At 30.5% G+C, this 72,089-nt stretch overlaps 1 protein-coding gene and 18 non-coding genes across 19 annotated transcripts; all 19 read right to left on the bottom strand.

Moving 5' to 3' along the window:
- Positions 1 to 22,280: 22,280 nt before the first annotated feature.
- On the bottom strand, positions 22,281 to 22,351 carry Trnag-ccc (transfer RNA glycine (anticodon CCC)). Its single transcript has one exon. It is a non-coding gene; the product is annotated as a tRNA-Gly (tRNA).
- A 317-nt stretch (positions 22,352 to 22,668) lies between these two features.
- Positions 22,669 to 22,739, bottom strand: Trnag-ccc (transfer RNA glycine (anticodon CCC)). The gene has a single exon. It is a non-coding gene; the product is annotated as a tRNA-Gly (tRNA).
- Positions 22,740 to 23,444: 705 nt separating this feature from the next.
- Trnas-acu (transfer RNA serine (anticodon ACU)) lies at positions 23,445 to 23,515 on the bottom strand. The gene has a single exon. It is a non-coding gene; the product is annotated as a tRNA-Ser (tRNA).
- Positions 23,516 to 23,832: 317 nt separating this feature from the next.
- Trnag-ccc (transfer RNA glycine (anticodon CCC)) lies at positions 23,833 to 23,903 on the bottom strand. Its single transcript has one exon. It is a non-coding gene; the product is annotated as a tRNA-Gly (tRNA).
- Positions 23,904 to 24,220: 317 nt separating this feature from the next.
- Trnag-ccc (transfer RNA glycine (anticodon CCC)) lies at positions 24,221 to 24,291 on the bottom strand. The gene has a single exon. It is a non-coding gene; the product is annotated as a tRNA-Gly (tRNA).
- Positions 24,292 to 24,598: 307 nt separating this feature from the next.
- Trnag-ccc (transfer RNA glycine (anticodon CCC)) lies at positions 24,599 to 24,669 on the bottom strand. Its single transcript has one exon. It is a non-coding gene; the product is annotated as a tRNA-Gly (tRNA).
- Positions 24,670 to 24,792: 123 nt separating this feature from the next.
- Trnag-ccc (transfer RNA glycine (anticodon CCC)) lies at positions 24,793 to 24,863 on the bottom strand. The gene has a single exon. It is a non-coding gene; the product is annotated as a tRNA-Gly (tRNA).
- Positions 24,864 to 26,525: 1,662 nt separating this feature from the next.
- Trnag-ccc (transfer RNA glycine (anticodon CCC)) lies at positions 26,526 to 26,596 on the bottom strand. The gene has a single exon. It is a non-coding gene; the product is annotated as a tRNA-Gly (tRNA).
- Positions 26,597 to 26,903: 307 nt separating this feature from the next.
- Positions 26,904 to 26,974, bottom strand: Trnag-ccc (transfer RNA glycine (anticodon CCC)). The gene has a single exon. It is a non-coding gene; the product is annotated as a tRNA-Gly (tRNA).
- A 123-nt stretch (positions 26,975 to 27,097) lies between these two features.
- Positions 27,098 to 27,168, bottom strand: Trnag-ccc (transfer RNA glycine (anticodon CCC)). The gene has a single exon. It is a non-coding gene; the product is annotated as a tRNA-Gly (tRNA).
- A 1,078-nt stretch (positions 27,169 to 28,246) lies between these two features.
- Positions 28,247 to 28,317, bottom strand: Trnag-ccc (transfer RNA glycine (anticodon CCC)). Its single transcript has one exon. It is a non-coding gene; the product is annotated as a tRNA-Gly (tRNA).
- Positions 28,318 to 28,828: 511 nt separating this feature from the next.
- Trnag-ccc (transfer RNA glycine (anticodon CCC)) lies at positions 28,829 to 28,899 on the bottom strand. Its single transcript has one exon. It is a non-coding gene; the product is annotated as a tRNA-Gly (tRNA).
- Positions 28,900 to 29,207: 308 nt separating this feature from the next.
- On the bottom strand, positions 29,208 to 29,278 carry Trnag-ccc (transfer RNA glycine (anticodon CCC)). The gene has a single exon. It is a non-coding gene; the product is annotated as a tRNA-Gly (tRNA).
- Positions 29,279 to 29,595: 317 nt separating this feature from the next.
- On the bottom strand, positions 29,596 to 29,666 carry Trnag-ccc (transfer RNA glycine (anticodon CCC)). Its single transcript has one exon. It is a non-coding gene; the product is annotated as a tRNA-Gly (tRNA).
- A 510-nt stretch (positions 29,667 to 30,176) lies between these two features.
- Trnag-ccc (transfer RNA glycine (anticodon CCC)) lies at positions 30,177 to 30,247 on the bottom strand. The gene has a single exon. It is a non-coding gene; the product is annotated as a tRNA-Gly (tRNA).
- Positions 30,248 to 31,339: 1,092 nt separating this feature from the next.
- On the bottom strand, positions 31,340 to 31,410 carry Trnag-ccc (transfer RNA glycine (anticodon CCC)). Its single transcript has one exon. It is a non-coding gene; the product is annotated as a tRNA-Gly (tRNA).
- A 705-nt stretch (positions 31,411 to 32,115) lies between these two features.
- Trnag-ccc (transfer RNA glycine (anticodon CCC)) lies at positions 32,116 to 32,186 on the bottom strand. The gene has a single exon. It is a non-coding gene; the product is annotated as a tRNA-Gly (tRNA).
- A 123-nt stretch (positions 32,187 to 32,309) lies between these two features.
- Positions 32,310 to 32,380, bottom strand: Trnag-ccc (transfer RNA glycine (anticodon CCC)). Its single transcript has one exon. It is a non-coding gene; the product is annotated as a tRNA-Gly (tRNA).
- An 8,289-nt stretch (positions 32,381 to 40,669) lies between these two features.
- On the bottom strand, positions 40,670 to 42,388 carry LOC129987701 (piggyBac transposable element-derived protein 4-like). Its single transcript, XM_056095651.1, has one exon. It carries the CDS (start codon positions 42,386 to 42,388, stop codon positions 40,670 to 40,672), a length of 1,719 nt encoding a protein of 572 aa, XP_055951626.1.
- Between the last annotated feature and the right edge of the window lie 29,701 nt (positions 42,389 to 72,089).

A 72,089-nucleotide genomic window follows, 5' to 3' on the forward strand; every position in this document is an offset into this window, starting at 1 on the left:
ACTCTGCGTATATTATGAACCTTCAAATAAAAACTAATAACTAAAGTTGAGTTGAGTCAAACAGTGATCGACTAATAAAACATGCATTGTCGAATACAAAATTTAGCAAATTCTGAAAGAAAATATTAGTAATAATTTCTAACATGTCTTGAAGGGAAAACATAGTAAATCAGCATAAGTATACAGTAATATAAATTTCAGCAGAAGTCATTGGCCTTTACTATAATTTAGCGTGAAAATGTAAATAGAGTGGGAAGTTTACGTTAGCAGGAATAATTTTATTCATGCATAACTTTATTATTGCATAGATAAATCAGTCAAATAATGTATTAAAAAACCGCCTAATTTTTTATTCGAAAGTAGAGGTTGTGATTTGCACTTCTAATGATGCAAACAAAATGAGACATTGGCATTTTTAATTCTGCCCAGCATTATGTATATATACTGATAGCACACATAATAATAAAAAAATTTCTAATAATTACACTTTAATGAAAACAGTTGCATACTATTTCCATGAAGTTTTACTTTGAATGCTTGGTTTTATGGACATCGAAATAATCTTTTACAGAAGGAACTCAAAATCGCAATACTCATCTTGATGATGTCGTGTCCGCGTTACCACGAAAAGGTATGCAATAGCTTATGAGGGTAAAGACCCCTGAGGACACGAGGGCAGAAGTCTGACATCTAGCTCATATGAAGACGAAATTTACAAATTCGCTTGCACAACCCCTTTTTACAGGGAGGCACATTCACTCACCTCACAGATGAAGAACAACCATGCCCGAATCGGGATTCGAACCCAGGACAACCAAATCACGGGGAAGACAATATTCATCTTACATATTTAATAAGCGCATGAGATAATTACAAGTATAATTTATATTTGTCAATTAAAAAGTGCACTTATAAAATGCAATAATATTTATAAGTGTATTCTTATGGAATATTATCCATTACACTGTAATGCAGTGATAATTGACTGTTTCGGTCCATTCGGACTGCACTGGATGTTATATTTATATAACTATCCTTCATACATATCTTTTTCTGACGATAATCTAATCTTTGACCTAGTTTAGAAACATGCGATTCTAAAATTAAATTAGACTCACTTTCGCTTACAAATTTCTTTCATTTACAGTTTCTTTTTTTTTTTTTGCTAATATCTGTAAAATTTAGTTATAACTTTTCTCTGTCAGCATTTTTTTGACAGCAGTATCGTGCGAAATTTATTAAATGAGAGTATAAGATTCAGATATAAAGTTCTCCTAATTGTCATTTGACGGTTTCTCTCACTCTTTCTAAACCATCCTGTGTTACTAATTATGAAATTTTTTTATCGTGGGAATCTTTTTTTTTTCATTTTTAATATTCAGTAGATTGTCGATTATCCGCGGGCGGGTTATCCTCGCCTGCCGCACTAAGTTTTTTTTTTTTGCTTCCAAGCAAAGAGAAAATGTTTCCAAAGCAAGAAGCAAACACAAATGACTGATTTCTTCAAAAAGGTGTAGTTTTACAGCTATGCTTTTGTAATTAAATAATACATTACAGTATTAAAACAGCACATATGTATTCATTTTTCTGTGTATCCTTGACGCCTCTCGTAAGTACAAATCACTTTTCTGTTTTCATTAACACAATGCATTTTAGGTTAGTTTTGAGTGATATACTAAAATATTATGCGTTAGTTAAACATTTCCTGCTGTTTATTTTACGTTTTATTGTACATGAAACGATTTTTCAGAGTTGGAATGACTGTTTTCTCTTTTGCTATACCGTTTTTAGCTTTTTTCGGACTATCCGCGATTTGTGTTATCCTCGGCGGCCACGCCACCCAATTCCGCGGGTAATCGGGAGTGTACTGTATTTCCATTTCTGAGCTTGAACTACTTAGTGTTCATTGGTGACATTTATATTATCTTTTAAAGAATAACTACATTTCATATAAATGTAATAAAAATAGTTTTTAAAAGAGACTTTCATTACTATAATTATAAGCAGACTTTTTTTTTAAAAAAAATTCTATTTAGATAAATAATTTCTATTTCAGATTTTATGATTCATTTTTATAACTATAATGGATTTTTAGAACAAAATTTTCTCAAATTCATTACCAAGGCAAAATTTAATTAAATTAATTAATTACTGATAGTTATGTTTTGGAAAACAGTTAAATGTGACATTATAGAGATAATATTTATCTTTCAAAGAAAAGCTTCACTTTTAAAAATTTGTAAACTTTCATTATTGAAAAAAGAAAAGCGAAGCCTTTATTTATTTATTTTTGTAAAAGATGATTAGAAAGCCTTTAAATCACTAATAAGCACGTATAAAGAAAATTATTGAAAAAAGAACATATATTTCTTCATGAATATATGAAAATCATAAATTTTTGAAGGAATAACTTTGCTGTGAGTAGACTATTAACAACAAATAAATCGTTTAAAATATTAAGATAAAAAAAACGGTTGTAGAATAATATTTCTTTATTTTTGAAATTTATTATAGGAGAATAAATAAATGTTTCAAATTTTCACTTTATTATAACAAATTTCTTTTGTTATATTCGTAAAGATTCACTTTTAGGGCTGTTATTTATTGTGTAATGTATCTTAGCAAACAATTTAAATTCGAAATTAAAATTATTTCATTTCTCTTTATTCATTTACTTCAGACAAATAAAGTCAGAAGTTAAAAGTAAAATAAATTAATTGAATAACATTTTTTGCATGACATTGCTGAAAAGAATACCACCTTTCCATTCAATAGAATTTACGCAAGATGAGTTCAAATAGCAAAAGACACAACCCCCGGGCAATTTAAATTAAATCGAGTAGATATTTAAGGGTTTTAAGGAGAGTTAAATTTATGTATAGAGAAAACTCTATGTCCAAATAACATATTATCAAACTTAAAAGACACATTTTGAGAGAGAAGAGATATATTCACAAATGCGATCATTTAGGACGCGGTTCGATTATAGTTAATAATGTTTGAACAATTATTCTGACAGAAGGTCCTTTTGATGTTTTAAAAAGGCTCAATCAATCATTTTTCGTGAACATGAATATAATTTAATTTTCATCTTTTTTATAACAATAGAAAATAAAAAAAGATTTTATGAAGAAAATTTCTACCGTTATGAAAAATCCACGCCAGCAGGGCACAAAACAGAAAAATATTTACATCTGTGAAAAGTTAATAAAGAATCTGTGCCGTTTATCATTTGCATCAGAGTTATTATAATTTGTGTGCAGGCGTAAGGAAGGATTGCAGATCGACTCATTGGATCTATTTACCAGACTCCATGTATTATCCTTGCAAAATTACTTCATTTGTACGATTAAAATTCTATATTCATGATTTTTTTTCATTTCTCAATAATTTGCTATAATTGAAATGAATTATTTACAAAAAACATTAAGCAACACTAAGCATTTTTTTTTTTTTTTTTTTGCAATTTTTTGCTTAAAATATTATAAAAATATGGAGAAAAATGAACAAATTGCGAACAGAATACTGAATATGGTGTTTAAATTATTATGCAAAAGCACTTTTATTTTTAAATTATCTTTAATTGTCTCGTATTTAGAAAAATTTATTAACGATTTTTAATATATTTCTTCATACAACGTAAATTGGTTAGTATATGTCCTATATTTGATTCCAAATGTGAAACACATATGCAAGCTATTGATTTTGAAAGTTTTTTTCACTACTATTTATGATAATGAATAAAATATATATGATAAATGAATCATGAATTAGAGAATTTTTATACCAAAATAGGCCTTTAATATAAAAATTATTTATTTTTGAAAACATATCTTATTCAATTTTTTCACTCAATAAAATAAAATCTAATATTATAGAATTTAAAAAGTGTGAAATTTGAGACAAACTGCAAGCATGAAATGAGGAATAAATTGTATCAATCAATTAAATTAACTTTTCTTCGCTTGTTCGACGATTATGAAGATCTTTTAATTGACTGAGGAAAATAATTGTTCGACGATTACTTTTCTGAGCTTGTTCGACGATTTTGACAAATCAATAAAACTTCCCGTTTTTGTACTGAACTCGCAACGAGAAAGGTTTTAAATATCATAAATGAAAACCGATATTTTCTCTCTGTAAAATGAACATAGTCATCTTTTGGATTCGATAAATGAGACAGGAAAAAAGAACGGGAGAAACATGGAACGGAAAACATCCTTTTTTACTACAAAACTGCTGGGCCTGAAATAATCCATAATTACGAATGTAAATGTCATTCCCAATGAGAAAATAATCCTTTTGATGCTTCCGGGTGAAAAGATCTCATTCTCACCCAATTCCCACTACGTCAACGTGTTCGATCTAGACGACAAGTGAAAATAACTTTTCGAACTCGAAGAGGTGGAATGGCATTGAGATTAGAAGAGGCATTTGTCTGTCCTGCTGGAGATGTCATTGACAGTTACAACTTAGAATATAAAATAAAAATATTTTAGTTAAAACAGGAATAAGTAAGGATTTTAAATACTCCATTAGAAAAATACTATGTTAACCAGAAATGCTTCATTTGCTGTAATTAAAAATTCTAAAAATGCTTCGATGACTTGGATTTGAAAAACTTTACATTTTATTCTTAGTTCTATCAAATCTACTTTATTTTTGTAAAGTTGGTTAGCTTTAATCCAATCGTGAAAATAATGTGAAACTATTTTCCATAATCCTTCTATTAGATATTCTAATCATTTTTTTTAAATTTAAATAAATATCTGAATCTTGTGGCACTTTGGACAAGTTCAATGAATCTTTAAAATCATTTGTTCCGCATTTAGTTTGTTGTCAGCAATTTATGTTCAAAAATGAATTCGGCTTTATTTATACAAATATTTTTAAAAATTCAGGAATGCCATGTAATTTTTTTTTAATTATTTAGATTTGCCTATTTAGAAATTAAATGTTAAAGAACACTGTATTATCCTTTATTTGAAAAAACAAAGAAATATTTTGGTCAAAATGGGTAACATTTTTAACAATTATGCCAAATATTCTTTGGGTAACTATACTCACAAAAAACTATATTATCAACCGAACTGTAAAATAAATTCATAAGTCGAAGTATAATTTTTTTTTAAAAAAATTCTTTATTTCGATAGCCAGTTTTATTAATTTAAACAAAATGAAAATTGAACCAAATTGAACCTTATTTTTAAAGCAATATATTTCGATTCACAAAACTGCCAATTCCATTAACATAATATATGACAAAAGAACTAATTATCAGGTATATACACTTGTGCACAAATTCTATAATCTTATAGTTTAAATTATGAAATTGTAGAATAACTCTATTTGTGATTATAACAATGAAACTCCATCTTAGAAGAAAGTTAACGCCCATGTAAATATCAGGAACTGAAATGAAATGACATTATAGGTGTTGCGAGACATACAAGGTGCGTTGTGCGGAGCAACTTAAAAAGACGGAATTTTATTCTCATTTTGAGACATTTGCTGCAGGTGAAAATGATATCGTTAGCACAAAATAGCTAGAAAAAAATCATCAAGACTCCATTACACGAAATAGAGTATTCGGGACATTGGAAGAAGGGGAAAAATTTGATGAGTTGAATTTTTAATCTAGCAAACGTTTTGTTCCACGCACTTGGAAAGCGTTCTAGAATGCTGTTACAGATGTAAAATAGATTGGTGATGAATGGACAAAGGAAAAAACCGCAGGAGATGGCGATATATCACCTTTCTGGCAAAAGAGGAACCGAAACCTTGCTGGCACTATTTCTCAGCACATGCATACGGTGCCGGTGTTAACTGTCTATGCTTTCGTACTATGTCTAGATGATGGTATAAAAGTGTCCTATTTTCCTGGCTTCCCAAATGTTTTTTTTAACCGCACTTGGAAACTCTTTCTGAGTATTGATGCAGCTGTAAAAAAAGATTAATGATGAATGTTCAAGGAATAAAACTCAATAAATAGAGATATATTCTATTTCTGGCAAAAAGAAACCGAAGCTTTGCTGACAGAATTCCTCGACACTTGTGTACTGTTTATGCTGTCGCACTATGTCCAAATGATGCTATAAAAGTGTCCTATTTCCCGGAATGTTTTGTTTACCGCACTTGGAAATATTTCCTGAGTACTGATACAGCTGTAAAAAAAGATTATTGATGAATGTCCAAGGAATAAAACGCAATAAATCGCGATATATCCCATTTCTAGCAAAAAGAAACCGAAGCCTTGCTGACAGAATTGCACGACACTTGTGTACTGTTTATGCTGTCGCAATATGTCCAAATGATGTTATAAAAGTGTCTTATTTTCCTAGCTTCCCGAATGTTTTGTTTACCGCACTTGGAAATATTTCCTGAGTACTGATACAGCTATAAAAAAAGATTAATGATGAATGTTCAATGATTAAAACGCAATAAATAGCGATATATCCCATTTCTAGCAAAAAGAAACCGAAGCCTTGCTGACAGAATTGCACGACACTTGTGTACTGTTTATGCTGTCGCACTATGTCTAAATAATGTTATAAAAGTGCACAATTTTTCCGGCATTCCGAATGCTACATATTACTGATTGGACGCCATCATTTACGAACAGAAACTAGACATCTCTTCAATGGGACCAAGTGCTCTTTACTGATAAGAGTATTTTAATTTTACAAACGATTCTTGATGCCATTTAATGTATGGAAAGATAGGGACAAGTTTTTATCCAATTTATATCTAATGAAAACATCGCGAGGGTAGTCCTTGTGGGGAAGGCATAACGATGAAGTAAGAAGGGAGCTCTAATTTTTTGATAGATATTCAGTGACCAGATATTGTTATTGTTATGAAATTATCCTCCCTTATGTGGGTCTGTTTTAAGGTACCTTAGATCTAGATTTAAAGTTTATAAAGAGTGACCACAAAACTTTTTTCTGTTCCGGAATTTCCAATCCATATGCTTCGAATAGATTAGCTCCTATTTAAATCCGATTGAACATGTCTGGGATGCTTTTGGGAGATATTTGTAGCACAGTCCTATTCTCTAGAGACAAACAAACAATTTATGCAAATGCATATTGAGGAATGAGCTTCTCCCCTCAAGCATTGCAGGATTTAGACTTGAACAGTTGGTACCACACAACCACTGCAACCGGAAAATATCATACCGTTTACTACGAAAAATTGTTTGTCGTTCTCTTTCAGTCTAGGCTTTGGTTTTTGATAACCGTCATCTCGGCAATAGAGTTTTTTTTCTTCTTTTTTCCCTAAAACGTTTATCCTATTCAATTTTTTAATTATATTTTATATGTGCCTTAGAAAAGAATTGTGCCTTATATTATACAATATAAAAGGCACAATTCTTTTCGAATAAAACAATTTATATTTTATTTTCTAAAAATATTTCTATAACTCTTAATATTGTTGATTTTTCATCACATACTTTCACAAATAAAATGCATTGCAATAAAATAATTCGCTTAAATTTATAAGATATTTGCTTACTGTAAGTAATAAAATATAAAAATGCAGATTCGCTATTTTTTATGACTAATTAGAATAAGTCATAAAATAATAAATTGATGAATAATTGCAAAATATTTTTAGTTATATGAAGGATAGGAAAAAATCAAACTAATCAAAGCTTATGATAAAAACTTTCAGAATTTCGTATTATTGTTAATGTGAGCAATATTTTATAAATTTACTTTTAAACAGGCATGTGATTTGAAATATTTATGGGTTTTTAACTAAATTAGAACTTTGATTCTTATTCTTTATTAAAATAGTTTCGTCTTAGTTTCAGGAAAATATCAAAATTAGTAATTGGCATAAATAATAATAAGTGAAATTAAATCGCTCTCTTTTGGTGACATAAAAGCTTTTTTCACTGAATAAATCATTTGGCTCATAAAGAAGGAACGGGAATTTTTTTACTGAAAAAAACACACACAATAAGTTAATGAATAGCTTAAAGCAATTTAATGTAGAATTTGGTTTAAAATTTGCAGTTACCAACGCAATTATAGGATAGCTAACTAAATTTATGCTTTTCTTCAAAAGTCAAAGCACACATTTCATGCCAATGGTGTGCTCCGTCGTAAAATATTAAATTGGAAATTACCGAATAAATGATGGCTGCGAAACACCATTTGCAACCGTAATTGCTTCTTTAGTTGCCATAAATGATTAATTATTTCAGTCTGGGCTGATGATTGCCGATGACTGGATGGTTAAAGATGGGAGATTGAATATAATCAGGAATCAATTTGATTTCCATAATATATTCCCACTCTCTTTTAAATTTAATATAAGTATATTTTGGTCTAGTTATTAGGCTAATATTTCCATGAAAATGACATTAATATATGAGTCGTTATTAAAAGTTTTTCGTTTACATTTTGTGTGCTTCAAAATTTGTATTTTGTGCTCTAATGTGTAAATAATTGTCACTCACAAAATTGATATCTTCTTGATTAATATTTTTTCAACAGATTATAGAGTAATTGTGATAATAAAAAATATGAAGCTTTTACTTTTTTTATGTAAAGTATGTGACTACGTTCGTAATGAGGTTTTTGAAAAGAGTTCAAAAATAGTTCTATTTTTTAATATGTGCATAAAAAAATTTGAAAAAAAAAACATCTTTGAAGCTAAAATATACAATTAAGTAGCAAAAATGTTTTACAAATCCGAAAAAAGGTCTTTCTTTGGCTGAAAAGTGATATGAAACAAAATTCTTCTAGTTTAGAGATGTATCAAATGATTTGCTTAAGAAATGTATTATCTAGTTCCTGAATTAAAAAATAAGCAGTATTTCTATAAATTTTTTTAAATATTGGGCTTCGACTAGTGAATAACACGAATTTTTCTCATATTATGAAGAACTAAAACAACTATAAAATATTTATAAATGAATGGATTACTTATTCTCTAGTTTAGAACGAAATTCGAACAAAAATTATGGATTAAAATTTACTTTATGCGTTTTGTTCATAATACAATTCAAGCAAAATTCAGAATTTGAGAAAATAGCCTCTAAAGATGTAAAATAGCATTAAAATGCTTGTAAATGTAAATATAAAAATGAGTATAACTTCTGAAAATTAGACTGAAAAGCAAAATTCTAACGTTTTAAAAAAATCTGTTCAAACATTAAGAATATTAAATAAGAAATCATAATTTTGCAAAAAATCGGCTTTTTAACGTAGTTACTTACCTTAAAATTCTATAAATGGAGAAATGAAAAAAGAAAGATAACTTTCTTGTGTGTACAGAGAAAATTTCAGCATGCTTAGTATTTAACAACGATACTTTATTGCCCACGGAATGACGAATTCAAGTAGCAAACAATATTTGCAGTTAATAGCAATACTGCAAAGCAGAAAATCATTTATACCTAATCGCAACAGCACAAAATACTCAGAAAAAACAAGCTCAATTATTCAATTGAATTCAAGTCAGGTCTTTATCTCTGGTTTTTATAGTATCCCCAAGCTTCTAAAATAATCGACGTATCCTAAGTCTTAATGAAGGTATCGCCGAGATTCTTGTAGCTTCTGAAACCTTCGTTTTATTATTAAATTCATATAATTTCTTGTCAGATTGTCTAATGCTTTTACTTATTAATTCGGCATCCAATCAGGATGTTAGAATTATCTGTAAGACTGTCTTCTTAATTAGTACACTCGCTGAGTTGGGAAGCAACATTATACATTTGTAACAACATGCACTCCTTGTAACTTCAGCAAAGAAATGAAAAAAATTATCTGTCACGTATGAACAAAGGTTTCGAACATGTCTGTTGTTGAAATATTCGAAAAAACACTTTCTTGCAAAATGACTACTCTGTTCTAATGTGCGTGACTGAAAAAATGAATATCTAATCACTCATGGTGTTTACTGGCCCGTCCAAGATCCGTAATTTCAAATTGAAGTGGGGAAAAGGATGAGAAAGATTTTATTACGAAGCATGCGAGAAAGTTTCAAGGAGACCACTCAACCCAGTTATAGTAGTATTTATAATTATTCTTTTTGAAATTTAATAACTATTCGATTGTGCAATTCTAGCTTCATAACACTTTCGCGACACGCATGAATGATATGAATCATCAGCAAACATCTCTCCCAGACGGACGTACCACCCGTGCATTTCTGGAAATCAAACTCATGGGATGGTGATGCTTATGCGCATTTTAAACTAGAACAATTTTTAAACACCACTAGATGGCTCCCTATTTGCATTGCTTTTGAAATAAATACAGTTTTAGTATCCTGACCGTCGGTTTGCTCATATTCAGTCTTTTGTATTTGGTACCTTAGCTGTTATGGGGAAGGAGGCTAAGAGAAATGTAAATAAACAGAGTTGGGTTGTGTCACTTTCCACTTCATAGAATCATTCGCATTTTTGATTTTCCCCCGAAATCTTTTTTTTTTCTCATATTTTTCTTAGCATTCGAATACATTTGGAGCACTTCTCTTTTTATTACGGAAAACCTTGGTTTCGGTTCATTTTGGGGGGAAAACATGATTTCTCAGAAGAAAAATGTGCTCATATTATGAATGAACTAATTATCTATAAAGGTAGAAAAAAGTGTCGACGTTAGGACGTAAACTTTCTTTTTTGTGATTATTTTTTTCAAAATTAGGCTTAGTGACGCAAAAACCCCGTCCCGTTGGATGATTCCTTTTATCTTACACTCCGTCCCGTGCGTGCGTCTAGGATAGAGACCTCCCTTCCCGAAAGGCATAACATGATTTCAGAGAAAGTATTTTAAATCCGTCATTCATCATCACTCAAAGCATCATTTCACGCCATGCCAAAATAAGTACCAACCGGGAAAGGGGCTTGAAAATAGCTGTCAGCGTTCCTTCTAACTAGATGAACTAAAGAAAAAAATGGAGTCCTATCACGTCATTTTCGTGGCGTGAAGTGATCGCGAATGACTGACCCTACACCCTGCAACCTCGACTTTCGGAACAGTAGAGAATACATAGGAAATAAATGCATTATGTATTTATAATTCCGTATTTTAACTAAAAGAGACAGCCATTCTTTACATTATTTTGGCATTCTATAGAATATTTGCTTTTCCTATTAAAACGGTAGCATACTCTTAACAGTTTCACCATATTTTTTAGAAAGAAAAATGTTGAAAAGTGTTTTGACAGGAAAAGTGAACAACATTCGGTAGCAAATGTTAATACTTTTTTAAGGCAAGACTACGGGAAATTCAAATGCACATCCGTCTAACTTTTCTATTTGCTTTGAGAAACTTCAAACTCGCAGAAATATGGAAAAATTTAAACTTTCGGCCTTTCCAACAAGGTTGTCTATCTTGCGGAATCTCATTATGAGAAAATTTATTCGTCTTAAAATGTGGGTTTTCTAGAAGAAAATTAAGTGATCTTCGAGTATTATGAAATATAAGAACAAAGTGAAATTCGGCTTTCAAACATTTTAAAATAAAGAAGCATAAACTACAATTAAAAAAATCAAATGCGCGTGAGTCTCCCAATATAACAACTACAGAATATTCAATGTAAATTGAAATATAATTGGGATGAAGAACAATTATGAAGGAACTCTATGGCTCCGAGTTTTATTCTTGAAAGATAAACATTTTTAGATAGAAATTAAATTTGATAAACGAGCAGAAGTACAAGAAATGAAATTCGAAAACAATATAGCTTTTTTTATTAGTTTCTATATTAGACTGGAGTCAAAAACCTAAAAACTTGTCAAACACCCCCACCATGCTACAGCAACCTGAGCAATATGAAGATCGGATCCCTACTAAAGTATTATCAAGCACTGAGGTAAACACACAATGGCTCCCATTACGGTTCAACGTATACGCCCATACCCATTAACCGATATCGCTGTGGAGACAGCTCAACTCCACACCATTATTATACCAATCTGAGAAGAGAGAGACTGCTTATTTGTATAGCAACTTCCCACCCTCATATCTAAGCGGTTGCTTATTAGGATATGTTGGTAGGGAAAGTAAGTAGTGTACATTTTTCACCATCGTTTGCCCTACATTTGAAAAGCACGAATGTTGAAGAATTTTACACAGATTTACATAAACTATTTATTCTCATTATTGACACATTATTGAGGTATTTCCATCAAAGAATTTCATAAAAATTTATTACAATTTAAAAAGTGCAAGGTAATATTTCGGACCCTTTTTGAATACAAGCAAAAACATTATTTAATTCTAAGTATGTGATATTTACTAATTCCAACTCAAAAATTTAGAAATAATTTTTTTTTAGATTTTAAAAGCTTAGGTAATAATTTTTCTCATGGTAATAATCCAAAAAATATATTTAATAAAACATGCATATACTTTTTCTTTTATCTTTAACGTAGTCAGATCACTTGAAAACTTATACAAATTTTCATCTCAGAGAACACAAAAACACCATAATTAAATTTCAAAGCTTCCAGCTAAACGCGAATATCTATCTAGTGTTTCGTTCTTTTTCATTTTATCCCATTTTTCAAAGTTCGTACAGAAAAGAAAATTTATACCATATTTTGATCGCAGAAATTGTTTTGAAGTGTTATTTTTCCACCGAGGGAAAACTATCTCGACAAGATAATAGTTTTCGAAGTAATGGCTTTAAAATGGCAGTAAAAAAAGAGCTGACTTATATGTCTGGATAGTATTTGTCAAAATTTTCAAAACGTAATATGCATGCCTTTATTGTTGAAATGAAACATATTAAGTGACTTTTAAACTAAAAATATTTATCTCTTTTGATATTTTTCAAGTGAACATTTATTTCAAAACGTAAAAAATAAAATAGAAATTTTTAACCTAGTAATTATAATTAAATTAGTGATTATAATTATTAGTAGTGATTATAATTAAAAGTAAAAATTGCAGAAAAATTAAAAATTTATAGAGTTGATAGTTAACGTCCTGAGATTATGTGGTATATATTAAAGTTAACTAAAGCTATTATAAACTAAAGTACCCTAAAATTTTAACATAGTAGGTTTTTATGTTTTAATTGCTTATTTAATTTTTAATTTTTATTATTTATTTAATAAAAACAATGTTTGTATTTTTAAGTGTTTCTTTTTTTAATTATATTAGTTTTATTTTTTATACGATACTGCAAATTGTTCCACAAAAGGACTTTTTTTTCAATGTCGATCATTTAACATAACGTTTTCTTAAAAATATTTTGATATTTTTTTGTTTTTCAGGTAAGTAATCTCTTTTGACATTTTATCTGTGCTACTATGACAACGAAATCAGTTGTAAGAAATGTTACATTTATCTATAAAAGAATATTTTTTAAATAAAAACTTTAGATATTCTTTACTTATATATGCTAAGCGACATCTTTTTCGCATTGGGGAAAATAATTTTCATATATACTCTTTAATATGTGATATTTTTATTATTTAGTTTTTCATAAGAAGTTTAGAAAAAAATATTTTTAATTTAATGAATTAGAAGTTTATAAAAATTAAATTATAAAGAATATTTTATTATTTACTATAATTAAAAATGTGAATGATAGGGAATTTAAAAATGTTAAAAATTTCTAGTGTTGTGTGGAAATGTGTAGTATGTGTTATATTTTAAATAATATATCTTTAAATTTTAACATGATACATACTAACATATAATGAAAGAATTCCTCCTTTTTTAATCATTTGTTTTCTTAATTAATACTACTTTTATTTTATATAGTTTTACTAACTGTTCCTCAAAAGGAATTCTCTTCCATATGAGTCATTCCTCATAAGATTTCTTTGACAATAATCGGATTTTCTTTTTCTTCCACTTTTCTTTTCTTTCTTTCTTTTTTTTTTTTGCGTTTTACATGCTTATATAAATATAACATTTATATAATTATTATTCCTTTTTTTTACTGTTTTATATAAACATAAATTATATGCAATCCACGTGTAGTTTTGCATTTTTTTTAAGTAATTACTTAAGTGAAAAGATAAAGTAATTTAGATATTTATTTACTTATTTATTTATATATGAAAAGCAGTATATTTCTTCCATAAAAAAAGAAAACGATAATTTTCGTATAAACTTTGAAATGTGAGTTATGTTTATGGTACTTATTTTATAAAGATAGCTGGTCAATGTATCCATAAGATTAATCTTCGAAATTAAAAAAAAATATTTTATTGAATGCTACAATTGATATATAAAGATATAGATATATATTGATATCATAAAGATTTGAAATAAAGTAACACGTTTTTCAATCTGAGTTTTAAAAATAAAAATCTTTCTGATGTATTTCCATACTTCTTATATAAGTGCATTTTGAATATTCGATTCAAAATGTTCAAAATGTCTTGAATATTTTTTTATTTTGTTCTACTTGGTTCTTCCTTTTTATACGTCTCATTTTAAGTGCTTGAAGAAGTTAGAAAGTTTCGAAAACAATACCGGTTTTTGAAAAAAACTTTTTTTTTTTTTTACAAAAGTGAAGTTTCTTAATTCCTGACAGTTTTTTCATTGCTTTTTTTTGAATAAATTTGAAAGTTCATGAAAAGTTACTCTTAACATAATTATTTTAAAGAAAAATTCTTCAAAAGAAAAAGAATTATTTTCCTGCAACTTTATACTTTATCGAGACTTTTATTTTATTTAACCTTTATTTTTTCATGATTGAAAGCGATCAATTTTTCAAGATCTTAAAATATTTTTTATCCTCAAATTTTGTTTTTAATTTTTATAGGGTTTAAATCACCGAAGATCAATAATTTTTAAAATTCTAATATATCACATAAAAAAGCGTACGTGCTAAAAAAATCTATTCAATTATCACGGTAATCTTTCGGATCTTATGTTGTTAGATTGAAATGTTGTTCATAGCAAATCTGAAATTATAAAAACGATAATAAACTTGACTAGGAAATAAATTTCATCCATTTTTACACTAAAATTAACACGATAAATAATAAAAAATTATAAAAACGTGATAATGATTTCAGCTTAGTTTTCTTTTATTTCTTCAAATAAATCATGTTTAAAAAAAACTTTATCCATAAAATAAAAAGTACGAAAAATTTATTAAGTAACATGCCGGAAATTTTTAAATTATAAAAGAAGAAAAAATTTAAATTAACAAAAGATTAGAACTCGAGATTTTGATTAATTTACAGTTTCAAAGCTCTCTAAGTTCCAAAAACACATTTAAAAAAAATCATATTTGGCTGTGTATACGACTCAAAACCGACTTGAGCCAGGTAGATAAAACTTATTATATAGTTTTTACATCAAATTTATTTAGAGAATGTATATCTGGTTGTCCGAATATAAGATTCTAATTACTACAAAACTTAGAGATCTAGATGAATAAATTTTGGTACGGATTAATAAGAAAATTGTATAAGGCTATCAAATTTAAAATCAAATTTGTCCATGAATTGGCCGTCTGACGGACTATACATTGGCAAGCATGTAAGCGTGGTAATTCAAAAACCGACTTGTGTAACAACCGCATATAATAACTTGGACTTAATATATTGGCGATTTATCGCCAAAATTGGCAAGCTAACTACACCTTCCGTAACTTTTGTTTGCCAATGGTATGAGGTTATTATATAAAAGTACATTTATTAGTGAATATACAACAAAGTTTCGAGATTACTCCCACTGGTTAGTATCATTTAAATTTTTTTTAAATATAGATAGGATGACCGTTATAAAGTTTTATTCATTTCTTGTCTCCATATAATAAAAATTAAATAATTAATTTGTTAATAAAAAATTTTCTTCGCTTTACATATGATATAGTTGAGAGCACAATCCGTATACTGATGTTTCGGAACAGAAGTTTAAATACAATATTTTACATTTAATACAATAATAATACAATAATTTAAATACAATATTGTAATTTTCAATTCATTTTCCAATCGGAGCACATCCTTTATTAGCCACCGATGAGCAGCTTTTTAACCGAAATTAAAGAATCGTTTTAAATTGGACTTTTAATTCATTCCGAAATCAAAGTAAATGCTTATAAAAAAACCCTTTTATATTTGTTCTTTTTTGTTTTATCTCTTCTACTACAAGTAGCATTTCCTAGCCCAATCATAAGTTTACGCACACATATCAATTTCTTTTCTTCAAATCAGAGAATCACGCGATTGATTAGTTTTCTGTAGTGAAGAAAATCATTATAAGCAACTTTATGGTGTTTTAATTTTTATTCTTTTATCCGATGAACGAAGAGTAATACATTGAATGAAGAAACTATTTGATTCAATGAGCTGAAAACAGCATACAAAAAAAAAAATCCCTTTTTTTTCCATTACATGAGAGACAATTCTTTTATTTTTTGATTCCCCGATGGGAGATTTCTTTTATCGTTTGTTGGTATTTGTTTTTTTAAGAATGGTTGTATCTGAATGATAAGAATATGAAGGTGGCATTTGAATGGATGGTTTAATTAATGTTTTCGGTGCAGCAAGTGGAAATAATTAAATTATTTCTTAAATATTGAAGAAAATTCTTACTATTTCTCACAAAGCATCTGAACAATAAATTTGTTCGGAAATAGTTATTTCATTCATTCGAGTTGTTTCTGATAAATTAAAGCAAATGTTAAAAATTTTGAAAAGAAATAATGATAACTCTTTTTCTTCTAATTTAGTAAAGAAATATTAAACAAATGGAAATAAATTCTAAATAATATAAATCAATTTCTTTATTTTTATTTCCTTTTAATACTTTTTTTGTAAATGGAGAATAAAAATCTAAACATTTTATTAAGAATATTTCTATTCGATTTTTGCATTAAATCAGAAAAATGTAATAAATTACCAAGTCATCATTATAGCAAAAGAATTTTTATTGTAAGCTAAACAGTTAAATGTTTAAAGAATTGCAATCAAAATTTTTTCTCTGCGGTCCATTTTTGTGCCATTTTATTTTTGTGGAATTTTTTATGTAGTATATGGATTCTAACGGCGGTGGTATCATAACACAGTTGTATCGTGTTCTTCAGTTTTTAAATGTACACTAATGTCATATGTATGGTTTACAATGTAAATACATATCACATCCACTAATTCCAATATTCCAAATTAAAGTAAATAATATAATTCAAAAATAAATCAACTCTAATAACTTCTAGTGATGAAAGTGATTTTGAACCAGTTCATCACAAGCTCGAGTTTTGGATTACAACGTGTAGTGCAATTATGTGCATTTTGAAAATTTCTCCATGTTTAGAATAAGATATCAAATTTTTAAAAGAAATTTCTACGTGTGAAATTTAATTTTTTTTTTTATTTGGAAAGAGCTTTCTCATTATTTTGTAAATCTTCGATAGATTATCTAAATGAGACTTTTTCATACGGTCCCCCATTACCGCACATTTTTTTTTCTTTAATACGTTGTAAAAAAAAGAACTTGTTATAGCTATTGATGAAATTGTGGATTATTTTTTTGTGTGATTTCTTTTACACTCTCTTTATCTAACACTTAAAAATAAGTTTGATTGTATACCGAAAGAAAATAATTTTTTGTTCAAGTACGCATTAAACATTTGACAAAATATCAAACTTGCCATTTTTATGCATTTAGACCATTTTAATCAACTCAACATGAAGCAAAATATTTACCACAGATCATGAAAACATAAACTTTCTACTTTTTAAAATTTACTTATCATAATCAAACAAGTACAAACGCAAAATATATTCATTTTTGGTATAAGGTTTTGTTTAAAACTGAGATCGAAACGTCAATATTTTAATTATAATTACTCCGAATATTCATAAAAAGACTGAAATTATCTACAAAAGAAAAAGAAAATTATCTACAAAAGAAAAAGAACTTAAAAGCATCTTATACCATACATTTTTATTTATTTTCTGATTCGGTATGACTTTAAAAATAAAGTATTTAACTATTTTTCCCACAATGTGTCAAAACTCAGCCATTCAAAAACGACTGCGTCATCTTCTAACCAACAATTGATGCCTCATGCAAGCAACGTAACTCCAGCAAAGCAAAAGAAACTAATTCGGTTTACGCTCTTCCACTTGACATTTTACAGGACAAAAAGCTGTTCAAAACAGTTTTCCTTTAGCCGAAGTCGTGGCGACTTTTTTGTGGAAGCTCCTACTGCCAAATGAGCCTAGACAGGTTGACATGTTTGCCGGAATAGTTTCTTCCTTGTAAATTCTTCCTTTCTACTGGTAAGGTCTTGAACATGGAAGTTCGACATTTTATGTCTTTATAAATATCATACACAAACATGGATTAATAATTCGCATTAATTTAATCTACTCCTTTCTATTAAAATAAACTATTTACAATTTTTCAATTTTATAAGAAATTATTATAAGTGTATTAAAAAAGTACGAATGTTTTATCACAACTCTGGTGGCCAAACGAATTTATAAAATCTTGAAGCATTAATAAGACTATTCGAAAAAAATTTAATTTTATAATTCGAAAACTAAAATTTAAATTTTTATCGAAAATTTATGAATTTCTTTTCGTATAATAATTTTTGGTGACTTTATTTTCTTATTATATAGTTCAGCACTTCACGCCATTAAGATTTTTTTTAACGTCCAGATTTTTATTAAAAAATAAATGTCTACAATTCAATACGTCAACAAAACCTTGTTTTACAAAACTTACATTTTTATTATTTTGTTCTTTTTAATTTTCAGTATATTTTATGATATATTATTTTAAACATGTTTACTTTCATATTTTTGTTTTCAAATTCATTTATTCATTTCTATTAACATTCACACCCATGTGCGGAATTTATTCTATTCCCTTTTATTAAGGTAAATAATAGAAGTAATGTAAATAATATAAGTTACAACAAGTTTCTATTAGTGTACTAACAAGTTTTATGGCGACTTATTATTCATTTACTTAAAAAGTAGAAGTATTTTTATCTCAAATCTGGAGGACAAAACAAAATTGGGAAATTGTGAAGCATTCATGAAAATACTCTACCAAATTGGAATTGTGTAAATATTAAATTAAATTTTATCCTAAATATAGAAAATTTTTTGAATGAATTTCATTGCTTTTTTTTTGTCGTATATTTCGGCGCTCCTCGTTTTTAAGATGTTTTTAATCTGCAGATTGTTAGTAAAAAATTATTTTCTATAACTCAGTCCATCAATAAAATATTGTTCAAAAAATTTCATATTTCATATTTTCTATTTTTTATTGTTTAATGCATTTTGTGATGCATAGTTTTATGCATTAAGCTGACTTATATAATACATTTTTTTTTCAATTTTCTTTAAATTCCCTCCTTACTTACAGAACTAAATTTTCATTGATTTTTTTATTAAATGATAATTAAATCTATAATCATGCATTATTTCAGATTTCTGTAACATCCAGAAGCAAGTGCAAAATCGAATTTAAGAGATTCCATATTTACACACTTCAAACAAATTAAATTGAATAAAAGTATGTAATAATTAGGCATCAAAGTGCGGAAGTGATAGAAAAATTTTGAACCAGTTTTCAAAGATTCAGAGAATATTTATTATTTAGTTTATTTAAACAATTAAATGCATATAATTGAAAATTATTTGCATAGAGATAGGATATTGAATAACATCTAGAAAAAACATTTGATCGCATATGTTTAGAATGAAAGCTGGTTTTTGCAAATAGAAAGAACTGTGGAGAAACAGTTTCGTTATCAATCTAAAAATCATATGTAATTCTTAATACAAGATTTATCATGATCAGCTGTACATTTGCTTTTGCTAAAATCTATCATTTGAAGGATAAAATAAATTTAAGCTTTTGACATGCAACCTTGCTTCTTTTAATTTTAATGCAAAAATCGCTAATAAGACGAGATTTATGTATTATAGCAATGCTTATACAACCGTTATATCACTACAAATTACACGTAATTACACGTAAATTACACGTAACAAGTAACAATCATTTGCTGAAATGGGCATATGTATCGTATTCACTAGTAAAATTAGACAAATTCATGTGCATCAATTAGCATGGTTTGTAAATGGTTATAGGAATGTCGTTTGACAGTTTGTGCATTAAGATTGTGCTACGAATAAGAAATCCAAATATTTATAATTTGAGTCCCTGAAGATGTTGCAGCGCTGTTACGAAGAAAAAATTTGCTTATATATTTTGCCCATCCATTTGACAGGTATCCAGGTAAAATGTATAATGCAAGCAAGTACATGAATTTAAGAATCTTGGAAAACAAATTCAACTGAATAAAAATTCCAGTGTATACTTAATAATCAATTTACATTTCTGTTACAAAATATTCATGTTTTCGTATATATTTAATACTAAAATTTTTGAATACGTCAATTTTATGGGCTATGTAAATCTAACTTCAAGCAGTTTTTTTATTTATTTATTTATGTATTTAGTTTAATATTTTGGGAAAAATATGTATTATGAAATAAAAAACACGACTTCTAATAAATGATAAATTTTTTGTCTTTCAAAAAAACTTCTGAAAAAATGTGAAATTTTGATTATATTAATGCAGAATTTGCTCCAAAAATTCAGCTCATAAATATCTTTAATCGGGAAAACATGTAATATATAAATATAAATATAAATCATATTTGTTCATATAAATCAAAAATAATGCAATGTTTATAGAAAGTTGGACAATATGCAGTGAATGTCATCTAACTTTCTCTGAACACGGAAAACCGATTTTACTTAAGAATTATTTTTAAAATCTCCTAAAACTTCAAACAGAATTCTGAAAAAAGAGTTATACATATATACAAACATCTCAAACAGACAAAAAAATTTCTTTTCAGTTTTTTTTATCTTTAAATACCAAGTATGATATTTCTGAAAAAGAATCATCTTACTTTCTATCTGCATTTTAAGTGATAATATTTATAGGGCTGATATATTATCAGTAAATTGCACCACATCGCATGCATGAAATTTTAAAATAATCATTCAAAATGCTCAACAGTCAAGAATCATTAAAACGATTTTTCAAACATTCAATTCAATTTTCATTAAATTTAATCAAAATATTAATACCTTTACTTAGTAATTTATGCTGCTATTGACGCCCAAACATGATTTTTTCGCTACTTAAAACTTTAAGAGAGTAAACTTTAAATTGATACCGATTTTATTTCAATATAATTTATCCACTATCTTCAAGAAGTATAAAAAACAATTTTAAGTATGTTTTACAAGAATATTTTACATTGTTGTAATGAATGGATTCATGCACACGAACCTAGATGAAATGTTAAAATTATACTTTTTATGAACGTTAGAAACAATACAATTAACAGTAAATTTAATACAAAGAGTCATTCCGTTTAAAACATTATCATGTTACAATATTTTAGGGCAATGGAATCACATTTATAATTATTAAGAAATGACTAGACTTTTATAAATAACTATCATGGTTAATTTTTAATGAAATAGCAGCAATGCTGTTTGAAGCTGATATGATTACTTTAAAATCTGTAAATAATGTTTTCGATATTTTTCTAAATAAATAAAACTTCATTCTCGGTGAAACTAATTAAATATTATTTTGTATTGCTAACTTTAAATCCGTAATATCTTTCATTTATATAGCTACAAGTGCTAACGAAAATTCAGACATCAAAGAATTTAGAATACTACGTTTTATTTTATCTATTCTATAAATTACGAAACATGTTAGTTAGCTCAGATACAACTCAATAATAGCGAGTGTATGATAAACGAGAAAAATAAATTTAATTAATGATGAAAAGACCCAAACGTACCTTTTCTGACATTGATTCAGAAATATGATTTTCATTTCTATATAGGCAAAAATGAACTATTTATGCATTCGAAGATTTCGTCGAAAGATCCTACGGTTGTATTTCGTCAACAGGGAATCGAACCCTGCGCACATGAGCAGGAATCTTGCATAAACCCACTACACCAGCGGTGCTCGTTAAGCGGTTTTCAATACTCTTTTTCCGACGTTGATTTAGAAATGATATTTTCAATTCTATGTTAGCAAAATTTACGATTCGCGCATTTGAAACATTACCAAAACAACCAACAGTTGCTTTGCGCCGCTCGGGAATCGAACCCGTCGCACAGGAATGGGAATCTTGTATGTTACCACTACACCTGCGGCACTCGATAAGTGTATTTCAATGCTCTTTTTCCGACGTTGATTTAGAAATGTAATTTTCAATTCTAAATTAGCAAAATCAACGATTCGTGCATTTGAAAAATTACAGAAACAAGCAACAGTTGCTTTGCGCCGCCCGGGAATCGAACCCGGGGGAAAAGAATGGGAATCTTGCATGTTACCACTACACCAGCGGCGCTCGATAAGGTGTTTTCAATGCTCTTTTTCTGACGTTGATTTAGAAATGTAATTTTCAATTCTTTCTTAGCAAAATTAACGATACGTGCATTTGACGGATTGAAGAAACAACCATGAGTTGCTTAGCGCCGCTCGGGAATCGAACCCGTTGCACAAGAATGGGAATCTTGTATGTTACCACTACACCTGCGGCGCTCGATAAGTGTATTTCAATGCTCTTTTTCCAACGTTGATTTAGAAATGTAATTTTCAATTCTTTATTAGCAAAATTACCAATTCGTTCATTTGAAAGATCAGAGAAACAACCAACAGTTGCTTTGCGCCGCCCGGGAATCGAACCCGGTGCACAAGAATGGGAATCTTGCATGTTACCACTACACCAGCGCCGCTCGATAAGGTGTTTTTAATGCTCTTTCTCCGACGTTGATTTAGAAATGGAATATTCAATTCTATATTAGCAAAATTAAAGATTCGTGCTCTTGAAAGATTAGAGAAACAACCAACAGTTGCTTAGCGCCGCTCAGGAATCGAATCCGTCGCACAAGAATGGGAATCTTGTATGTTACCACTACACCTGCGGCGCTCGATAAAGGGATTTCAATGCTCTTTTTCCGACGTTGATTAAGAAATGTAATTTTCAATTCTTTATTAGCAATTTTAACGATTCGTGCATTTGAAGGATTAAAGAAACAACCAACAGTTGCTTTGCGCCGCCCGGGAATCGAACCCGGTGCACAAGAATAGGAAACTTGCATGTTACCACTACACCAGTGCCGCTCGATAAGGGGATTTCAATGCTCTTTCTCCGACATTGATTTAGAAATGTAATATTCAATTCTATATTAGCAAAATTAAAGATTCGCGCATTTGAAAGATTACAGAAACCACCAACAGTTGCTTTGTGTCGCCCGGGAACCGAACCCGGCACACAAGAATTCGAATCTCTCATGTTACCACTACACCAGCGGCGCTCGATAAGGGGATTTCAATCCTCTTTTTCTGACGTTGATTTAGAAATGTAATTTTCAATTCTATATTAGCAAAATTAGCGATTCGTGCATTTGAAAGATTAGAGAAACAAGCAACAGTTGCTTTGCGCCGCCCGGGAATCGAACCCGGCACACAAGAATAGTAATTTTGAATGTTACCACTACACCATCGGCGCTCAATGAGGGGTTTTCAATGCTCTTTTTCCGACGTTGATTTAGAAATGTAATTTTCAATTCTTTCTTAGCAAAATTAACGATACGTGCATTTGACGGATTGAAGAAACAACCAAGAGTTGCTTGGCGCCGCTCGGGAATCGAACCCGTCGCACAAGAATGGGAATCTTGTTTGTTACCACTACACCTGCGGCGCTCGATAAGTGTATTTCAATTCTCTTTTTCCAACGTTGATTTAGAAATGTAATTTTCAATTCTTTATTAGCAAAATTACCAATTCGTTCATTTGAAAGATCAGAGAAACAACCAATAGTTGCTTTGCGCCGCCCGGGAATCGAACCCGGTGCACAAGAATGGGAATCTTGCATGTTACCACTACACCAGCGCCGCTCGATAAGGTGTTTTTAATGCTCTTTCTCCGACGTTGATTTAGAAATGGAATATTCAATTCTAAATTAGCAAAATCAACGATTCGTGGATTTGAAAGATTAGAGAAACAAGCAACAAGTGCTTTGCGTCGCCCGGGAACCGAACCCGGCACACAAGAATTTGAATCTCTCATGTTACCACTACACCAGCGGCGCTCGATAAGGTGTTTTTAATGCTCTTTCTCCGACGTTGATTTAGAACTGGAATATTCAATTCAATATTAGAAAAATTAACGATTTGTGCTCTTGAAAGATTAGAGAAACAACCAACAGTTGCTTTGCGCCGCCCGGGAATCGAACCCGGTGCACAAGAATGGGAATCTTGCATGTTACCACTACACCAGCGGCACTCGATAAGCTGCTTTTAATGCTCTTTCCCCGACGTTGATTTAGAAATGGAATATTCAATTCTAAATTAGCAAAATCAACGATTCGTGCATTTGAAAGATTACAGAAACCACCAACAGTTGCTTTGCGTCGAACGGGAACCGAACCCGGAACACAAGAATTTAATCTTGCATGTTACCACTACACCAGCGGCGCTCGATAAGGGGATTTCAATGCTCTTTTTCCAACGTTGATTTAGAAATGTAATTTTCAATTCTATATTAGCGATTCGTGCATTTGAAAGATTAGAGAAACAACCAACAGTATCTTTGCGCCGCCCGGAAATCGAACCCGGCACACAAGAATGGGAATCTCGCATGTTACCACTACACCAGCGGCGCTCGATAAGGGGATTTCAATGCTCTTTATCCGACGTTGATTAAGAAATGTAATTTTCAATTCTTTCTTAGCAAAATTAACGATTCGGGCATTTGAAAGATTAGCAAAAAAAATAACACTTGCTTTGCGCCGCCCGGGAATCGAACCCGGTGCACAAGAATGGGAATCTTGCATGTTACCACTACACCAGCGGCGCTCGATAAGCTGTTTTTAATGCTCTTTCCCCGACGTTGATTTAGAAATGGAATATTCAATTCTAAATTAGCAAAATCAACGATTCGTGCATTTGAAAAATTACAGAAACAAGCAACAGTTGCTTTGCGCCGCCCGGGGGGAAAGAATGGGAATCTTGCATGTTACCACTACACCAGCGGCGCTCGATAAGGTGTTTTCAATGCTCTTTTTCTGACGTTGATTTAGAAATGTAATTTTCAATTCTTTCTTAGCAAAATTAACGATACGTGCATTTGACGGATTGAAGAAACAACCAAGAGTTGCTTAGCGCCGCTCGGGAATCGAACCCGTCGCACAAGAATGGGAATCTTGTATGTTACCACTACACCTGCGGCGCTCGATAAGTGTATTTCAATGCTCTTTTTCCAACGTTGATTTAGAAATGTAATTTTCAATTCTTTATTAGCAAAATTACCAATTCGTTCATTTGAAAGATCAGAGAAACATCCAACAGTTGCTTTGCGCCGCCCGGGAATCGAACCCGGTGCACAAGAATGGGAATCCTGTATGTTACCACTACACCAGCGCCGCTCGATAAGGTGTTTTTAATGCTCTTTCTCCGACGTTGATTTAGAAATGGAATATTCAATTCTATATTAGCAAAATTAAAGATTCGTGCTCTTGAAAGATTAGAGAAACAACCAACAGTTGCTTAGCGCCGCTCAGGAATCGAATCCGTCGCACAAGAATGGGAATCTTGTATGTTACCACTACACCTGCGGCGCTCGATAAAGGGATTTCAATGCTCTTTTTCCGACGTTGATTAAGAAATTTAATTTTCAATTCTTTATTAGCAATTTTAACGATTCGTGCATTTGAAGGATTAAAGAAACAACCAACAGTTGCTTTGCGCCGCCCGGGAATCGAACCCGGTGCACAAGAATAGGAAACTTGCATGTTACCACTACACCAGTGCCGCTCGATGAGGGGATTTCAATGCTCTTTCTCCGACATTGATTTAGAAATGTAATAGTCAATTCTATATTAGCAAAATTAAAGATTCGCGCATTTGAAAGATTACAGAAACCACCAACAGTTGCTTTGCGTCGCCCGGGAACCGAACCCGGCATACAAGAATTTGAATCTCTCATGTTACCACTACACCAGCGGCGCTCGATAAGGGGATTTCAATCCTCTTTTTCTGACGTTGATTTAGAAATGTAATTTTCAATTCTATATTAGCAAAATTAGCGATTCGTGCATTTGAAAGATTAGAGAAACAAGCAACAGTTGCTTTGCGCCGCCCGGGAATCGAACCCGGCACACAAGAATAGTAATTTTGAAAGTTACCACTACACCATCGGCGCTCAATGAGGGGTTTTCAATGCTCTTTTTCCGACGTTGATTTAGAAATGTAATTTTCAATTCTTTCTTAGCAAAATTAACGATACGTGCATTTGACGGATTGAAGAAACAACCAAGAGTTGCTTAGCGCCGCTCGGGAATCGAACCCGTCGCACAAGAATGGGAATCCTGTATGTTACCACTACACCTGCGGCGCTCGATAAGTGTATTTCAATTCTCTTTTTCCAACGTTGATTTAGAAATGTAATTTTCAATTCTTTATTAGCAAAATTACCAATTCGTTCATTTGAAAGATCAGAGAAACAACCAATAGTTGCTTTGCGCCGCCCGGGAATCGAACCCGGGGAACAAGAATGGGAATCTTTCATGTTACCACTACACCAGCGGCGCTCGATAAGCTGTTTTTAATGCTCTTTCCCCGACGTTGATTTAGAAATGGAATATTCAATTCTAAATTAGCAAAATCAACGATTCGTGCATTTGAAAGATTACAGAAACCACCAACAGTTGCTTTGCGTCGAACGGGAACCGAACCCGGAACACAAGAATTTAATCTTGCATGTTACCACTACACCAGCGGCGCTCGATAAGGGGATTTCAATGCTCTTTTTCCGACGTTGATTTAGAAATGTAATTTTCAATTCTATATTAGCGATTCGTGCATTTGAAAGATTAGAGAAACAACCAACAGTATCTTTGCGCCGCCCGGAAATCGAACCCGGCACACAAGAATGGGAATCTCGCATGTTACCACTACACCAGCGGCGCTCGATAAGGGGATTTCAATGCTCTTTATCCGACGTTGATTAAGAAATGTAATTTTCAATTCTTTCTTAGCAAAATTAACGATTCGTGCATTTGAAAGATTAGCACAAAAAATAACACTTGCTTTGCACCGCCCGGGAATCGAACCCGGTGCACAACAATGGGAATCTTGCATGTTACCACTACACCAGCGGCGCTCGATAAGCTGTTTTTAATGCTCTTTCCCCGACGTTGATTTAGAAATGGAATATTCAATTCTAAATTAGCAAAATCAACGATTCGTGCATTTAAAAATTACAGAAACAAGCAACAGTTGCTTTGCGCCGCCCGGTGGAAAAGAATGGGAATCTTGCATGTTACCACTACACCAGCGGCGCTCGATAAGGTGTTTTCAATGCTCTTTTTCTGACGTTGATTTAGAAATGTAATTTTCAATTCTATATTAGCAAAATGAGCGATTCGTGCATTTGAAAGATTAGAGAAACACCCAACAGTATCTTTGCGCCGCCCGGAAATCGAACCCGGCACACAAGAATGGGAATCTTGCATGTTACCACTACACCAGCGCCGCTCGATAAGGTGTTTTTAATGCTCTTTCTCCGACTTTGATTTAGAAATGGAATATTCAATTCTTTATTAGCAAAATTAAAGATTCGTGCTCTTGAAAGATTAGAGAAACAACCAACAGTTGCTTAGCACCGCTAAGGAATCGAATCCGTCGCACAAGAATGGGAATCTTGTATGTTACCACTACACCTGCGGCGCTCGATAAAGGGATTTCAATGCTCTTTTTCCGACGTTGATTAAGAAATGTAATTTTCAATTCTTTATTAGCAATTTTAACGATTCGTGCATTTGAAGGATTAAAGAAACAACCAACAGTTGCTTTGCGACGCCCGGGAATCGAACCCGGTGCACAAGAATAGAAACTTGCATGTTACCACTACACCAGTGCCGCTCGATAAGGGGATTTCAATGCTCTTTCTCCGACATTGATTTAGAAATATAATATTCAATTCTATATTAGCAAAATTAAAGATTCGCGCATTTGAAAGATTACAGAAACCACCAACAGTTGCTTTGCGTCGCCCGGGAACCGAACCCGGCACACAAGAATTTGAATCTCTCATGTTACCACTACACCAGCGGCGCTCGATAAGGGGATTTCAATCCTCTTTTTCTGACGTTGATTTAGAAATGTAATTTTCAATTCTATATTAGCAAAATGAGCGATTCGTGCATTTGAAAGATTAGAGAAACAAGCAACAGTTGCTTTGCGCCGCCCGGGAATCGAACCCGGAGCACAAGAATGGGAATCTTGCATGTTACCACTACACCAGCGGCGCTCGATAAGGGTATTTCAATGCTCTTTTTCCGACGTTGATTTAGAAATGTAATTTTCAATTCTTTCTTAGCAAAATTAACGATTCGTGCATTTGAAAGATTAGACAAACAACCAACAATTGCTTTTCGCCGCCCGGGAATCGAACCCGGCACACAAGAATAGGAATTTTGAATGTTACCACTACACCATCGGCGCTCAATGAGGGGTTTTCAATGCTCTTTTTCCGACGTTGATTTAGAAATGTAATTTTCAATTCTTTCTTAGCAAAATTAACGATACGTGCATTTGACGGATTGAAGAAACAACCAAGAGTTGCTTAGCGCCGCTCGGGAATCGAACCCGTCGCACAAGAATGGGAATCTTGTATGTTACCACTACACCTGCGGCGCTCGATAAGTGTATTTCAATTCTCTTTTTCCAACGTTGATTTAGAAATGTAATTTTCAATTCTTTATTAGCAAAATTACCAATTCGTTCATTTGAAAGATCAGAGAAACAACCAATAGTTGCTTTGCGCCGCCCGGGAATCGAACCCGGTGCACAAGAATGGGAATCTTGCATGTTACCACTACACCAGCGGCGCTCTATAAGGGGATTTCAATGCTCTTTTTCCGACGTTGATTTAGAAATGTAATTTTCAATTCTTTATTAGCAATTTTAACGATTCGTGCATTTGAAGGATTAAAGAAACAACCAACAGTTGCTTTGCGCCGCCCGGGAATTGAACCCGGTGCACAAGAATAGGAAACTTGCATGTTACCACTACACCAGTGCCGCTCGATAAGGGGATTTCAATGCTCTTTTTCCGACGTTGATTTAGAAATGTAATTTTCAATTCTATATTAGCGATTCGTGCATTTGAAAGATTAGAGAAACAACCAACAGTATCTTTGCGCCGCCCGGAAATCGAACCCGGCACACAAGAATGGGAATCTCGCATGTTACCACTACACCAGCGGCGCTCGATAAGGGGATTTCAATGCTCTTTTTCCGACTTTGATTAAGAAATGTAATTTTCAATTCTTTCTTAGCAAAATTAACGATTCGTGCATTTGAAAGATTAGCAAAAAAAATAACACTTGCTTTGCGCCGCCCGGGAATAGAACCCGGTGCACAAGAATGGGAATTTTGCATGTTACCATTACACCAGCGGTTCTAGATAAGCTTTTTTTAATGCTCTTTCCCCGACGTTGATTTAGAAATGGAATATTTAATTCTAAATTAGGAAAATCAACGATTCGTGGATTTGAAAGATTAGAGAAACAAGCAACAGTTGCTTTGCGCCGCCCGGGAATCGAACCCGGTGCACAAGAATGGGAATCTTGCATGTTACCACTACACCAGCGGCGCTCGATAAGGGGGTTTCAATGCTCTTTTTCCGACGTTGATTTAGAAATGTAATATTCAATTCTATATCAGCAAAATTAACGATTCGTGCTCTTGAAACATTAGAGAAACAACCAACAGTAGCTTTGCGCAGCAAGATAATCGAACCCGGCACAGAAGAATGGGACTCTTGCATGTTACCACTACACCAGTGCCGCTCGATAAGGGAATTTCAATGCTCTTTCTCCGACGTTGATTTAGAAATGTAATATTCAATTCTATATTAGCAAAATTAAAGATTCGCGCATTTGAAAGATTACAGAAACCACCAACAGTTGCTTTGCGTCGAACGGGAACCGAACCCGGAACACAAGAATTTAATCTTGCATGTTACCACTACACCAGCGGCGCTCGATAAGGGGATTTCAATGCTCTTTTTCCGACGTTGATTTAGAAATGTAATTTTCAATTCTATATTAGCAAAATTAGCGATTCGTGCATTTGAAAGATTAGAGAAACAACCAACAGTATCTTTGCGCCGCCCGGAAATCGAACCCGGCACACAAGAATGGGAATCTCGCATGTTACCACTACACCAGCGGCGCTCGATAAGGGGATTTCAATGCTCTTTTTCCGACTTTGATTAAGAAATGTAATTTTCAATTCTTTCTTAGCAAAATTAACGATTCGTGCATTTGAAAGATTAGCAAAAAAAAATAACACTTGCTTTGCACCGCCTGGGAATAGAACCCGGTGCACAAGAATGGGAATTTTGCATGTTACCATTACACCAGCGGTTCTCGATAAGCTTTTTTTAATGCTCTTTCCCCGACGTTGATTTAGAAATGGAAAATTCAATTCTAAATTAGGAAAATCAACGATTCGTGGATTTGAAAGATTAGAGAAACAAGCAACAGTTGCTTTGCGCCGCCCGGGAATCGAACCCCGTGCACAAGATTGGGAATCTTGCATGTTACCACTACACCAGCGGAGCTCGATAAGGGGATTTCAATGCTCTTTTTCCGACGTTGATTTAGAAATGTAATATTCAATTCTATATCAGCAAAATTAACGATTCGTGCTCTTGAAACATTAGAGAAACAACCAACAGTAGCTTTGCGCAGCAAGATAATCGACCCGGCACAGAAGAATGGGACTCTTGCATGTTACCACTACACCAGTGCCGCTCGATCAGGGAATTTCAATGCTCTTTCTCCGACGTTGATTTAGAAATGTAATATTCAATTCTATATTAGCAAAATTAACGGTTCGCGCATTTGAAAGATTACAGAAACCACCAACAGTTGCTTTGCGTCGAACGGGAACCGAACCCGGAACACAAGAATTTAATCTTGCATGTTACCACTACACCAGCGGCGCTCGATAAGGGGATTTCAATGCTCTTTTTCCGACGTTGATTTAGAAATGTAATTTTCAATTCTATATTAGCAAAGTTAGCGATTCGTGCATTTGAAAGATTAGAGAAACAACCAACAGTATCTTTGCGCCGCCCGGAAATCGATCCCGGCACACAAGAATGGGAATCTCGCATGTTACCACTACACCAGCGGCGCTCGATAAGGGGATTTCAATGCTCTTTTTCCGACTTTGATTAAGAAATGTAATTTTCAATTCTTTCTTAGCAAAATTAACGATTCGTGCATTTGAAAGATTAGCAAAAAAAATAACACTTGCTTTGCGCCGCCCGGGAATCGAACCCGGTGCACAAGAATGGGAATCTTGCATGTTACCACTACACCAGCGGCGCTCGATAAGGTGTTTTTAATGCTCTTTCTCCGGCGTTGATTTAGAACTGGAATATTCAATTCTATATTAGCAAAATTAACGATTCGTGCTCTTGAAAGATTACAGAAACAAGCAACAGTTGCTTTCCGCCTTCCGGGAATCGATCCCGGGGCACAAGAATGGGAATCTTGCATGTTACCACTACACCAGCGGCGCTCGATAAGGTGTTTTCAATGCTCTTTTTCTGACGTTGATTTACAAATGTAATTTTCAATTCTTTATTAGCAAAATTAACGATTCGTGCTTTTGAAGAACAAGAGAAACAACCAACAATTGCTTTGCGCCGCCCGGGAATCGAACCTGGCTCCCAAAAATGGGAAACTTGCATGTTACCACTACACCAGCGGCGCTCGTTTGGAGATCTTCAATGCTCTTTTTCCGACGTTGATTTAGAAATGGAATATTCAATTCTATACTAGCAAAATTAACGACTCGTGCATTTGAAAGATTAGAGAAACAACCAACAATGGCTTTGCGCCGCCCGGGATTCGAACCTGGCGCACAAAAATTGTACGCTGGCATGTTACCACTACACCAGCGGCGCTCAATAAGGGGTTTTCAATGCTCTTTTTCCGACGTTCATTTAGAAATGTAATATTCAATTTTATTTTAGCAATATAAACGATTCGAGTATTTGAAAGATTACAGAAACAACCGACAGTTGCTTTGCGCCGCCCGGGAATCGAACCCGGAGCACAAGAATGGGAATCTTGCATGCTACCACTACACCAGCGGCGCTCGATAAGGTGTTTTTAATGCTCTTTCTCCGACGTTGATTTAGAATTGGAATATTCAATTCTATATTAGCAAAATTAACGATTCGAGCTCTTGAAAGATTAGAGAAACAACCAACAGTTGCTTTGCGCCGCCCGGGAATCGAACCCGGAGCACAAGAATGGGAATCTTGCATGTTACAACTACACCAGCGGCGCTCGGTAAGGTGTTTTTAATGCTCTTTCCCCGACGTTGATTTAGAAATGGAATGTTCAATTCTAAATTAGCAAAATTAACGACTCGTGCATTTGAAAGATTAGAGAAACAACCAGCAGTTGCTTTGCGCCGCCCAGGAATCGGACCCGGCGCACAAGAATGGGAATCTTGCAAGTTACCACTACACCAGCGGCGCTCGATGGAAGTTTTTAAATGGTTTTTTTTTTCGAAGTTGATTTAAAAATGTAATTTTCAATTCTATATTAGCAAAATTAACGACTCCTGCATTTGAAAGATTAGAGGAACAAAGGACAGTGGCTTTGCGCCGCCCGGGAATCGAACCCGGTAAAAGAAAGAAAGAAAAGAAAGTGTAAATTTAAGAAAGAAAGAAAAGTGTAAAAGAAAGAAAAATTCTAGTTATGGAATAAAAAAAGTTTCGAAACGATCAACGTTCTAAATAGAAAATGGTTATAGATCATACTGATATTACTACCACAAGGAGGAAGGAAGAAGTAATAAACAGTAGAGAACTAGAGAGAAAAGTTAAGTTTAATCAAGAACGGACAAAAAATACTTGTGCATCAGAAACGATTACTGGCGATAATGACAACGCTGAAGAAAAACAGTGCTCTTTACAAAAAGAGGCACACCAACCAGATCCATCAAATAGAAAAGAAGAGATAAAACTACGAGGTGCTTGTGTGGTTTAATATTAAGTTAAAACTTTCATTTACTTTCGTTCCAAACATCTTTTTAACCTTTATCTCGTATTTTATCTCTCCGACGATCTCTAGAAAGTTATAGACCAGATAATTCAAATAAATGGGTACTTCGCTTTTTCAAAAAATATCCTTTTGTCCATGCTAAGTGGTGGACGTAAAATTCAAAGAGAACTTGATTTACCACGTGTTTTAAAAGCAAGAACAGAAAGTAAAAAAGACAGAGTCTGGAAGTTCAAAGCTCCAAAGATAAGCTTCGTTGCAAAACATAACATAGACATGATCGCAAGGCTTGAAAATGTCGTTACTGAACCTCTCTTGCTAAAAGATATTTCCAGTGACTCTCTCAAAGACTTTATACGGAAGGCATCTGAAGCTGAACCAAAGAGTATTAGGGGACTCGGTTACCGATTTCCCCTGGCTTTTTTGTTACATGCAAGCAGTGGAAAGAGCTGTGAAACTGGTGGCCGAAACGGCTCAAAATTTTTGTTGTATAGACATGATCTCAACATAACATAGACATGATCTCAAGGCTTGAAAATGTCGTTACTGAACCTCCCTTGCTAAAAGATATTTCCAGTGACTCTCCCAAAGACTTTATACGGAAGGCATCTGAAGCTGAACCAAAGAGCATTAGGGGACTCGGTTACCGATTTCCCCTGGCCTTTTTGTTACATGCAAGCAGTGGAAAGAGCTGTGAAACCGGTGGCCGAAACGGCTCAAAATTTTTGTTGTATAGACATGATCTCAACATAACATAGACATGATCTCAAGGCTTGAAAATGTCGTTACTGAACCTCCCTTGCTAAAAGATATTTCCAGTGACTCTCCCAAAGACTTTATACGGAAGGCATCTGAAGCTGAACCAAAGAGCATTAGGGGACTCGGTTACCGATTTCCCCTGGCCTTTTTGTTACATGCAAGCAGTGGAAAGAGCTGTGAAACTGGTGGCCGAAACGGCTCAAAATTTTTGTTGTATAGACATGATCTCAACATAACATAGACATGATCTCAAGGCTTGAAAATGTCGTTACTGAACCTCTCTTGCTAAAAGATATTTCCAGTGACTCTCTCAAAGACTTTATACGGAAGGCATCTGAAGCTGAACCAAAGAGCATTAGGGGACTCGGTTACCAATTTCCCCTGGCCTTTTTGTTACATGCAAGCAGTGGAAAGAGCTGTGAAACCGGTGGCCGAAACGGCTCAAAATTTTTGTTGTTCAATCGCAAGAGAAGGATACATAAGAACAAAAATTGACTCACGTGTGAATATGTTAAAATTTAATTTAAAAAAATAACAGTTTGATGCGGCAATGAAGTAGAAACAAACATTTTGCTGCTGTAAGAATTGCAATAATTAAAGATAAAGAAAAAGAAACGCTAAATTTGGCATAATTTTTTTTTATTATTATTATACATTGTAATTAATAATTTTTTTTTTCTGTTATGCTTATATATATATTTAAAATCATCTTTTGTAACATTATATGAACGAAAATTTCATAAAAATATTTTATAAAAGTTTACAATTTTTCCATTTTCTTAGAAACTTTAATCTTTTTGCGGCACCTGAAGATATTGTATTGCAACCAGAATTTTTAAATTTTTTTTTTTAGCCTAAAGGCTAAATTATCTCCACTATTGCCAAACTAAAATCTAAGAAATTTTTTTTCTTTTATTAGTTTTTTTTTTAAAAATTTTCTTTTTTAATTTTTTTTTCTATTATTTACAAATTCCACCTTTTTTTGCGGCACTTCAAAATAATGTAATATTGCAACCAAATTTTTTAAAAATTGTTTTTGAACCTAAAAGGCATTTTGCATGTTACGCCAACGGCACTTGACAGCTGATTTTAAATACACCTCTTCTTAAATTGGTTTAGAAATGTAATTTTCATTTCTATATTGGCAAAGGTGAACTATTTGTGCATTCGAAAAAAGAGCAGAATCAGCCAACAGTTACTTTGCGCTCCCCGGGAATCGAACCGGTGCACAAGAATGGGAATTGTGCATGTTAGTCTTATTATGAAAGAAAATTGTATCATTTTTAGAAAAAAAAAATTCTTTTTTATATATTCGTATTTTAAATTATCAGAATAATGAATATAAATCATTGATCATAATATATTTTTCTGTCTTTTAAATCCTGCCATCAATGGCAACCTTTGATGCTTTTAGCAGCGCATATGGTTAATGTTCGTGATTTATTATAAAATATGGAAGAAAGTGTAAATTTTCAGTGCATGCATTATCTCTAGTACCACGTGAGATTTCTTTAATATCCCAGCACACAACACTAAATGCTACAATTTTGAAAAAAGGTTAAAATGCAATGAGTGGAAAGTCTTGACTTAATTTAGCTGCTAATAATAAATAAAAGATTTAGCTATAATAACGTCTCTTTTTAAAGGAACACTAAGTCTGCTTTGAGACGAACCTCGTAATTTTAAGCCGCTCAGAAGAGTTTTAAGATTGCGAGGAGGACTTCTAAGCTTTCAACCGGCTCTCCAGGCTTCCACACCACTGCGACGGGGGGGAACGTTTGGTCCCGACAGTTTTATGGTGCATAAGTTTCGCTTCCACGACGGTTCTTCGGTGGAGCCAGGTCTCGAATCTGAAACACTCCTGTTCCGCAATCGAAACGTTGCTACTAAGCCACTGTGGCGCTCCGCAGAAAATAAAAAAGTGAAGTCTGAGGTTAGTTTAAATCTTTCTCCCACATTTTGGTCATCCCATTATTAGATAATTTTTTATATATTATTTTTTGTGAAACTTTTCTGCACATTTACTTTATTAAGCTTGTCACATTTTGTAGAGAACTAAATATTTATCTTTCACATCAACCTTGTAACATTTCAGGAATAGAATTACATTAAATAAGGATTACAGAGATGCTTTAGAAAGAAATAAAAACCGAGCAATCATCATCTGAAACCAATAATATACGTTTGAAAGAAAGTACAGAATTACTCTAAAAGAAAGTAGGCTAATTATGTTTTCGTTCGAAACGACCGACCTCATGATGTTGTTATTGCAGTTTCTTTTACGGTGTAATGTTGTCTTAACAGGAAATCCTCTAACCCTTAAAAAATCATCTAACAAAGAGCACAACAAAAAAATTATAAGAATCACGTCCCAAAAGAATAAAAGAGCTACACATCTCATCACCCCCATTTAAAGGAGAAAAATGTGAAACATCGGATTCTATTCGAATTCTGCTTTCATTTCGAAAGATACAAAAGGAAATATATAACCATTTATTTAACTTTAGGTTTTTTTGGAATTACAATAAAGCACATCGTTTAATTCGATAATCTCGTTATTTAAATCACACATTATAATAACGCAGACCTATAGAATTTGACAATAAGATTTCATATTCATTGCAGAATAAATCATTTTGGTCGTGATTTTTTACAATTCTGATACATTTTGAAGTTCCAAATCAAAACATTTGAATAACATTTCAAAGAAATTACAAAATTTTTAATTCCAAGAGCATTTTTTAAATAACCATCTAGACATACTTTTTACTTTTTATAGTTTTATTTCATAGAATAAAATGATAAAATATAATTATTAACTTTAGATACATTAAGATGCACTGATGCTTAAATTTACAAATGCCTTTAATGCAATTATTCAATAAGACTGCCACAAATATATTAAAAATTGTTATTTTATATGATCTTGAAAATGGTCAATCCGATGAAAGAATTTAGGTTTCATTAAATCTGTCTTAAGTGATTAAGAGATATCATTAAAAAAACTTGGAGGAAATTTATATTCTTATTTGGGATTTTAATATATATGATTGCGATTCTTAGCAGAAGATTCTCGAGATTGGAAAAGTGCTACAGCATTCATGAGTAATCGGTATTTTTGAGTCATTTAATTAACATGCAGAGATCCTTTCAGGCTTTTTGGTATCCTGCAGCTGGATAAATTAAAAGTGTCTCGAATAGAGATATTCAACACTGGGCTTTATATCCAAAAAAAGGTAACATCACTATGAAAGCCATTCAAGATACCGCAAGAAACCGTTCTCAGTGATCAATGAGTAAAATAGAGATATCCATTCAATGTAATGAACTTCCAAAAACTATAGTACTATCATTAGGAAAGTTATCCAAAATAATCCAAGAATCCAGTCTCAATACTGGATAAAACAAAAATATCTCAAATAGAAGAATTCAGGTAATGGAACCAAGGGCTTAACTGCAAGTGCGACCACTAGGAAAACCATTGAAGATAATCCAAAAATTCTAGTCTCAATAATGGATTAAAAATTATGCCTCAAATAGAAGCTTTCAAGTACAGGAATCAAACGCCAAACTACAAGTACGATCACTAGGGAAGCCATCCAAAATAGCTCATGAATCCAGTCTCAGTGCTATAGGAATAAAAATGTCTGAAGTAGAGGTGTCCAAGCAGTGGAACCAAATTCAAAACTGCATATTCTGTCATCAAGAAAACCATTCATGATATCCTAAGAATGATCTCCATAATATCATGAGCTTAAATACACGATACCAGAGGGTTATCAATTGGTATTTTTTCAGAACTTTCAAGCTGCGACTGGAACAATAATGCCTTGTTGTTTATAGAAGCTTAGAAGCTGAAAAGAACCTTTACACCCAGAGATTCGTAGTAGCCACTCTTCTCAATGTATCGTTAATAAGAGCAAGTTTTCGGAAGAATCATTCTTGAACTCAAATATATTGAGGCTATGTCCTCCTAGTTGATGTCTAAATTCAATATATAGAATGGCTTTCGACTGTCATGGGTAGAGAGCATGGTGGCCATGACTATCTAATCAATATTAAGTAAAGTCATCATTTCTGCGGAAGAGAAGTCCTTGAAGGAGATAAATCATATAATAAGCACAATGACTTCTGTTTGTATTTCATGTGTATTCTATGATCACACAGCTATATGGTGAAGGTCATATAAGGTCATGAACCTTATATGACCTTAAAGAGTCTTACTGTCATTAACTTTAAATGAAAGCGATATCTCACTTGGACGATGATGATTCTGTTCTAGAATGGTGTTGGCCGATAGCTTTATCCTTATGAATCACAAAGTTACGCGACATGCAACCCAATATGTTAATCATTTATTGAAAAAAGAGGATTTTTTTTGTCGAATAACTTGTCCACCAGATTACCTGACCGTATTTGCATATAACATATTTGGTATGTTCTAGGAAGAGAACTTGATCTTCTGCAAGTGAAAAATCATAATCTTGCATGTGTAAAAATCCTCACTGTTAGAAAATTGAAATTTGCAATCACAAGCAATTATCTATAACTTCATTTCCAACATGGAATTCTGATCTGAAATTGTAAAGCTAAAAGAAATGGCAATACTCATTATTAAAAGGACGACCTTGAGAATATCAGATGGCAGCATATATATGTCATTATTAGCCTAATTTAGAAAAACATTTATTTCTCTTTATTATGCTATTTTATTATTAGCTATTTTAAAATTTTGGATATACATATGCCAAGTTTCATTGCAATAAACCTATGAATTTGTATCATGTTTAAGGTTTTAACTTTGGGGTACTAGTTATTTTAGATATATCTCTTATATTAAAATGAAAGGTTTTCTTTATTTCAATAAACCTTTTCCCTTCTTTTTAAGGAGATTCCTAAGGATACGTTGGTTTACCTTTCTTTTAAGGAAACCGTAATTTTTATTCACATTTTTTTTCTGAAAATAATTTATTGTTTTCATTTATTGTGGATTCTATAAAAGTCAGTGTGTCCATTTACATTATTTTCTTCTAGTGTCATGATGAAATTAGATAGAATTGTGATGCTAAATGTTGAATTTGGAGAGATACATATTTTTAAATACTGAAGTGAAAATAAATGCATCCATATGAAGACAAATTGAAGTATAAATTTCAATGATGCATTAACCAAACTTGAATACATATTGACCACATTATAATAAAAAAGGCTCACTTGTTGATAGAATAGGAAAAAGTAAAAATAAAAACGAATATAAGTATTCATAAACTCATAAAAAATAAAAATAGTATGTTAAAAAATAATATTGTGGGGTAAACTATTAAATTTATATGAAATGTTTGAAAAAACCATTCTATAAAATTTTCTATCTAAAGACTGTAATGATAAAGGAAAAGGTTGTTTTAAAAAGCACCATTATGGTGTAAAAGTATCCAGAATACTTAATAAATTAAAGATATCAATTTATTTGTCGATATTTATTGCATATTCTTCAAAAAAATATCTTCCGGTTACACTCAACGTATTTCTGGAAAACATTTTTCCGAATCTCAAAATATATAATGCCATTTTCGTGAACTTACCTCGGATTTCACGATAAATTTCTTTTTAAAGCACAAAAAGACTCAAAATGGTGACAATGAAAAGACAATTTTAAGCCATAGATGTCGGAAATATTCACTCATTGTTAGATCTAGAGAATTAGCAGCTTATAGAGTTTTTTTTTATTACTGTAATAGCTAATTTACTGTAATGAAAATACATGAATTATCTAACAACAATCCGAACCATATTTTAAGCTTTCGAACAATTCAAAGTTTTCGATATAAAAATGTTTATTAAATAACAATAACTGAACACAGTTCTTTGATCTAATCGTCATGTGGAAATTAGACAAAATGGCTGGTGTACCAAATCTCGGATCATCCAGTATGTATACTTTACTTTAAACACTTCGAATCACAAAAAGATTTTTTTTTGTATATAAACAGTTATCTTAAATGACATCGTAACTTTTCAAACATTTTTGCGATAAAAAATTATATTACAGAAAGAAATTATAAAATTTCCCATTTTTGAAAACTGAGTAAGATCAATTTCTTTTCTCATTAAAAAAAAAATTTAATTCGAAACAATAATATGAAGACAAATATTGAGTATTGTCATATATTTGTATTTATGAAAACGTATTATAAATGTTTGTTAACGATTTTGAGCTTAAATGTATTTCGAATGAGACATTCCCTATAATTTTTAATCAACATAATATAATGTACTAAAATTCGGTAAATATCATATGTTTTGTAAAAAAAAAAAAAAAAAAAAAAAAAAAAATCTTTTTAAAAAAAATAATAGCATTAAATTTTATTTGATAAAAGAGCAAACATTCTAAAACATGTTTGCGATATAAATCACCCAAGAAAAGAAAATGTCTTTATTTTCCGAAATAGATTATAATGCTTTAACCCGCGAAGACGCGCGCTTCTGTTGTGACTCGAAGACGCGCATCGGGCTTCGCAGGCCCGGAAACGTTTTTCGTGAGAAAAACGCAAATAAAATTACATTTACGTTACCGAAAATCTAAGTTTCACAAAAGCATACTACTGAAAATATAAAATAATGTTTTTCAGATAATGCCACTTTCAATTTACACAATTACAACTAGTTTAAGTACAAAATATTTAAAATTGTTTAAAGGTTCTTTTCTCTTTAAAATTGAAAATTACAAAACATACATGAGACATAAATTATTACTAGTATTTATTAATAAAAATTATTTCTACATTAGTAAATTAAAATAAAACTTACATTTTAGAGACATTTGCAGCAAACAACGCTGCTATGTTCCCCGCATACATTTTTTTTACACGCGGAACAACACATTTGGGATTTTCTGTCCTTTGTACTGGGACATACATGGCATCTTTTTCTAGAAATTTTTTGCTTTTTTTGCGGAGGAGTATCGCAATTTTCACTGCGGTTACAATTCAATTGGTCACGCAATTGACGGGGAAGAGTAGCCTGCATACTTCTTTCTTGAAGGTGGTCCTTCAATAATTCTAAAGAAAGATCTTTTATGAATAAACTTCTTTTCTTATACTGAACGGGTGGCGTATTTGATGACAGTAATATGATACGAGAATTTACAGTAGCAATATTCAGCATGCTGAAAAATATGACCATAGGCCATCTTTTACTTATCCTCGCAGTAGAATATGTAGCTGACATTTCATCCACTACATCAACTGCGCCCTTTGTAAGGTTATAAAATGTTATAATCTCTGGTTTCTTTGCTTCTCCTGTAGAAGCGTCAATTGTACCACCATTATGCATTGAGGATAAAAGAACAACACATTTGTTTTTTTTCGGTACGTAAGAAACCAGTGTCAAATTTTTTTGGAATCCAAATAATGTTGAATATTGTTCTCGTTTTTTTCCAGAAATGAATTCCTTTGGAAGCTCCCTTTTATTTTTTCGGACTGTTCCCACAAGTGTAATTTTTTTCTTCAAGAGGTCTTTTGCTAAATCATAGCTAGTGTACCAATTGTCAACAGTTAGGTTGCGTCCTGAATTGAAAATAGGTTCTAGTAATCTCTTTACAATTTTGTCTGGGCCATTTTCAACGTTATATGGTACTGCTGGTTGAGTTCCTGCATAAATCTCTAGGTTCCATGTATAAAATGTTCTCGCATCTACCAAGGCAAAAATTTTTATTCCATACTTGGCTGGTTTATTTGGCATGTACTGTCGAAATGAACACCTTCCTCTGAACGGTTCTAATTTTTCGTCGATTGTCACATATTCTCCAAGAGTTTGAACTTTTTGACAATTTGCGACGAACATTTCAAAAATATTTCTGATGGGAGCAAGTTTATCCACTTCTCTTCTAGAAGAACGATCTCTTATATCATCAAATCTGACACACCTCATCAGAAATAAAAAACGTTTATATGACATAGTACGGTGGAATATGTCAATTCCTGTTCCATCAGTAGCCCAGAGGTCCTTTACATTTACATGGGAAGATTTGTGCAGTCCACCAAAATAGAGAAGTCCTATAAATGCCTTTATTTCAGAAATTTTTGTAGGATGAGCGTCTCTTTCTCTTCCAAATTTACATGCAATTGATCGAATAAAAATATTCGTGCACTCGACAATAATTGATATAATACTTTCATCAATCAGAAATGTCCAAGAATTTATTGGCGAGGATACATTTTTTGTTTCGCCAATATTTCCAGGCAGTTTTGAAATGATATTGTGAGCAGGAGTTCTCACATTTTTCCTTGGCTCCTTTTTATGCCATATCGTTTTACCGTCTTTCCCAACGTAATCATCGGTGGATTCACAAACGTACACTTCACTGTCTGAATCTAGCTCCTCTTCTGAATTCGATTGATGATCACTAATTAATTCTTCATCAACAATTTCTTCATCTTCCTCATTAAGAGATTCTTCATCTGTTGAAACTTCCGCTAATAATTTTTGTAATCTTTCGCATTCCTCTTTATAACTCAAGTATCGAGACATTATTGCGACCGTCTCCAATGCTTACAAAAATAGATATGCGAACGCTCGCATCGGGCTTTCGAGACCCGCGCAGCTGTTTCTGACAGCAGGTGTTCCATTTTCCAAGAAACGAGAGGGGTGAAATTCCTAGAATGACTGGGGTCAGGTGGCAAATGACCTTGAACGCAGCTACTGGGGAACTTGAGTTTCTACGCTGAAAAACCGATTTTCTGCAGAATTTTTTTCAAGCGCTCGGGCCTCTGAGGCCCGACGCGCGCGCTCGCGGGTGAATTTTTAATCTTAGAATTTCATTTTAGAGTGTTTTTTGAAATATTTGGCAAATAGTGAATATGAAATTTTTATTTCTCAAATAATTATACTCACCAAAAAAAAAGTCTATAATTTAATTTTGTAAAATAAAAATGACTTTTCTTATATGATTTGAAAATGTTAAAAGTCTTTACACGAAGAAAATTATTTTAAAAATGTGATGCATCACTTATTTTATTAATAAACTGTCCGTTTTGCGACCAGCTAGTTTGATGGATAATCCTGTCGATACTGCTACGTTCAGTGGTGGCGGGGTGGTCGGCTGTACGCAAGAAGACAAGAAGAAGCTAGTTTGATGGAAATACTTATTGTGAGAAAATTTATTTAACTATTTTTCCTACAAATTAATCTTAATTAATTATTATTTAGTTTGAAAGAAAATATTCTTTATTAAATATTAATTTTGCATGAGAGATTTATTTACACATTAGAACACAAAAAAATAAATTTTGAAGCACAAAATATGCAAATAAAGATCTTTTAATAACGGCTCATATATAAATGTAATTTTCATGGAAATATTAGCCTAATAACTAGACGAAAGTATAATTATATTAGGTTTAAAAAGATAGAATATATTATGGAAATCAAATTGATTTCTGATTATATTCAGTCATCCATCTTTAACCATCCAAACATCGGTAATCATCAGGACAGACTGAAATAATTAATCATTTATGACAACGAAAGAAGCAATTACGGCTGCAAATGGTATTTCGCGACCATCATTAATTCGCTAATTTCCAATTTAATATTTTATGATGGAGCGCCACTGCTGGCATGAAATATGTGCTTTGAATTTTGAAGAAAAGAATAAATTTAGTTAACTACCCAATTCGTTGGTAACGGCAAATTTTAAACCAAATTCTACATTCTTAAAGTATTCACTCTTTAACTTATTGTGCGTGATTTTTTTCAATAAAATATTTCCGTTTCTTCTTTTTGAGACAAACGATTTATTCAGTGGAAAACGTTTTTATGTTACTAAAAGAGAGAAATTTAATTTCACTTATTATTTCTATACCAAACATTTATTTTGATATTGTCCTTAAAAGAGGATGAAATTTTATCAATAAAGAAAACGAACCAAAGTTATAATTTAGTTAAAAATCCATAAATCTTTTAAATAATATCTCTTTTTAGAAGTAAATTGACTACAAAATATTATTTATATCAACAATAATAAAAAAAATTCTAAAACCTTTTATCATAAACTTCGATTAGTTTTAATCAATAGCATAAATTAAATTTTATACATCATATTTCATACACTTATTAGAACTCAAATATGAAGTTTAATCAGAATATATGATTATAAACATAATCTTCCGCGAAATAATATTTTAAAATTGGAGTGATTCCTACTATATAATAGCTTATTTTGAATAAAGAATACTTTTAAGTTTTTATTATCCTTCTAATAATTAAAAAATATTTCATAATTATTCATCTATTTATTATTTTATGTAAGCTAACACAACATAAAGAATAGTAATTCTATATTTTTATATTTTATTACTTACAGAAAGCAAATTTCGTTACAAATTTTATTCTAATTACTGTATTGTAAAGTATTTTATTTGAAAAGTATTTGATGGAATATTGATATTTTTAGAAATTATAGGAATATTTGGAGAAATTCATTAAATATTGGTCGTGTTCAGAATGAATTATGCTATTATATCGTATTAAAATAAGAAATCAAAGCTTCTTTCAAAATTATTCTGAGGATTACTTGCAACATTGTCTATAAAAATAATTTTCTGACTATTTATGAAAATCTTTGATTTTTAAGCAGTTTTTTTATTTAATCTTTAGTTTACCAATTTCAATAAATAAAATCAAGATGTAAATTCAGTATCAACATCATTATTATTATAAAACCGAATAGAAATTTAAAAATAAAATCCAGAATATATACAACATATTTTGTATTATGTTGTGATATTTTAGAAATAATTTAAAATCTGCATTCATCAAAGCTTTAAGAATAATTTTTTTCAGTCGTTTTTCATTTCGATTAATGTTAAGTTTTAAATAGCTAATGAATATTTGTGTTTTCCTATGTTTAAAATTTCTGGTTTCACGTTAAAAACTGCTGTAGGATTAAACAGTTTAAGAAACGGAAATGAAATTATTGATAACAAAAACTACACAGAAACGTCTTTATTTATTTTCCACAAAGTTCTAATTTCTAAAATATATAAAATCATTATGCTTACATTTTTCTAGAAAACAGAAATACATGATACCTGAAAAATATTTTCTTTTCTAAAGAACTTAGTGCATTAAATGCCGATTCAATAAGGGTTATTTTAGAAAAATTCCAGTTCAAATATTTTACGTTGAGATATTTTGGACATAATTTGAAAATTGTATTTCAAATTCAAGGTCAAGGATAATTTTTTCATTCGCTTTTCTGTCTCGAGTTCTGTTAAAAGAGCCTTGATGTTGGTATTTTAAAAGTATTGAAGCTGTTAGTTTATTAAGCCAGTTAAATTTAAGGAATTAGTTAATTTAGTCTTCATAAGTAAAGATCCATAAAACTATCTTAATTCATGCACTGCTGAAAAAAAAACAATGACATAATATCATTAAAAAAAAACCCTCTATTTTAGTACAAAAATAAGATCATTAAACATATTATCAAATGTTTAACAATTATTTACTTTGATCCCTATAAAAATTTCTAATAAAAAATTCTTTATTTTGACGTTTATAGTTTAAAAAAATGTGAGCACTATTTATAGTGATAAAAATGGAATTCATATGCAATTTGTACGTTAAATAATTCTAAACTTCTCAATAGATATTATTCAAATTTTATAACAATAAGACAATTTAAAAAGTTACACAGAAGGTTTTTCACTGAGAATCGTAAAAATTCAATAAAGAATCAATAAGTTCAATATATTTTATGAATTAAAAACAAATTTACCTAAATGAAAATTTTTATTTTTTCCGATTTTATTCCAATTAAATTAAGATATTATAGTTATTACAGATATTTTAAATTATCTTATTTATTTTTCTACCAGTTGAAACCAGTTGATTACATTTAATACGATTCTTTACAAACGATTAATAAATTTTTGGCGAAAAATTAGCTTTCGTTGATTTTGAAAAATGAATAATAATAATTATTATTGGGAAAAGTTTCAGAAATTATGACATTTAAAAATTCTATGATGAAGTTAATATTCTCATTTTAGATTAAAATAAAAGATTCAGATGATGAAACAATTTCACCAATTATAACATTTTAATAATAAAAATATAATAAAATTATTCAAAAAATATGCATTTATTTACTTGAATATTGCCATTTCTTTGAAATGGTAATAATTTTAATATAAACGTTTCACTGAGAAAATTTTGCTGTTTGAGAAGAAAAATTTGATGAAATCCAAACTTCTGCCTGCATCAAATTATGTTCGAATTTCTAGGATATCATATAATTTTTTGAAAATATTGTCAATAAGGTGCATGAAAATACTGGAAGTAATCTGCCTATATATATAAAAGGATGTCTGATTGTATAAATGCTTAATTTTTATGGATTATAAGTATATGCTTTCATTCGTTACTTACATAACTTTTTACTGAGTGTTGCATTAAACGACGAAAATAAACTTTCAATGTTTTATTTCATGTATTTTTCATCTGAGTGGTAATAAGGGCCGCGGTGCCCCGGTGGTAAGGTTTCGGCTTCGGAACCGGAGGGTTTCAGGTTCGTGACCCGATTCCACCGAAGAACCGTCGTGTAAGGGGGTCTGTTGCACGTTAAATCCGTCATGCCAAACGTCCTCCCGTTGGTGTGGTGTGGTGTGGAGAGGGGGTGCCAGCTCAGGTGTCGTCCTCGTCATCTGACCGTGGCTCAAAATTACGAGGTCCGTCCCAAAATAGCCCTAGTGTTGCTTCAAACGGGATGTTAATATAACCAAACCAAACTATCTGAGTAGTAATAATCGAGATAAAATTAATCATAAATATCTTTACATTCTAATAAACTCTGGTTATATTATCCAATATATGGGTTACATTATTAACATTTAATAAACAATCTTAAAAACTCCACAATGATAAAATGTTCATTTTTGATGTCATAAAATTTCATAAAAAGAACCAATTCATTCAAGGATTTTAAATAAACGAAAGAGGTATAATGCTTTCACTATATGATTATCCAAGCTGTTTTTATTAAGAATTTTAAACAATAAGGCATTGAATTACCAAAAATAAATAAATTAAAAAAAGACAATAAATGATAATTTTTGAATAATTTAATTTTTTATCTGAAATTTTTCTATTAGTTTTCTATGAGTCATTTAAAAAATTTGTTATGAAATTCAAGTGTTTCAACCACCTTTTTTAATTTTTATAAAAATAAAAAGTTGTAATCACTATTTGATCCATTTCCTTAAATAGTATAAAGATGCTGTCTAAACATTGAACAACATAATGGCATCATCATCATCGTTATTTTTTTTCTATTAAGAGACAGCAACTTTAAGAAATTATTAGTTAAAACACTAAATATGTTCTAATTTCTTTTAAATTATAAATAGTTTTGTTACTTTTCTGTATTTTGAATTTGAGCATCTTCACTTGTGTACAAAACTTTAGTAGCTTTTTTTTTATTGTATTGTAATTTTGGAAAAAGGTAAACTAAAGGATATAAAATTCATATTACAGTGGCAAAACAAAGTACTTAAAGAATAAAAAATTTAATAAGAAAACTATGAATATGACAAATGCCGTAGGCTATGAAGCAGAAAAAGCTTTATTGCTAGGATATTGGTTTTCAAAAAAACAACAGCTAGGCGAGAAATAGCCCTACTACTAGCTAAGCGAGAAATAGTCCTTTAGTATAAGGTATGACCTCCTCCAGTTGCAATGGTTGTGTAATAACAACTTTCCATGTCCAAAATAATATTATCCTGCAATTCTAGAGGCAATAAGCTCATTCTCTATAAGCATTTGCATAAATTGCCTGTTTTTGTTTCTGGATAGTAGAACTGTACGGAAAATAACTCTCCAAAGCATCCCAGGCATGTTCAGTCGGATTTAAATCAGGGGAATACCCTGGAGAATTCATTCGTCGTATATATTCAATTTTCAGAAATACCTGAACAAAAAGAAACTTTTGTTGTCATTCGTTATTGCCTATAAACAGAAAGTCTAGATCTACAGTACTTCAGAACTGACACACATAGGGGAGAATAAATCACAGTAACAATCTTTGTTCAATGAACATTCATCAAAAATGTGGATATCCGTTCTTATTTCATCATTATGCCTTTCCACACAAGGAAAACCATGACTACCCAGCAGTCTCTTTCCCTGATGTTAATGAGATGAAAGCTTGTACCGCTCTCAACATATATCAAATGACATCGAAAATCGTTTCTGAGATTAAAACTATTCGTATCAGAAAAGAAGAACGTGGCTTCATTGAAGAGATCTCCAGTTTTTTTATTCATTATACTGTTGTAAATGATGCTGCCCATAACCTACCATCAATGGTATATAGCATTTTGATGTCCGAAGAATAGAATACTTTTAAGCGTCATCTGGAGCAATGAGATAGCATAAACAGTATATGGCGATACATACGCAAGGGCTGTGAAATGTTGTCAGCAAGGTTTCAGTTTCTTTTTGCCAAAATGATGACATATCGCCATTTATTGGGATTTATTTCTTTGGCCATTCATCACCAATATATTTTACAGCTGTACCAGTACTCTGGAACGCTTTCCAAGTGCATGAAACAAAACATTCGGAATCCCACGAGAGAAGGACACTTTTATACTGCCATCCGGACACAATGCGACAGCCTAGACCGTTAATCGTAATATCGAAACAAAATCTGCATGAAACAAATCGAGCATGAAACCAAATCTTTTCCGGTTTTAAACTCATCGCAACACCCGTGAAACTATGCTTTTCTTCCAATCTCCCGATTACTCTATATTTTGTAAATGAGTCTTGATGATCTTTTCTGGCTGTTTTGAACAAACGATATAAAACAAGACTTTTCTCCATCTTTTAAATAGCCTCGCACAGCGCGCCCTGACTCTATGCGTTTTATGGAACGCTCGCAACACCTGTGACGTCATCATCCTGATATTTATATATGCGCGATCTTACTGTTCATTTGGTGTTTTATTGTAATAATCACAAACAAAAAATTTTTCAATTTCGTAGCTGCATGATGAAAAGTTACTTTATTGTGTAAGCTTTGCACACTAGTGTATATCTCTGAATATAACTTCTTTGGTAATTATTATTTGTTTGGTAATTTTTAATTTATTTTACTATAATGGTTATTTTATCAAAACAAGTGCATTATTCTAAAATTCAGTTTTAGTTTGACTTTACATCTAAATTAATAAAAATGACTATGGAAGCAAGGAGATTTTTTATTATTTTTATACATCCAATTTTGAGCTAATTTTAAAGTTTGAGTTGATAATATACATTCTACGGAGAAAAATTAACATAATATTTAAAAATGTAACCAAGTTTGTGAAAACTGATTCTTTGCTTTTTCAAATAAGGTATAATACAACGAACGTTCTTTAACATTCGATTTCTAATTAAACAAACATAAACTATTAAAAAAATCAATAGTGTTCATTAGCTTTTTAAATATTTATCTATAACAAAAACTTTATTAATTCTTGAACATAGATACATGAATAAAAACAAAATATAGAGCAAAAGATTTATAGAAATTATTCAAAGTGTGACAGGATTCAAATACTTATTTAAATTCATAAAATTGATGAGAAAATCTAATAGAATAATTTGGAAAATAGTTTCAAACTCTTTTCATAAATAGATTAAAACTCACCATCTTTACAAAAATAAATTAGATGTAATAGAAATAAAAATAAAATGGAAAACTTTTCCTTCTCCAAGTAATCGAAGCATTTTTAGAATTTTTAATTACAGAAAATGAAGCATTTCCGGTTAACACAGTATTTTTCTAATGGAGTATTTAAAATCCTTACTTATTCCTGATTTAACAAAAATATTCTCATTTTATATTCAAAGTTGTAACTGTTAATGACATTACATCTCCAGCAGGACAGACAAAGTTTCGCTTCTAATCTCGATGTCATTTCACCTCTTCTAGTTCGAAAAGTTTACTTGTCGGAGGGGGAGGGGAGAGTGAGATCTTTTCTCCGGAAGCGTCAAAAGGATTATTTCCTCATTGGGAATGACATTTACATTCGTAATTGTGGATTATTTCAATCCAGCAGGTGTTTAGTGAGAAAGGAATTAGAGGGAGTTTCATGTTTCTCCCGGTCTTAGTTCTATTTTCTCGATTTCATAGGATTACTGTTTTCATTTAATTGAGGAAAAAGCAAACGTATTTTAGTTTGATATTTAAAAATTCTTCTCGTTGTAAATTCTATTCAGAATCGGATATTTTTACTGATTCGTCGAATTTCGTAATTTTCGAGTACACTGAAAGCGGTTTATTTAATTGATTGATGAAACTTGTTCATAACTTCAAGCCTATAATTTGTCATGAATTTCTCCATTTTTCTATTCTAATGACTTGTTTCCATTTCATTGAGTAAAACATTTAATAGGAATTACTTTTTAAAATATAATTTTTTCGTATACCAAAAAGTAGAAATATTCTATTTTACTTTATTTTCTGATTTTTTTCTTTAATTTATGATTTATTATCAGAAATGTCATGGACTCTTGAAAAATATCCTAAAATTCATTTCCAGGTTGCACCACTCGTATGGAAACACAATTTAATTTAGTTAATGAATTAGTAAATAATTATTCTTGAAATATAGAACAATGTGTTTTTATTCACAACATGCAAGTAAACATATTTTCAGTATATGAAGTAGTATGATAAAAGTTGAGTATAAAATTCTATTTTTCTGCATTCGAAACATGTAAAAGTGAAAAAAATTGTGTAAAAATAAGAGTAATTTAGTATATTAGTTTAAAATAGAGATATAGAATTAAATTCTTTTTGTAACTGGTTCGTTCTGTTTCATGTTTTGATGGTCTTTTCAGTGAAAACTTTCAGAAAAATTTACTTCTTTGTATAGTGAATGTTTGTTTGTTGTTTCTTTTTTCGCTCATAACGAATATTGAAAGATGAAGAAAATTCATAAAAGTAGAGTTTTGTGACTCTACGACTCTACTTTTATGAATTTTCTGACTGAATGACTGGAATTTCCTATGCTGTTCCAAGGAATCTAATAAATGGTGCCTCAATTTCCAACTGCAATTCTTTTCATAAACCTGTGTGCACATTATGCTAAAATTGTAACGCACGAGGCAAACTGCACACATTCCCTATTAACTATTCCTATGTATAAAGGCTCTTTATTCTTTCTATCTGCGATTGGGAAGGGTAATCCATAATGGTAGTAATTTTTTTCCGTTAACCTCCTTTCCTCTTCAGTTGTTGTAAAAGGATGAAATTACATTGCATATGCATGTCACGAAAAGATTATTTGAGTTTTTTTTAAACCCATTCCGTTAGAATAATTGGTTCCATTCCTCATTAATTATAATCGAGCTACGTCCTAAATAATTGAATTTGTGGATATATTTCTTCTCCCTGTAACTAATTTGTTCTTTTTGAGATTAATATATAATAATTTATTCATAAAATTCCCTCTTTATTCAAATCTAATATTTGGCACCTTCTAAAACCTCTAGACACCTGCCCAATTTAAATTAGATTGCATTTTCCCAATGGGTTGTAATTTTGATATCTGGAAACGACTTCTTTTCTCAATTGAAAGAAGATATTTCTCAAGCTGTGTTTTGCATGATTTTTCAATGATACCATATAGAAAATTTATTTTACGTACTGGTGAAATTGACTTTTAATTTCTGGCTTGTAATTTGTCTCAGGCTTAATGGCTTAGTATCGAAAAAAAGTATCGAAAAAATTTTAACCTCGAATTTAATTTGTTTGCGTTTTATTATATGCATATTAATACATTCAATAATAAATAACAATTTTATTTACGAATATAAAGAAATGAAATTTTTTGTAATAAAATTTCAAACAAACATTTATTTATTGTTTTATAGTACGATATAAAGTATTTTATTTTAATTCTAAAATAAATTAAAATTATTCCCCAAGCGATTTCTTTCATAATATTCCAAATGATTTATTGTTAATCATCTACTTATAACTTCCTCCAAAAAATTTTGATTTCATTTATAATCAAGTTGAAATAGATGTCCTTTTAAATAAGTTTTATATCGAGAATTATTTAAAGGGTATTTTAATCATTTTTTACAAAGAAAAAAAGGAAGAAATCTTCGCTTCGATCTTTTTCATAATGGAAATTTACATATTTTTTTCAAATTCAGATATTTTTTGGAAAAAAATATTCTGTATATAAAACACAACTATTAATGATCAATTAATTAAATGAAATTTTATTTTCACATAGAAGGTTCCACCTAATAGAAAATTTTGAAAGAAATTATTTCAAAATAAATAATATCTATAATAATATATTATAAAGTTCTTAAAAAGAAACTATTTGAATTAAAACTGTCAGTTTATTACTAGGAAATATAGTTATTTTTAAAAAGATAATATATGTGACACTAATAACAAATAAATGGTTCAAGCTCTAAAAGAAAATATTAAAAATAAAAAAAGAATTCACATGAGAAAGTTTTCGTCATAATTGGTGATGCTAGATGATTTAAAAAAGAACGTTAAATGAGAATTAGGCCATATCTGAATTTTATGCTTTAATTTAATAAATTCCACACGAATATGATGCATAAAAGGTTCTGAAATTGCTGACTAAGGAACGTTATAACTAAATTTCACGGATATTAGTGAGAAAAAGAAACCGTAATTGAAAGAAATGTTGTAACAGAGTTAGGGGTAATATAGTTTTAAGTTTGAATCCTTCTTAAATAGTTCAAAGAGAATATCTTCTAAAATAGATACCAATGCAGGAATGTTAAAAATAGATATTCTGCAAATGATAATTGAATAAATACAATATATAGCGTCCAAAGCAATCTAATAAAGAGCAGTATATATCAGCATTATCATGAAGCGTACATAATATCGATTCGCAAAGCTACCATATGTGATAAAATACACTCATGCCCATAAGTTAAGGATAATGCAAGTTCAGCAAAAGAAAGAGTCAGAAGCAAAAAAAAAAATTCGACTTATTTGTAAAGCCTATTTATGAAACAAAAGGTAAAGAGCAAAAAATATGTTTGATGTCATTTATAAAAATTCTGCAGAGTATCAAATTATCGATCTGATCTTGGGGATTATTACACCACTCATCAAGCAATGCTCTCCGAAGTTCCGGTAGACATGTAGGAGGTGGTTAACAGGCTGCAACTCGTCGGAAAAGCATGTACCACACATGCTCTACTGGAAATCCGGTGAGAATGCTGGTCAGTCCATACGGGTGATATCCTCTGAACGAAGGCATTCGCTTATGATGCTTGCACGATGAGGACGGGCGTTATCAATCATAAACATAAATTCTGCGTCCATGGCGCCCAGAAACAAACATGCATGTTGTTACAGAATGACGTCCAGATAGATTTAACCTGTCATGGTTCCAATGTGAACATGCAGGTCAGTTCTGGAACCCAAAATAATTCCTCCTCAAACGAGCAATCCTGCACCACCGTAACGGTGTCCTTCAATCATGTTCTCTTGGTGGTAACTCTCCATATGAAAGTCGGCGAGAATCAGACTGCAAGCTATACCTGGACTCGTCGGGAAACATCACACAAGCCCACTGTTGCGGTATCCACAATGCATGGTCTCTACTCCAGGCTAACCGCAGGCGACAGCGAGTTGCAGTAAGTGGAACACATCTGACAGGCCTACGAGCATATAGACCAATTTGCCCTAAGCGTCTGTGCGCGATCTGCCACGATTTGCCTTGCCGTACCAGTGGCTGATCAAATTGACGAGACAGATCTGATGCTGTGCTCTGTCTGTTTCTTTTGGCAGTAACTGCCAAATACCGGTCCTCATTCGGCGTTGTAACTCGAGGGCGACCTGTGCTCTAACATCTATTCACATTACCATCATCTTGGAATCGTTGACAAAGCCTGGAGATGACACTCTGGGCGATTCCAAGTTTCTCGGATACTTCCAGCTGGGCACGCCCATATTCCAGACGGCTGATAATTCTACCACGTAAAAAATCATCCGAATGCATCTATGTGGTTATTGCATTGAAAGGCTTATAAAGTGCTTGTGAACAATTTTACTTCTTTGCCTGCATTCCTTATACATTGCTCTCCTACACTCTCGTCATTGTGACGTAACTATAGGTGTCATCTGGTGGCTTCCTGAAATTTGCATATGAATTTTGAAGATGTGTATGGTCATTTTAAAAGTCATATATGTATTTTAGTGATCGATTTTCGCGTGATACTGAATTAACCTTAATTTATGGACATAAGTGTAATATTGCGTAATTTAGCCAGCAATATAATTATTCAAACCATTTCATTCTTCTATGATGTACCGTAAAGGATAAAATAACATATATTTTATAAAAAAAATGCTCTTAAATATTATCGAATTATATATTATTTTTAATTTGACAAGCATGAATTAGGATTTTAATTACCTAAAGTTAGTAAATATAAAAAAAGGCAATCTTAATTTTTTTAACAAAAGATCGATTGTATTTAAATAAAACTCGGGCTCTTTAAAGGCAGTCTTTGTGAAAGTATTATGCAGTTATTTTCATTCATGTATATTTATTATAAATTGTTTCTTAATAATTGTGCTATCAATATACATGTATAATTATCCACCGCTGCTTGTAACCCTGAATAGAACTAAAAATACCTCCCGCTCATTTGGTTTGCATCATTATCAGAAGCGCCAACCCCTACTTCTGTATTGGCTTCAATAGAATCGACCAGATCTATTTTAACATGGGAAATGACTGACTTATTTATATGTGAATAAAATTAAGCATGAATAAAATTATTGATAAGGATATAAGGTCATTTTTTTATATTTTTTTACTGGATTTTAGCTAAGGCCAATCAGCTGAGGTCAGCAATTATTATTATTTTACACTTGGGCCAATTCATCATATTTTTACTCCAATGCCATTTAGAAGTTATTCATTATATTTTCTTTCATCATTTGTTTTATTTTGTATTAGACAAGGTATCTTTTTCAGTTAGTGGATTACTATTGGTTTTAGTTCGATTTTAGTGATTAGTTTTGATTTGAGCGTTCGTGAACATTATGTACAGAAAATAGTGTTCCAACTGCAAGAAAACAAAAGTTAATAAGAACGAAAACTTCAGGATAAAAGGAGAGACATATCTAAATGACATTTAATAAGATCTGAGATACTGCTAATCGGATACCAACTTATATAAACATACACATCTTCTAGTTGCATATTGTATCAGATTTGACTTGAAGATATGCATATTGTAGCATTTGACCAATGCATGCATTTCACTAATTATGTATGCATTTCACTAATTTTTGAAAACTTAATTTACTAAATTGAATTTTTGATAAAGGGTCTTCACTTTATTATGTTATGTTATGTTATGTTATGCTATGCTATGCTATGCTATGCTATGTTATGTTATGTTAGGTTAGGTTAGGTTAGGTTAGGTTATTTTCCTTATCAGATATAGTTTCGAAATCAGGTAAAAACAAAACTTTCTCTTGAAGGCATTTTTTTCGTTGTACTTCATTTATAAACTTTTACGATAGTATTATTTGTTTTAAATATGCCAAAATAATATAAAGAATAACTAACAGACATTATTACAAGTGTTTGTTTCCGGGACATAGATAATATACAAAATAAACATAATCAGGCAGGGACTCTATTATTGAAACCTCATTAGAAAATGCTGGAAGGGATACAAAAAGAGGGAAAAGGATGCAAGACATTAATTAATGTGAAAAACCTTTTAAACATAATTTAATATAAAGAGATTTAATGATGTCTAAGAAACGCTGAAAGGTAACATCATTAAAAGTGATGAATTTGTAACACCGATGCAGCACTGATTGCTGGAACTACTTGATTATTCCTGGACTAAATGAGACATTATCAGTTAAGCAGAAAAATATTGGATTAAAAACAAAATAAAGAGGAAAAAATAATGTTTCAGAATCCGATTTTTATACACTTAAATTTCATTTTTTTAAAACGAAAAATAAAGGAGTACGTGTTCTGTGTATTGGCACTCTATAGAGCAGACTATTTAATCTAGAACTATCAAATTTGGCGCAAGTATAATTTGGAAGATGGTAATGTACACCGCTAGACATTCCTTAGAAATTTTAATTAATTAAAATTTAAGCAAGATTTTGACATCTTTCTGAAGCATTTTTGAAAATATTGTCAAATTAAAACTTTTTCACTCCATTTTTAATTTCAAAAATTTATCTTTTTAATGATCGAAGCATAGTTATCGGACAATTTTTTCTATAAACTTTTGCAATTAAAACATTTAATAATTTCCAATAAGTATTTATACTATTGCAATGAAATTCAAACCAATTTATTGTATAATAATATTAGTAATATTTCATTCATAATATTTTATCTCGAGATTTTCTATCATGTGGCCAAAAACAATTTCTATGACTCTTCAGTTTTCCATTTTTTCTATGATATCAGATTGAATGCACACTATAGAATGATTTTTTAACATGCTTTTTTTAATCGGATTTCGAATCTTTAAATTTTTCCCGTAAAATTAAAAATTGTAAAAAATCTTTTTTCCTATATGCTTTTTTTTAACAGATTATGTACCTAAGGAATTAAAATAATATCTGGATAATAGGCTTTTTCTCATACTAACATTTTGTTTTCATTTAACAAAAAATGAAAATAAAATGTCATCGTAGGAAATTCATATTTCTTAGTTAGAACTGCGGAGAAATGGAGCTTTGTTTGGTTTAAAATTTTAGTGTCTTAGAACATTCTACAAAATAAGAATAATAAGGATGAAAACTGCATAAAAATTTAAATTTTGTAATTTTTTGCTAGTACATAATATTCACTCTGGCAGTCCAAAATATATAGAAAAAAATTATATATAAGATGTACATATTATATAAAACATTTTGGCAATTAGAAGTTTAAGCAAATCTCTACTGAATTATTAATTAGCAATTTCATCACGATTAAAAAGGGTACCATGTATAATGCAGAATTTAATTTCTATTTAATAATATTGATTAAAAATTTTACAATAATTCTACTTGAAAGAAAATCGTTACCAACGCATTTATTTTCATTTCATGCCATTTTGATGTTATTCATTAATCAAAATAGAACCATAACAAAAACCATTTTATAAAATTTCAAGATTAAATGTATTCAATATTTGAATTTCTAATCTTTTAATGATTTTTTATGCCTGATTATACCTGAAATATTAAATTTTAGTGATTTTTAATATCGATTGTATTAAGGTGTTTAAATTCTTCTGAATTTTAATGGGTTTAAAATGCTTTTGAGATTGAATGAATTTAAATCTAAAATCTCACATATTTTTAATGTTTTTAGGACTCAGACTACACAACTACTTAATTTTTAGTGCGCTTTTATTGTTTTTAGATTGGCTATATATATTTATTAAATATCTAATATGTTTTATAGTTTAATTATCTTTTACCTTATAGCTTTTTATGAGTTCATTTTGTAATGTAGAAGTTCTTCTGCACTTTTCATTTTATTTAATAAATAAATACTTTTTTTGTATCTTCTTATTCACTTTAAAATATATGCTAAATTTTTAGTGGACTTTTAAGGTTTTTAAATTGGCTACATATAATAATTAAATATATTTTATAATTTTTTTATCTTTTACTTTACAGCTTTTTTATGTGTTCATTTTGTAATACAATCTATAACAGTTGATCTTCGAAGTTCTTTTGCACTTTCCATTTTATTTAATAAATAAGTTTTTTATATCTTACTGTTCACTTTGAAGAATCCCCTACATTTTTTCTGGACTTTTAATGTTTATAGATTGGCTATATATAATTATTAAATATCTAATATGTTTTATAATAATCTTATCTTTTGCTTTATAGCTTTTTTTTATGAATTCATTTTGCAATACATTCTATAAGAGCTTCATGAAAGATTATTCTATAACAGTAGATCTTCGAAATTCTTCTGGACTTCACATTTTATTTATTAAATAAATATGTTTTGTATCTTCCTATTCATTTTGAAATATCTTCTAATTTTCGAGATAGTATAAAACAATACATGAGGTGCGATATTTCTAACTCAACATGCATCCGTTTTTATTTATTAATGTCTATAATGAATATTACAGGCTCCAATGATATTATTCCCTTTCTGAATTTCCAGAAAGGAGAGTCAGAATTTCCAACTTTTTTCTATCTTTTCCTTCTTTCTTGTCAAACTGGAAGTTAAATGGCATGAATGAAGTTAGAATTGTACGTATGCGCAAAAGTTTACTCTTTTTTTTTACTTTTCCTATAAGAAAATCAAATCAGAAGACAGGACATGTGAAAAAGTTTGAAAGCATTGTGCTGTTGCCTTTTTCTTTACATGTGGAAATTTACGAGGAATCGATGGAGACTTGAATTCGAGTATTCTAAGACGTAAGATTCCATTTGAGCGGAACCATGAAAGAGTAGCAAATTTTCCGCCTTCAAATCGTACTCTGGGTGAATTTTAATTAAAAAGTATCATCTTCTCAGAAATAACTAAAAGAGAAAAACTTTACAATATAAACTCGTCCCTGATAATCGGCCATCCAGAGAGTTCGATCAATGAAAGTAGTTTTGTTGAATTGTTGCACATTATTTTAATTCAAAACATGTTTTAAGGATAAAAAAGGGGGGATGTAATTGCATAAACTACTGCCTAAAAATCGTCACAAGTTTTTCTTATTAACATATGAATGTATTCAATTAGATTCAGAGACGAAATTTTAAAAAAAAAATTGATTTGTAAAGAAATTTTTATAATTGATATAGATTAAAATATTCAGATTTAGAAAGAATAAATACGTATTACCATTTAATAAAAATATGTATTGCCATTCGTTTTTAAATACTGCTTAGTGAATGAAATTTTTAAATTTTCATCTATGGGTTCTCATCTATAGATGAAATCTCTAATCTAATTCACATCTATAGATAAAAAAAAATTGTCACTACGGAAATACTTTTGTCTTAATTTGCATAAGACGAAAAAATGAGCTTAAACGAGCAGTTTCGATTATAAACAGAAATCGTCGAAAACAACAAGTTAAGGCTAATGGAAAAAATCATTCATTTTAAAATTCAACTGGGGAGCTGCTTAACAACTAATAGAGTTGTTAAGCAGCTTTAAGGAGCGAAGTTTCCTATATGCAAAAGTATCGCCAATTTTCGTTACTAATTAAAAAATGGCTGATCCTAATGCTCTAAAGTTATTGCTGCCAGGGTCACGATGGCCTGGCAGTAAGATCTCGACTTCAGAATCGTAGGGGCTCGGGTTCGAGACCTGATTCCACAGCAGAACTGTCGAGGAGGAGGGTTTGGTGCATGCTGAATCAGTTGGGGCGAAACGTCCTTTCGCTGGTGTGGTATGGTGTGAAAATTTGGGAAGAGGTCGTGATCTGACCGCGGGTCAAACTTGCGAATTCCGTCCCAAAATAGCCCTTGTGTTGCGTTGAAACAGGACGTTAATATAACTGAACCAAACCATCATTATTGCTCAAGTATAATATGATAAAAGTAAATCGGATTTTTGTGATAAGCAATTCATCTAAAGTAATTATTCTAGACTAAGGTAATTATTCAGACTAGATTGATCATATTTATTTATTTTGTCTTTGGCGATTGTTTCAATGTCATTTTTATGTCGATGGTTTTTTTGTTCAAATGTATCTTATCAAAATAAAAAAAAAATCCAATTTTAATTTTTAAACATCTTAGAATTATACATTTTTTCTTTCTAATATTTGCATATATTTCTCTCTGCTACTAGAAAATTTTAATTCTAGAAAGGAATGATTTAGCTTTTAGTAATTGCTAAAAACCAATTCTATTATTTGTGATTAATACAATACATAATCCAATTATATTATAATTAAAAAATGTGCTTTATTTAGCAGGTAATTTAAATAAATTAATTTTTCATTTAGTAATGAATATATTTTAATTCTTTTAATACTAACAGAAATGCTTCATTGTATAGCAAGAAAACGAAGTTTGGGATCTTATATTACATTTTTTTTTTTTTAATTTTGTCTTAGCATCATTTAGTAATCTCAAAGAATTGCAAAGTAATATCTAAGGGTTGCTGAGTGGTGCCAGCAGGAGGATTAAACATCTAGCGTTAAAAAAATAATAAAAGTACAATGAAAATATTTTAATTTTATTTCACGTTTATATTTTTCAAACTATGTAGATTCAACAAATAACAAGAAAGATTTATTTTAATAAATAAATATTTTGAGAACATTCGACGTTGTAGTTATCATAAGTGTTTTTTCTTAAAATTTCTTCATGCTTTTAAGTGAAAGCGGCAGTAAAATATGACTAAATGAAGATATCTTAAAGCGAACCGCTACATCCTCTAATGTATTTCATAAATGCATACCAAAATCTATAAGATTTTATTGAATTTTTTAAAGAAATTAAATTAAATATCTGGAATAAGCAAATTTTGGTTGAATAGAAAGAGAATTAATATAAATGATTCAAATATTACTTTTGTGGAATTATTGATTTATAGAATTCCTTACAGAATTTTTCATTATTAGTTTTATAAAAGAATGCTCGAAATGAAACCAACTAATTCAATCACTACTGGATTCATTATTTCCGGTTTTATTTTTATTTGTACTCTATCATTGAAATTGGTGTATCTGTAGTTTTATCATACAAATGTTAAAGAAGAAGAGTGTTTTATAATCCACAAAATTCAGATTTTATTTTTAGTTAAAAATAAAATTAGAATATTTTACTAAAAATTACCTTTACATCATAATCGGATACCTTTATAAAAAGTTAAAGAAAAGTTTTAACTTAACATCAAAATAAGATAATGGTTTAATATTGATATCCCATCTAGTTTTCTATTATTTACTAAAAATTACTTTTAACTATAGCAAAAACAACGAACACGAGAAAAAACATCAGTATGGTCGCAATAAGCGTGCTTTAACGCAGTCCCTAATACAATATAAAATACTGTTACGGAATTTCCGGGGTTCGTTTGGATACTGGGAGTTATATGGTGTGGAGAACGCTCAATCAGCATACGGCAGTAGAATATAAAACAACGACGTTTATTTACACGAAGACACACAGGACAGCACAAAGACGACAACTATATACAGCACAGAAGACGATTATCTTCAGCCGAAACGTGCAGCATACAAAAGTATACACAGCAGCTCGACTCCGTCGCTGCTCCGCTAGTCCCTGGAAGACGAGTTCTTCACTGTCGCTTCCGACTACAACTCTCCGATCTGGTTCACGATTCAATTCACCGTCGGTTCCCAACTACGACTCCGACCTGGTTCACCATGACGACTACTCTTTCGCTTCCGATTACTCTTCGACTCCACTGGTTCGCAACCCAATTCACCACTGCTCGGCAGCTGCGGGTGCTTCCTTTTATAGGTCTCAGGAGGCGGGGCTAGAAACCTCTCAACCAATCAGGAACGTTCGAGGCGTATCTCTGTTCCTACTGGACGGATCGGGAAAATTCTCGATGTTTCGGGTATAATCTATTTTGGGGCCAAAGTCGACAAATTCGTCTCCAAGTCGCCAAATGGTCGTCAAGTTTGTCACCAAACTCTGGAACCTCCCATGGAACCAACTATGCCGGAAAGCCGCATCGCAGATTCGTAACAATATCATTTTAAGCTAAACTTTAAAATATTACAATTCAATGCGATGATTGCTTCAGCATCCATCTTGTTTTTTGGCATTGGCGGTTTGCCATATGTTGGGAAATAAAGGGTTAAGAAGAATTCAAAAAAATCGAATTTCTATATACAGCCGATTGCACTTAGAACGATGATGTTCAAAACTACAAGGAGAAAAAGCATTTAACACCTCAAATAAAGCTAAAACGGTTGTATCCATTTCACTATCAGTTATTTTTCTTTACTATCCTAACCTTTTGGCATCACGAGACATTTAACTCAATCAGAGCAGCGGAAACCTCTATAAAAATAGAAAAATAATAGAAATATCAGCGAAAAAAGTATTTTCCTATTTTTTTTTCTTTTCCAAAAAAAGAATGAAAATATTAAATTCCTTCTGCTATTTCGAAAGAAAAGAAAGAGAATATAAATAAAAGTAGGAGCCATTCCAGTATTTTTAGAATTCTTGGTTTCCGAACGTTTTAGAAGGAAAAGTAAACACCTAATAGTTTTCTTTTATTTCTTTTAAAAACATATTGATCTTGCTACAATAGAAAAAAAACTACTTTAATGTAAAGAGTAAAAACCAACCAAATGCTGCTGTAGAAAGTATGAAGGAAGTTTACATAAAATGAAGATTTTTGTGAGCTACGAAAAGTTTTGGAAATGATACTGTGTCATTCTTTTGAATAAAAAATGACCGGATTTGACAGAAATGGCTTCACCGTAAATGCTTACGTGAATAGAGAAGAACATTATGCGTGGATTTTGAATAGCCGCGATTTATCTTCGTTTCTTTCATTCTAAAATGATAGCAATTTTAACAGAAACAGATTTTACTATCTATTAACAAAGCAGATTTGTTTCATAAAACTTTTATCCTTTTCATTGAAAGAGATTTGACTTTTTTATATAATGGGATGGAAAATAAATTTTTACCAATGGGAATAATGTTTCCAAAATTTGCATCAAAAAACACTCTAAAAAATTAAGTTGTATTTTCTTAACCTCAAGCTATTAACACTCATGAAAGAACCATTAGAGTGCGATATTTGGCAATGGATTATTTCGACACTTTCTTACATTTGTACCAGAAAAAACAATTATGTATTTCGGAGCCATTTTTTCTGAGCGATTGAAGCCAAAAATCTTGCACAAAGCTACAATTGTAGTCACAAGATCTAATAACAAATTTTATTTATTTAAATCAATTAATTTTTGAAGTAGTATTTTAAAAAGTGTCGCATTGCTTTTAATCAAATATAATTATACTATTTATCTGCGAATGTTATGAAAATTGCAGCAATACCTATGAATTTAAAATAATTTGAAAAAATCAAAGAAACACTCCTCTATTTCCAATTATTAATATGATTTCAATAATTTTTAAATGAAAATTTAGATATTCCAATTATGGTTTCTTATCTCACATAATCATCATTCCAATTTCGAGAGAAATATCAAAACCGTTTTCTCAAAATACATCCTTCATTAAAAAAAAAAAAAAAAAACTAAAAGAAAATCTTTCAGCCAGAACCCCGGAACCGATTTCGATAATTAATATTTTATATGTGTGCTTATAGGCCGAATATACTCTTGAATAGTGCCCTGCTTTATTTTACACTCCATATTTGTAGATAAAACCAAGACAAAGACCTCCCTCTCCCCAACTTCATCAACTGAACCAATTTTGTTAATTTTAAGACCCCCTTAACATGCACAACTATTCGGAATATTCAACCTTTAATGTGCAATTCAAAATAGCAGTTTCATTTGGTGAGATGAGATATAGTTAGTGGATATTTTTAATAGTGAATATAAATTGTTAGGTAAAAGTGAACCACTAGTATTTATATGTTATTTACCACAGACGGGTTTTTGCTCAAGTGTTAAAGACACTGGCCAAGTACTTAAAAAGTTATAAGGGAACACAAAATCTATTCGATGTACATCAAATTTCGGAAGGGAAGGACCGCCAAAGCTATTTTGTACCTGTGGCCTCATAGTGTCCAAATTCGCCAGTGGTTACTACATTAATACTATTAATTTGGCAGATGAACAGCTGGTCCCCGCCCATACTATCCTCATAATAGTCATTCCATTATTCTACCATGTATTGGAACTCATTCACTCCTTCATCAGACAGTCTGGACTGAATTAAATTATTTACCTGCTCTGAATGAAAACTGAATTCTATACACATCGCAATAAACCATTTGCAATAACAAAACAAGCTATAATAAACTCAAAATTGAATTCTATTTTCCTCATTTCTAATAGTTCATTTATTTTTTTATCATAAACTGGAAGTTCTGAGCAGAGTTCAGAGTTCAGTTTGAATTTCAGAACATAGAGACATTCGTTTAAAATCGTTTAAACCACAAAGTTTATCATTACTCAAGTAAACTTTAAGAGTTTCGACTTTAGATTAAAGTCTTATCCTACTTTAACACTAAAAATATCTTTTCAGTTCTTCACATTTTATTTTCTTGTCTATGGAAAATACTAAAAGAAAGCATTATAAAAGTAAAAATAAATTCTATCTAAAGAATTTGAGTCATCTTCACGTTCCAGATTTCCATGAATCCGAAGAACATACACAGTAACAGACAGACTTCTGTCTGAGGATTTGAAATGTTTGAGTCAGAAGGACAAAATTTGATATTTGGTTCTTACACTAAAAATGTTAATTTCAAAAAACTTTAAAAGAAATCCTTTAAATCGAGGAAGTCTGTCTGCATCAGATGTCTGAATATATAACTTCACACATTTAACTTCTGATCTGCAGCGAATTTAAAGTCAAATCCGATAGAGATCAACCATTTATCGAACTTTTTTTTTTCATGTTTGTAAGACTCGATAACTCAAAAATGCAATGACATTAATAAATAAAATTTAAACGCTGTATCAAAGTTTGGTTTCAGTTGATCGTAAAAAAGGTGTCTAAAATGCATTTTCTGATATCTGATCAGTGCATGTTAGCTCATCCCAGCATTTAATCACCAGAAATAATCAACAGAGATCGCACGCTCATGCGATCTTTTGAATCGATTTTTCGCCCTCCATTTACTATAGTACGAAGCACAGAAGTCTCATATGCAGGACTTTGAAAATAAATACCCTCATAATATTCATGGCCTTTCTACAAATTTCACATTTTATACAGGATAGAGTGGTGGATAATTTTTATCAAGTTAGTTTGAAGCAGACAACTCTCACTATTGTCCTGCAGAGTTAGGTTTTTGAACCTATTTCACATACTAATTGCTCAAAGTGGATTTAGCGTCAGTGCCAGCTACTGATCATCCATAAATGAGAATTAGTGAATCAAAGTGGATCAAAACACAGTTTCCACTTATCTCTATGAGATAGGCACTATATTTTGTAAATATTGATAATTAATCATTTGACTTATGCTGCAATCTACTACAGAAATTCTGAAGTTCTTTTGATCGATTCTTATTTAGGAAGAAAATATATTTTGAGTTTAAATATCTATCTAAATCCTTTTAACGGAATTTTAATAGATTTTAAACATAAATTTATTAGATTTTAGTAGAAGTACTTTTCTCCTTGCATCATGATCTAATACATCGAAATGAAATCGAATGTCAAATTTTGATCTCTAACCCTTCCAACCCCCTCCCACCTCAAGAAACCGTATTTCTAAAAGATGCTGTAACTTGTTACATTTGAGTCTAGTTCTACAAATTAAAAACTGTACGACGATTTTCAAAAGTAGAATTGATGTTTAAAACATTTTATTTTTTAATTTTTTTTAAATTAAAAACAGATTTTTTAAAAAGTATATTTTTTTATTTAAATTATTATTTATTTATTAGTCTTTTATTTATATTGTAATATAAATATAATAAGGGAGTTTTCCTTTATTTTGTCCCGAAATTCTTTAAATTAATTAATAGTGTAATCTCTAACAAGTTTTGAAAATTTTAAAGTATATTATCATAAAATATGCAATACTGTGAACAAAAAATTAATCTATCTCATTAGAAGTAATTGAACTTTTTATTACAAAATTTCATTTTCACAAACATGATATAAATCAAATTAATAATAGGTGTATAAATGTAAGTCCAATTGTAAATTGGATGATATAACTGTAATAACTGTATTATAAACTGTATTATATAATATATATAATTATTCAAATATACAGAAACAATATTAAAGGCTTACTAAATCCTCTTATGAAAGTAACTTTCATTTGAACTTTTATGCAAGAAATGTATTTTCTTTTATTTATATATATATATATATATATATATATATTTAATTCATATTTTGTTTTGATTTTCTTAGATAGAATATTAAGACTTTAACTTTCCGTTTATTTTGACGAGCTTTTACAGGAACACATGTTTAAATTTAGATAAAAAATGCACGAATGAGGTCAAAACAGTACACTTATATAAATTCATAAAAAAATAATATCAGAAGTGATGCCAAACAAAAAAGCGAAGCTTCGGGCTTTGAAGTAAAACGTGTTTGTTTTTTTCTCTCCTTTTACAGAAACTTCGTAGCAAAACTAAATATTATTGGAAGTTGTGCTAAAAACTGAGTATTTCCCTCTTCAGTTCATTTTCGTGAAAATGTGGAAGATTTTTAAACTTTCTACTTTTCCCAAGGACTCCTGGAGAATCTGAATAAAAATAGTTTTTCACATCTTGGAAGGAGGAACGCTCGAGGATAAAGTTTTTACGAAGTAAAATCTGTCAAGCTGAAGAAGTTCTCTGAATTTACAAACCTCATTTTCAGGACATGACATGTTTACCACATCAAATATATTTGCCGATAGATCAAAACATAGATAACGAGACTCAGATGTCATTACAATGAAAACGTCGCATGGTTTCTTTTCGAAAACTAATTGTTTTAGTAAATAAGTTTAGAATTCAAATATTATATTTGAATATAAATGCAGTTATTTATTGATCATTAATATTCATTCAAATGTAAATATTAAATATATTTTTTATTTTTACAAATTTGATCTTTACATTTTTACACTTTGTAGACATCAACATATCATTTGTTGTGTGTAAAAATAGGATTTGCTCAATAATAAATCTTTTTTACAATTGTACAAAAAATTTTACAAATATGAAATTTTGCTAACAAACACTGAAGTATTAGGCATTTCTCAATAATTCTTTAAATAATTAACTTTTAATAAAATATATGAAAATACTTTGGTACCATAATAAAGCTAAATATATCATTTAGATGAAAACTTGAAAGAATTTGTGTTATAAAATTTCATAAATAATAGTAAATATTTATTTGTACTTATAAAGTAATTTACTGCATCCAGTGCAATTATTCGTTTTTGATAAATCATTATCATTATTAAGTTGAATTCTTATTAAATCAAGGATTTTCTTAAAATTTATCAATAAAAAATTATACAATACTTTGGAATCCAAATATTACTTAAACTATGAGGAAAATCTGCATAAATGTTTTTTAATTTAATAATATTTATATAAGAAATGATAGATCCCAAACGCCCGTTTAACGAAATTATGGCGAACGCCCGAGACGCCTGAATATTTGAGACATTCCTCTGTTTTTTTGTTAAATGAGATTGATTTAATACCCGAAGCGCGAGTTTTGTTCATTCAAGGCGCTCGCCTAAATAGATTTTCTGAGAACACTTAAAAGATTTCTGTGCAATCGTTTAATAGAAATCGTATTTATATTATATATCATATAAAATCATTTATATAAGTCTCGTTTATATCATATATTATATAAAATCATTTATATAAATCTCATTTATATAATATATCATATACTGTATTTATATTTATATCATATCCTTTTTACTTTATATATACATTAAGTGTAATATATGTGTATCTGATGACAAATACCACTTAATAATTGTTAGAAAGGCAGTTGGACAAAGGTTTAAAAAAAAGATGAGCATTCCATAGGAATTCAAGCTAGAGATTACATCGATTCCGAACAGAAATTGAAAATTATCCGCTTGATAAGAATGCCGACAATCACGTGCTTTGAGGTGGCGTTAACAACATCTTAAAATGGAATATTTTGCTTTTTATAAGTACGTTTTTTGATCTAGCACAGAATGTCTAAGAAAAGTGTAATGTAAAATGTTAATCGTTTCATACTTCTAAAAGAGGGGGACGATCTGTAAATTGTCTAGGCGTTCTATTTTATATAAGGTAAAATTTGCAGAAAATATGATGCTCACTTTACTACTGAGTCATATGCACACACGTGATGGCATTTTTACCTTTCATTTTTCTGCTTATAGAAATTAAATGAAAGCTCAAGAGATTTGTTTGAGGAAACGCTGGACTCAAGTAAATACGGACAAATAAAAAAAAAACTGACTTTTCTGCAAGATTGTCTCCTTTTGTCAATATTATTATGCAATTTTTTTTTCTCTTAGAAAATGGCACGCTCAGGAATAAAATGTAAAAAATGGTAGGCAGACCTTGAAAGGAATTGTACGAAAGATTGCTAAACAATTCTCATTATTTTATTGTAAATTTGAAATAATATGCTTTGGTTAAAGAAAAAATAGGAAATTCAACTGCAATTTTTGACAATGAAATACAACTTTTCAGTTAGAAACTGAAACAAAACTGCTATCAATGTATGATATGCAAAGAAACATTAATGATCGTAGTTGTGATGAAAAATGATTTTAAAAGAATTCTAAAACTTTAAGACGTATTCAAACATGGCTGCTCAAAAATGGACCTTAACAGATGAATAAAAAGCTTAAAAAGGAAACCCACAGACTATAACATAACTATCTTGGGAAGAAAACAAATCTATGAACGCTAGCTGTGATGAAAATTTTACTATTACACGTTTTAAAGTGTGATGGAAAATAATTTTTGAGAAAAAAATTTATTTAAACAGATTTTCAAGGAAGAATATATTTTACTCTCTCTTATACGTAATACAGATAAAATATAGTAATCGTCAAAAAAATTGAATTGTAGATTTTGACGAATCTACAAGTTTTAGACCCCTCAGTTTGAGAAACACATTTTTGGAAAACGTCCGTCCGTCTGTTCAGAATGCATTGATCTGCACAGAGGACACTCCGTATGCTTTCTTTAAACCAAATTAGCAGATTTCTATCACATTGTGGGCTAACACCTTTCAGAGGAAGTCTGTCTGTCCGACTGTTCTAATATAATTTAACAAGATAAATACAAACCGATGAGAGCTAGGTAAATAAAATTCAACACACAGAATTTACACCTGCTGTAAAGACCCTATCAAATTTTGAGCCGAATCTAACAACGGGTTGAATGTCTGTCGGTCTATACTTTCAGAAACATGTAACTCAAAGTCGCAATGATTTAAATATATGAAATTTGGTATGGAATATTGTCACTAAAAGTGTCATTTTGTGTCAAATTTTTATTTCGATAGTTTGGGAAAAACGCGCCTAAACGTAAATTTGATTTTCGGATTCTAATAATCTCATTAATCGCCAAGGGTGGGCCGATAGATTCAGTAAAAATGCTAAATTCACGTCAAAGGTTAACATTTCCTAACTATTGTACGCCAGAGCTATGCAAGGCAGTTCTCTTAGATAATGCCTTTATTAGAGAGTATGCGAGAAAGTTTTGGGAAGACCCCTCCCACTGGTTACTATATCTTTTAATCAAATACGAAAAAAATTTTATCATGTGAAGAAAGGTACTATGAATTATAAATTTATATTTACGAATCATTTATTTACTATATTTTTATTAAGAACGCTATGACAGCAACCATACATGCATCACATGCAGAAATTATTCTTAACATAAAACAAATTCTATATTTATTATTTTTAATAAAAACAAGTAAATATATATATATTGCTTTTAAATGAATATTATATAAAGATGATTTGATGTGCAAAAAAGTCTACCTAAAACTATTTGCAATCCTATATTATTTTTAGTTTTTTTAAAGATACTATTAGAATTACAGCATTATTAAGAACAAAATTTTAGATTTCCTAATTCGAGTTGACGCATACAGTGTCAATAAAAAAACTCGCACTACAAACTTTTACTAATGTATTACAAATGGTATTGCTTTCTCTCCTGCCCTATTGAAAATGCATTAAGAATTAAAAGTTGTTTTTTCGGCCAACTTTTTATTGCAGAAAACTTTCTTGTATTAGATATCGCATTGAGAGAGAAAACAACATTTGTAAATCTATTTCTTCTTTGTTTATTATTTCGTTGGTAGATACAAATGATGAAAATTTTACAAATTATTTTTCTAATCATTATTAAAGAATTATAATAAGGATTTATAATACTTTAATGTATTTTTAAATGGACTTTTTTCAGCATTATTAAAGTATACTAAAGATAATTCCATTGAAAAAATTATTAAAAATAATTAAAATTTACTTAATTTTGGACTGTGGAAATATTTATGATTTTCATTTAATTGAGAAAAAACATGCATTCTATTTCGACATTATATACTGCTTACAAACTTTTGTTTTAAAAATTAGTTACATTAGTTTTATTTTGAAAACTTATTTGATAGCTTTTTTATAGAAATAGTTTCAAGTAAATATATTTATTATAATTATTCTTATTTCCTCTCTATAATAAGTCAAATCGCTTCAAAACTTGTAAAAAATTTCATATCAAAAGATTCGATATATTTTTAAAAATTTAAAATCCTTCAGACAATTTGAATATTTATCTTTTGTTATTGCACGTCCTCCTTTTTCTTATCCTCTAAAAAATTTATACTGAAGGGAACTATAAAATTCTATATCAAGTTTTCAATCTAAGAAATTGTTTTGAAGGTTACTTTTCCCAAGTGAGACGAAACTAAACTATCTGAATGATATAATAGTTTTTCAAGCAAAGTCGTAAATATTGTGGTAAAAAACTTACTTTTATAATATTTGTCAAAATAATCCTAAGAATGGCCACAGTTTCATTCCTAAGATGAAAATTTCCAGTGCAACCCAGATTTTTCAAGTTTTTAAACTAAATATTTATTAAAATATCAAAAATAGAAATAATGTTTTAAAGAAATGAGGTTTTGATATTTAGGAAATAGAGTAACCGAAAAGAAATGAAAGCGTTTCAATAAAATAAACTAAAATTGTTTTCGAGAAAATATATTCAGATCTGTAATACATTCGTATAATATTTTCTTAAAAAAAGTTTAGAATGAAATTTCGTTAAGTTGATGTATCAGTAATTTCAAGAAATGATCAAACTTATTATTACAACTTAAAATTATTAAAAACTAGGAAAACAATTTTTTTATATTTCAGAATTTTAACTGAAGCATTTTAAATGTATTACAAGCAGACGATAAATTAATTTTTGCTTCCTTTGCTGCTTGCTATTTTTCACGTTTCATCTTATTTTTATTCTATGTAATTTTGACTATTCTCCTTCGTAAGAATTTTTCTTTTCATTTTTATCATCTCTCTTATGATTTTTTTGAAAATAATTAATAAATATTGTGATAAATCTATTTTTTTAGTAATGTAACCATATTTGAAATTTTGTATGCGTAGCTAACATAAAAAAGTTGAATGCAGTTTCCATACCGTTTTACATTTCAGATATAAAACAGAAAATGCAAACATAATTTTTCAAAGATTCAAGATAGTTAGTTGACAAAATATGTTGTATATATTGGTAAAAATAATAATATGTTCTTATATTTAAAAAAATGAAATTTTTCATTTAAATTTGAACTAAAAAAGGTGAATTATAATCCTGTTATTTAATTTATAACAGTAGAATCTCAATATATTCGTTAAATTAATTTTCTAGATAACAGTAAAAATTATTGAATGCTGCAGTTGAAACATAAAGTTATCAACTGAGAATAATATTTCTTTTCTATTTATATTTGAAATTAAGGCAAAAATATCTGCTAATAACTTTTGTATTTATACTACTAAAAGTAAAGCATTTTTAACATTTGAATAAAAAATCCTCGAATATTCTTTTTAATTTTTTTCTGTTGGGTTCTTTCTTTTTAATCTGTATTTTTCAAGTGCTCGAAAAGGTGGAAAAGGTTTCAAAAATAATATTGTTTTTTTAGATGTAAAATTCTTTTTCACGAAGATGAGATTGCTTAGTTCCTTACTTTACATTGAGACTCATTGAAAAAATAATCTGAAAGTTCAAACAAGATATTTAATTCGAAAATATTCTACCAAGGATAGGAACAAATTATTTTGTGGTTGCATTTCTCTTAATTATTACTTTTATTTTATTTTTTAATGTTTGAAGGTGTATGTGTTATTTTCTATACAATGCAATATTTTTTTACTCACATTTGATTTTAAATTTATATAAGCTTTTAATTTTCTTGAACTGATAATTTTTAAAATCCTAAAACATCATAAAGAAACACTGAACACCTTTTATGAAACTTTCTTGCAATTTATTAAGTTATAAAAATAACTCCTTAAATTATTTATTCT

This window comes from Argiope bruennichi, chromosome 10 (assembly GCF_947563725.1).
Source record: "Argiope bruennichi chromosome 10, qqArgBrue1.1, whole genome shotgun sequence".
Classification (NCBI taxonomy): Eukaryota; Metazoa; Arthropoda; class Arachnida; order Araneae; family Araneidae; genus Argiope; species Argiope bruennichi.

Excerpts from the sequence above, each read along its gene's own strand:
- LOC129987701 (XM_056095651.1), bottom strand. The coding sequence starts at position 42,388 with ATGTCTCGATACTTGAGTTATAAAGAGGAATGCGAAAGATTACAAAAA.